Source organism: Vicia villosa, linkage group LG1 (assembly GCF_029867415.1).
Source record: "Vicia villosa cultivar HV-30 ecotype Madison, WI linkage group LG1, Vvil1.0, whole genome shotgun sequence".
Taxonomy (NCBI): domain Eukaryota; kingdom Viridiplantae; phylum Streptophyta; class Magnoliopsida; order Fabales; family Fabaceae; genus Vicia; species Vicia villosa.
Window position 1 is genome coordinate 75,539,526 of NC_081180.1, and position 72,089 is coordinate 75,611,614.

Sequence of the window (72,089 nt, forward strand, 5' to 3'; positions counted from 1 at the left end):
ATCTGCAACTTCGGGCTTCTCTATGGATGTTTAGTGCAGTATCAGAACTGGACTTGTATTAGAATTATAGTCTTTGTATCTACACACTTGAACACACATTAGTATACCCAATTGTTATTTAAACACTTTGTTATCATCAAAACCTGAAGGTGTGGTACACACTAATTTTGTTCCAACAATCTCCACCTTTTTTATGATGAGAAACACAAGTATTTGAGGACAATGATTGTTAATTTAATTAACAGGTTGACTTCAAGGTCTAAGGTTTATAAGCTTCTCTTAAGTTTGATAGTCCTAAGGTTGAGCTTTGTAAGATCCCCCTTAAGTTCTATCCAGGTTAATTAAATTTATCATTAAAGCATAAAAACAAATCTTCAAATTTTAAGCAATAAAAAATCGTAACCAATCAGATTCATATGGTTAAATATTTATTATCCTACTCCCCTTTTGTCATCAACAAAAAGAAATCAGAATAAGCATAGAAGGAAGCAAATCCAAAGATTACGTAGTGACTACTGACCCTAGAGTTATTTATCTTACATATTTTAAATGTTGAATTCTCTAATTCACTAGGGATAGGATAATTAGAAATTGTGACTTAGGGATTAACGAGCTATGTTTCCTAGTCTGATGTTACAATTGGCCTGAGGGATCGGAAAATTGAAGCTTAGGTTACACGCCAAGGGATTGGGTGTAGTGATAGGTTTAGTGTGTCGTGTAACTATGTAGTCATTGCATGTATGTTAACACGTGTTTCATCAGCCATGTAGAAATAGGGGATTCTAATAATAAGACCTTACTGCCTTTATCATCACTATTATAAGAACTCTTGTGTTTTCGACCAAACAATCCTGAAAAACCCATGGTTTATTATTTTTAATTACATCGCACAATGTATCTTGTTTTCAGTTTGAAATTCCTGTGGAGATGAATTTATTTTTATTACTTCGATAACTACACTAACACACTTGCCAGTAAATTGTCCATCAAATGTCAAGATTATGCCACGTTTAACATGGTATCAGAGCCAAGATCTTGCACATTCCATTAAAAAAAATAGTTGATCTGACACGTAACTTGTGGTCCAATGCATGTTGGCCACCCTTTATCCTCCTTTTTCAATGTGTCAGAATCCCCTTCTAAGAAAAGCCATCTTGTCACTACTTTTGCAGCACACGTGTCAACACATTACTACGTTACCAAGTTTTCACCTTCTCTCTTTCTATCTTTATATACATCAAATTGGTATTTTCTTTTTCATTTTTCCTCCAATTTTCTCTCTCTTGCCTAGCTTGTTTCTTGTTCTCTCTCAAATTTTTCCCAGATTCATTCAACCTTCAACCAAAAATCTTCATACTACCACAAATTTACCCCGAAAATGTTCACAACCTTCATACAACTCTACATACCTTCAAATATTTACCCTAAAACCACTTCTACCCAGAAATCACCAACTCATATCTTCATAAACACGTCTAAACCTTCATTATCATCTTCATACCTTCAACCTTTCTCAACCCAGATCTTCACTATAACATTGAAACCTTCATCATTATCTTGCAATTTTCAACCTCACCCAACTCATATCTTGATAAATTCATCATCATCAATTCAATCATACCAACATTGAAATCATTGAACCCATAAAACTCCACATCTTCATAAACACATTTAAACATTCGTCCTCATCTTCATAACTTCAACCTTAGCCAACCCAGAAAAACTCCACCGGTAACCAACCTTCATTAACGATTCACCCAAATCTTACTCCTAGCTTCTTTGAACACCCAATCTTTCTGATTGATTCTTACATGAAAACCCTAATTTCTTCTGTCTCGACATCGTTTCATCCCAAACCCTAAAATTTTTCCGTATCTTTCCATGGCTTCCATCACCAACCCTCCATATCTGAAATCTCCCTAAAACAATGCAAACAACAACAACTCGTCTTTTTCTATCACCAATGCCTCCAATAATTCCTTTCTTAGCTACCAAACGGACATATTGGATCCATTTTTCATGCATCTGTTTTGATTATGTATGTAATATGCGCGTTTAGTAGTAAAACTATGATTTTCAAAGAAAATGTCTTTGAGGATGGTTTTTAGAGGAATGGCTTATTCAAATCCTACCCCCCCCCCCCCCCGGTCTTCTTGAGAATGGTTTTGGAGCATGGTTGATCTAGAAACTAAAGGAAAAGGAATCCTGGTATGTTTAGACATGAGTTAAACATCACAATTATTCTCAAAAGATATGTTATTTTGGAGACAATAAATGGAAAATTAATTTTAGACGAGATAAGGATGCGTATTTAAAGCATATATGTCATATGTTTGATGATTGATAAACTTGATGAGAAACATGATTTCTTTTCAATGGAGACGTGTAATAGAGACCACCAAAATTTTAACCCTAGCAAATCATTTTCCCTGCAAAACATGAAAGTCAAGGAATAAAATAACACAACAATATAGAAATGTGGTGAGTTTGCTAAAAGACATCAAATTTAACCGAAATGAAGGAACTCATAAAACATCATGTAGGGTTATATTGGAATTAATTGACATGTACCCAATAGATGTGATTGGAGCTGAAGAACTAGTGGACAAATTGACAAAAGGATGGGTGGAGATTAATTTAAAGAGAATGGTATGATTAGTGGCTCCAGTATCCAACATCCAAGCTTTAATGAATACATAATTGATTGAGGCATTAGAGAATATAGACAGATCTACAACATTTACATTAACATTCTATTTACGAGCAGTATTTTTACAACAAAAAATTGTAGTAAATGCTTGCACAAGTTTTTGAAGTTGCTTTGTAGATAACTAAGTGAAGATTTTGTCGCATTTGCACCTGAAAATACTTGGATGCAATGCTTTGAGGCCTATGTTGTTAGGATTGGTTCTTCTTGTTGGTTTAAGTTCCTATGTTGTTAGAACCCCATGTCCCATTTTTATATTTGTGGTGTTCCTTTGTGTGCCTTTTTCTTGTTGTAGAAGTTGCAGTGAAACTTTAGAATTCGACAATTGTCAATTGTGTAGCCTTCTTTATTGCAGTGCTCATAATGCTTGTCTTTGACAAGTTTGTTGGAGACGTTTTTGGATGACTTACAATTATAACGGAAATGGAAAAAATTGTTGTTTCAAAATGAAAATCATGTTCCTCATGGTATAGATGTTGGACATGATATTGGAACAACTGGTCCAACAAGTTAAACCAGATATAATCACAGTGAGATTTCAACGCAGAGTCAATGTAAAAGCAATAAAGAACACAAGAGAATAGTGTGGTGTACAAAAACTTTGTTCTCAAGCTTATATAATTATTGTTTAGGAACCAAGTTTTACAACTCAATCATCAAAACAAACTTTATGCCTTAAGATATGAATGGAGACGCTAGAGTGGTGCTCAATGATAACGTAAACAAAGACTCAAGAGATAAACCCTAACACAAGAAATCTTCAAAACATGCACACCTCAAACTTGAGTTTTGAGTCTTCTTAAATAGCAATGCAATCTTCTGGACTTTTCTCCAAGGGGATTAAGATATGATCTCAACTAGAAATAATGTGGATTTTGTTTTGATATGTTTTTCCCAAAACTACCATTTAAAGATATGATTTGATTTGATTCAAATTTGAATCTTCTTGATATTAGGCACTAGATCTTAACAAACAAATCCTTCCAACACATTGCTAAAACAAACAAATAATTCTTATTGATATCCAACCGAATTTTCTCACCAAAATCTCAACAAAATATATGATTTGTTTTTAATTCAAATTCAAATTTAAATCTTCATTTAAATTGATTTGATCTTCAATAGTGTCAAACAAATCAAACATATTGCTACACAATAGAAATAAAATATGATTGAATCTTAATCAAAAAATCTCCACAAAACGCAGTAACATTGGCCTGTTGAGTAAGACCCAGATGTCGCACACACATATTGGGACATCATGTCCAACATGTGTCCCTTTTGCACCAAAATATCTTGAACACTTCTTTATGTTATTGTTTTGCATAATGTAATCAATCTAAAAAGAAACAACACAAAAGTCATTTGGCTTTGTGTCTCTTCTAAAATATCTTCCAATCACATTAATTTATTTTTCCTTCACATATTTTCTTAAAACAAATGTATTGTTCAGACTTCAAATGTCACCTAACAATGACAAGATTTGGTCATATAATGTATCCTAAAGTATCACATTAATTCTATTTAGACCTTAATTAAAGAATGGCACAAAATAATTATAGTTGCATTATATATATAAGCTAATACTAGATAGTGTGAGATCACATAGTCAATGTCGCACCAAGTAATATTCTAACTCTACGTGAAAGTTCGAGGTTGAGGTTTGTAAACAATTTACAACCTCAACCTTTACTCTGAATAAATTTCTTGTTTTCTTCTTGCTCAAATGAGTGTTCCAACTCACAACTTTCAGGTTTTTGTTCCTGCACATATAAAACGAAACTAATATCAGAATTAGTCGGAAAACTATCTAGCTTTTCTTGTTTCTTGATATGGTTATTTCTATATCTTTTGTGGAGAATAATGATATTTGTTTTTGTTTGGAAATGTTGATGATTGATATATTAAAATTACGGTGTACTGAAAATATACCTGGGTGGGAAAGGAAATGATGCTATGTGGTCATCATCTACATCATCATCATGCATGGTGTACTAACTAAGAAGGAATTAAGTAATGAGAGAAGAATGCAAAGACATAATAGTTAGTAACATGCTATTTATAAGCACCCGGGGACTAGCAAGCCAGTACCAAACATTTTTTAGTGAATAATATTTGTGGTCATTCGACAGTTCAGTTGGTAGTTGCAGAGACATCTGATTACAGAAATACGGGTTCGAGTTGGAATAGTAGAGTGGCAGTTGGGTTGGTGGAGGAAGAAAGAATGAGAGACAGCAACCATTCCTGTAAGAATGATGTCAGAGGTCACTCAACCCCCATATTTCAGAATACTATTTTTGTTTCATTTAATTTTGGTGGAAGTTGAGACCCATCTCTCCTGTTTGCGTTGAAGGTCAAGTAACCAAACTATACATATGTATTGTCTACTCAATATTTTACTTTTGAAAAAAATCATCATCTATAAAGTCAGAGATATTTTCCAATAATCTTATGCAATATATGACATATATAACTTATAAATTTCTATTTTATAAAATTTATATAAAATAAATTACTTATTTTTAAAATGGTAAGTAAGAAAGTTATTAAAGAGAGATAAAGAGTAATTTTTTTGGCTGCAGAGAAAGAGTATATTGAATAAAATGAAGAGAGATAAGTCGACTTTGGAGACTACATTAAAAAAAATTCTATAAACAAAAAGCTGAAAATTATAAGTGACAATACATCAAAATATATAAGTGAGAATACATCAAAATATATAAGTGAGAGACCATTTAAAAAATTGAGAATAGATTTTTTGAAAGAATTTGAGAATAGATTTTGAATTATTACATATAATAACATATATTAATGTATCATGTTTTAAAAAAAATTGTAGTCCTCCAAAATCTTTAACAAAACCAACCGTTAGTTGGTCAAGTGGTGATTGGCGCTGCACTTGGTAGGGAGAACCACGGTTCGATCCCCCGCAACTGCGATCGGGAGGGGGCTTGACCCACTTGATGCCAAAGCTGTTCCCCCGAACCGGACTAAACCGGTGGTTATAAACCAAAAAAAAAAAAAATCTTTAACAAAACTTTCCAAAATTAACTCATAAACATGTCTTTAAACTTTTATTGAAGCTTTAGAAGAAATGAAAAGGCTTTTAGAAAAAGATAAAATCTGAAGAATTAAATATTTTAGAAGGAAAAAGCTCTAGAAAGTTTATTTTCTATACAAAACAATTTGAGAGAATTTAAAAATTGTACTGTCTTCAATATTAATTTTATATATTTAATACATATTTAGTTTAGATATATATATATTAATTATTTAATAAATTTAAAACATAAACTCTTATAATAAACATCAGAAAAAATATTGAACGAAAAATTTAGAAGATTTCAAAAAACAACAATAATGTTATAAATGGCATAATTATGTCTATCAAATAGAAAATTTCATATTAATTTTCTAATTATTACATGTGTACTTGAAATCAACACTGAGAACAATAAAATATTATTTCTCCCTTGTATTATTGCATATGTTAATTTCATAACAAATAAATTATTTTAAATTAATTTTTGTTATTGTAACATTTTAAATATTACAAATATGTTAATAAGTAATTATTTATTATTACATATAAAAACACTCGAATACAAATATAAAAAAAATTATCTATTTCTCCTCCAACATCCAAACAAAACCTTAATAAAAAATGGTAAAGAGAAGGTTGGACACGGTAAAACTTATTTTAAGAGTTGACCAGCATTTGTATTATTCTAAAAAATTTGTTCTAGATTTTTTCTAAGTTATTCTAGCTTAAAATAAACAAAATAGTGAAAATAAACACCAACACAATTGGCATGCTTCTATCCCATCGGGATTCTGTAACCAAACTAGATATCTAACAACATATTAATATTTGACATAAGCTAATGCATTCTTATAAGGTCAATAAACAAAAGATAAAATAAAATGATCTATGCAAAATACAATCGAGAAAAGACTTGCATAAAAAATGGTACATAAACCAGAACTAAATCACATCAATTGTCATGACCAGTTCGCAAAAAACCATTTAGCTACAACTTGATAACATTAAACAAAACTAAGAAGTATTGTTGATAATAATAAAATTAGCATCCTTGCTGCAGCAGCTATCAATCTAAATGTGAGTCGGACACTTTATGGTCTAGCTAGACATCATGACATGATCAATTGCCTGCAAGGCTTGCGTGGAAAAAAATCGTACGTCAACATCAGGATCCTCACTAAGCTCAACCAGACACGGTCGGATTGTCTTTTCTACCACCTGAATCACAATGGTGTTCATGGGATAAGATTTATGACAGACAAAAAAAAGGATGTGTGGATGGAAAACACAAGAAAGCGTGATACTTACAGACTGATCGACGATGGGGAAGATGGACTCTAATACCTTTGCCACATTGAACTTTATGTTGGGCACTCTACATGGGATCAAACAGCCAGGAGTTAGAAGCTTGATCGATTATACTGATCCTTACCCTATGATGCTATGGGGGGAACTTTCAATAATTGAAATAGAATACCTGTCTTTTGATGCCGCAACAACTGCAGGCAACAATTTTGAACAAGTGACTTCAGAGCCCATTACAGGAGCTAGCAGAGAGATAGCACGGAGAATGGTCATCCGATACAAATAGTGTGGATTGTTAGTCATCTCCAAAACCTATTTCCATACAATCCAAAATGATACATGTGAAGTTTCATTTGGGACAACAGAAAACGTAATAGCAGATAGAAAGCATATATTTCAATGATTATAATACAGTGAATTCCCTGAAGGACCAAACTGAGGCACAGCCAAGGAACACAACTAAACATAAAACTCATGGTCATCTGTGGAAGCTAAATTAACTTAGAATAGAAGATAATTCATAAAACTTGTATTTCATAATTTTAGCTGCAGTAAAAAATTCAATTTTGTCATATTCACGAATGAAGACATTTTCACACATGACTTCAACTTTAACCAAGCAGTAATAGAAAGGCAGATAACTCTATCATTTCAATATTTTGGAAAAGGAACCACTGTATTTCAACTGAAAACAAGCCAAGAGGACTATTTTCACTGCCCCCTACTCCACTTCCCTTAATTGCTCATGAGCAACAACTTTCTTCCACCATTCCAATTTGAAAACCAGCAGTTTGTAATTCATATAAAATATGGTTTATTATTTTGAAAACCAGCAAGTACATTAACTAATTGTTATTTTCTAAAATTATATCCAAATCAAACTATAAAGATACAGAAGTACACAGACAATTTATAAAATAAACAATAGACGGACCTGGGGAATTATGTGCTGCATAGCCCACTCAGGACCAAACTCTTCGGCTAGACGTTTCAAGTTGTTAGCAGCTGCTTCACGAATTGAATGAACCTATACAAACAAAAATAGTAATGTGAAATATGCAGTTTTTAAAACGCTACCATACTACCAAGTGAAGAGCACAAACCTTATCCTGTAACCACTGCATGCAAAGAGCACCCAATTTATCGTCAAAAAATCCAACCCCCAATTGACTTGCCAACAAGGGTATATACTCTATAATTGCAAGCCGAACCCTCCAATGTCTATCCTCTGCAAGCTCAACAATGGCGGGTAATAATGATTGAGATAACAGGTCGATTCCAATCACCTGTAAGAATAGCTTGTTTAATATGACATTGAAATGTTTTCTTCGTTAAGTATATATGTGTAGCATGCAGAAGTAAGACAAAAACAAATAGGTTCTGTGCTAAATTGATATCAGAGGAAAGGAAACAATTTTCAATAGTTTATAAGCATTCTGAAAATTAAAACAACTCCAGAAACAAAGACAACCTGATTCACTTGATCAAGCTTGCTGATGATGTTTAGGCGCACATCAGGAAATTCATCCTTCAGAAGGGATAGGAAAATAGGAAGAAGCTGCTCAATTGTTGCTTCCTGCATTGAAGATAAAGTAGGAGTAAGAACCACATTTGCACTAAAAGCCAGTACCACAATGATCAGGAAAAAAAATTGCTTGAGGACAATCTTTTAATGCACAAGAGAGGAAAGGCAATAATTAACTGAAAATCTAAAAATACAAGATTAGTTGCAGAATTAAATTATTAATATCCAATAAACTAATATAAGTTTTCATACTACCAAAAGGAAGAAGCAAGATACTATTAAGTGTCTACACTGTGCAGTCAAACATAAAAATATAGATTGCTAAGAAACAAAGCAACATTTAGAAATGACACATGAAATGTGAGAGAAACAAGACAGGACATGTGAGACATTCCTAACATTCACCTAGTTTATGACCTTGTTAATTTAGAAGGCATAAACACTGCTTTAAACCTAGATTTAACATTAAGATATTTTCTCTGTTATAGACTGGGAGAATGGGGGAAGGTGGTGACTTTTAAGGTGAATCTGATTAAATGCTATACAAGGTTATCAATCCCACAGCATGACATATGCCCCTCCCACTTGCAAAAGACATATTTAAGTAGCTAGTTGTTCAGATTTTCAATGGCCTACACACCACAATCAGGTGGCATATATGAAAACAGTGAAATATACAACCAAAATTCGGCTCAGTTTATGAGTTACATACTCAGAAGAAAAATAATATTTTAAGCCCCAACAACAGATTTGACTTTTGAGATACGGATACTGTATATTAATGTCGAAGTCAAAATTACTGCAGAAACTGGCATCTGACACTTATACCTTTCCCAATACTGGAGCCATTCCCATTATTACTGAAGCCAGAGCTGAGCGGACATGTTGTGAAGAATCTGATGACAATTCCTGCAAAAGTTGTTCAATTTAGAATGTAAAATTATACAACCAAAACAAAAGAGAGCCTTCATATATATGGTAAAACATCCATCAGAATTTCTTTTTCAAAGATGCACACCTTGACACAAGGAAGAATATGCTGAATTGCAAGATCTGGACTTAAAATCCGGCAAAACTTGGTCACTTTCCCAGCAGCTGCTATGCGTACCTCAGCCTCATTATCTCGAAGCAATCGAACATAGGCAGGGACCAACTCCGCTCTTTGCAAAAAAATAGTTTTTACATGTTAAAACCTCAAGAGAGAAAGAGAGAATATTGACAGGGCTTTAGAGTTGGCCGAATTATATGCAAGAAAAAACCAATGCTGGAACATGTTTTGGCATTATAACATTGTCGTGAAAATTAAGATCCAACATAGTGAACTCGGATCGCAAGTCATAATAAAATATACAGTAACTGTAATATTTGACTAAAAAATAATACCTGGTAGGTTCAGGGCCTACAGCTTCGCAGAGCTCATACAATTGATTTGCAACCATGTAACGCACACGCCATGACTTATCCTGCCATGATAAAATAAATCACATCAAATAAATAATTAGCTAAAAGTATTTGGTAATGTGCAATATAACATTGTACAAAGATGCAAATCCAAAAGTCTGTGTGTTTGGGAGTTCGGAACTAAGACGATGGAAAGAAAGAGGGCATTTTTTGGTGAAGGGACTAAGAGAATGTTTGGTTTGCCTATTTGAGCTTATTTGTTGGCATAAGAACTTATGAGACTGTTTAGAAGAGCTTATGAAAACAACTTATGACATGTTCCTAAGCTTTTTTCAACCTATTTTCATAAGTTCTCCAATATAGCTATTGAAGGTATAAGCTTTGTTAGTATTAGCCTAGCTTTGTAACTGACAGCTGTCAGTCTCAATAGGATATTACCTGCTATCACAGGTTTATCACCTGTGCTATATAATGCACAAGTGCTCTTTGTAACCGAAATCAATCAATGAAAATACCAATTCTGTTATAACAGAAAATGAAATTCTCTCTTTGTCTTTCTATTTTCTCTAATATGGTATCATACTTCTGAATCGGTCCATGGCTTTCGTTACTCCGCCGCCATCGCCGCCGCACTCTAACCTTGGTTCACCGGACGATCCGCCGGTGGCGCCACCGGTTTCTGACGATTCTCGTCGTCTTCACTTCTCGCTCAAGATCGCGCAGAAGCTAGATGAAAAGAACTTTCATCTATGGCGCCAACAGGTGGAGCCGTATATCAATGCTCATGATCTCACCGATCTGGTGGTCTGTGCTCGTGTTCCTCCTAAATTTCTTTCTGAAGCTGCTCGCCGTGCCGGTTCGTTCAATCCGGCGTACTCCGCGTGGATCCACAAGGATCAGATGCTTCTCTCGTTGCTTCAGTCCACGTTATCGAGCGAGATCCTCTCACGCGTGCTTGGATGCTCGCATTCGCACGAACTTTGGGATCGTTTATTCAGCTACTTCCAGAAACAAACTCGTGCCAGAGCGCGTCATCTTCGTGTTGAATTGCGTGCTCTTACACTTGATACTCTCTCTGTTCAGGAATATCTCCTGAAGATTCGCACAATTGTTGATGCCTTAGCTTCCATTGGAGATCCTATTCCTCTATCTCATCACATTGACGTTATTTTGGAAGGTTTGCCAGTTGAATTTGCTCCTGTTGTATCTGTTGTTGAGAGCAAATTTGGTGTTATGGATCTGGATGAAGTTGAAATTCTGTTGTTAGCTCATGAACTTCGTCTCAACAAATTCAAGAAACAATCTCCTCCAGATCTGGTATCACTCAACCTCACTCATTCTGTTGCTCCCTCCACTTCTCCTGAAGAGCCTCCCTCACCTACAGTTGCTTCCTCTACTCCTATTGCGTCCTCTCAGCCTGTGCAGGAGACTTCTTCATTTCGAGGTGGTAGGAGTGCTCGTGGTGGCAGATTCTATAGAGGCAGAGGTGGTAGAGTCTCTACATCTCAAATTCAGTGTCAGGTTTGCTCCAAACCTGGTCATACTGCGTTGCAATGCTGGCACAGGTTTAATCATCAGTTTCAGACTTCTGCTCCACAAGCATCCACTCCCTATGTGCAACCTCAGTGGCCTGGTGCTGGTGTCTATTACACTCAGGCTCCTCAAGCTGCACCTCGACCTTCTCCTTATGTGTGGGCTCGTCTTCCTGTGACTGGTGTTCCAGCTTCAGTTCCTGCAGCTTCTGCAGCTGTTCCTACAGCCATTGCTCAGGCTCCAAGTACTTTTGTGGCCAGTTCAGGGCCCTCATCTTCAGGTTCCTGGTTTCCTGACTCAGGAGCATCATATCATGTTACCAATGATGCCTCCAACTTGCAGCAGTTAACTCCTTTTGAGGGACATGATCAGATATATGTAGGCAATGGACAAGGTCTGCCTATTCACACTGCTGGCTCTAGTTCTTTTCCCTCTCCTTTACATCCTCCCACACATCTCACACTTAAGAACCTTCTTCATGTTCCATCTATAACCAAAAATCTGCTTAGTGTCAGTCAGTTTACTAAAGATAATAATGTCTATTTTATCTTTTCTGCTAATCACTGTCTTGTTAAATGTCAGGTGTCTAATGCTACTTTACTAGAAGGTCATGTGGGTGCTGATGGTCTGTATGAGTTTCCTTCCATCAATGTCTCCAAGTCTGCTAAGTCTCCTTTGGCTTCCATTTCCAAGTCTTTCAATAATGTTGCACATAGTGCTTATTCTGTTTCTGTAAATTCTAGTTTGCCCTACATGTGGCATCTTAGGCTTGGGCATCCTAATACACATGCTCTTAGACTTGTTTTACAACAATGTAATATTCCATTTACTAATAAAGCCAATGATCTTTTTTGTTCAGCTTGTTGTGTTGGTAAATCACATAGAATTCACTCACCTACTTCACACACTGTGTACACTCAACCTCTTGAGTTGATTTACACTGACCTTTGGGGTCCATCTCCTTTTAAGTCCACTTCTGGCTATTTCTATTATATCTCCTTTGTAGATGCTTACTCCAAGTTCACTTGGCTGTATCTTATTAAGAATAAGTCTGAGGCTTTGTCTGTGTTTCAGAAATTTAAGGCTATGGTTGAACTGCAGCTCAATCTTCCCATCAAAGCTGTTCAATCTGACTGGGGTGGGGAGTTTAGACCTTTTGCTAACTATTTGTCTGCCTCAGGAATAGTTCATAGACTGATTTGTCCTCATACACACCATCAGAATGGTGTGGTTGAGAGAAAACATAGGCATATTGTTGATTTAGGGCTTACTTTACTCAGTCAAGCATCTCTTCCTCTCTCTTATTGGGACTATGCCTTTTCCACTGCAGTTTACCTTATTAACAGGCTGCCATCTGCTTCAGTGCAGTTTGCCATTCCCTTTACACTCTTGTTTCATCAGCAGCCTGATTATGGCTTTCTTAAAGTGTTTGGCTGTTCTTGTTTTCCTCTCTTAAGACCATATAACACTCATAAGTTGGCCTTTAGGTCTCAAGAGTGTTTGTTTTTGGGTTACTCTACCTCTCATAAGGGGTATAGATGCTTAGCTCCAAATGGTAGGCTGTACATCTCTAAGGATGTGGTCTTTAATGAATCTAAATTTCCCTTCCCTGACCTTTTCTCAAATTCTGTGCCTACTGAATCTCCTTCTACCTCTTTGGCTCCCAGCTGTTCTAGTCCTATTCTCAGTTCTCTTACTCCACAACTTAATAGAGTTCCACCTAGTCCCTCTTCCTCTCCTCCCTCTAATTCCCTTTCTGATAGTTCTGTTCCTCAACCTAATTCTGGTATTTCTACCTCTAGTCCTGAATCAGTTCCTTCTGATGCTGGTTCCAGCAGTCCCACCCTCTCCCAGTCTTCTGCTTCTGCTCCTTCTATTCCTCCTCATGCTATTCCTGTGTCTCAAATCCCTGTCAACAATCATCCCATGCAGACTAGAGCTAAATCTGGCTTTATTCAGCCTAGATTGGAACCTAAATTACTGCTTGCTCACACTGAGCCTAGGACTGTAAAACAGGCTCTTGCTGACCCTAATTGGAAGTCAGCTATGCAAGAGGAGTTTGATGCTCTCCAAAAGAACAATACTTGGTCTCTAGTGTCTTTGCCTTCCCACAAAAATGTTATAGGCTGCAAGTGGGTATTTAGGCTTAAAGAGAATCCTGATGGCTCTATTAGTAGGTACAAGGCACGCCCTGTTGCTAAGGGGTTTCATCAGAGGCATGGTCTGGATTTTACTGAAACTTTCTCCCCTGTGGTTAAGCCTATAACTATCAGGGTAATCCTTACCATTGCCATTACTCACAGGTGGCCACTTCACCAGCTTGATGTCAACAATGCCTTCTTGAATGGCTTGCTGTCTGAAGAAGTGTACATGGAACAGCCTCAAGGTTTCCTTCATTCTGACTCATCTCTTGTGTGCAAGCTCAATAAAGCACTCTATGGCCTTAAACAGGCCCCTAGGCAATGGTTTGAAAGATTGCAGTCCGCTCTTATTCAGCTACATTTCAGGCCTAGCAAATGTGATCCCTCTCTTTTTACCTATTTCTCCAAAGGCCATTCTCTTTATCTTCTTGTCTATGTTGATGACATTATTCTCACTGGCAGCTCTCCTGCTCTCCTCAAGGAAGTTATCTCCAAACTGAATTCTGCATTCTCTCTTAAACACCTTGGTGAGCTTGATTACTTCCTTGGAATAGAGGTTAAACATACTGCTCAGGGGTCTCTTTTGCTGACTCAAACTAAATACCTTAGGGATTTATTGCAGAAAACTCATATGCTTGAGTCTAGCCCTGTTTCTACTCCCATGCAGTCTACTTGCAAGCTGACTAAAACTGGTTCTGCAGCTTTCTCTGATCCTTTCATGTACAGGTCTGTGGTTGGTGCCTTGCAGTATGCCACTATTACTAGACCTGATCTAACCTACTCTGTTAACAAAGTATGTCAGTTTATGTCCCACCCCCTTGACACTCACTGGGTTGCAGTCAAGAGAATTCTCAGGTACATCAAGGGCACTCTGCATCATGGCTTGGCTCTTAGTCCTTTGTCTCCTAAAGCCCCTCCTACCCTTCATGTTTTCTGTGATGCAGATTGGGCCTCTGACCCTGATGACAGGCGCAGTACTTCTGGTGCTGCCATCTTTTTTGGGCCCAATCTTATCTCCTGGTGGTCTAAAAAGCAGCCTGTTGTGGCTAGATCTAGTACTGAGTCAGAATACAGAAGTCTAGCTCAAGCTACTGCTGATCTGCTCTGGATTCAGACCTTACTTCTTGAACTCTGCATCACTACCAAACCTCCAGTTGTGTTATGTGACAATCAGTCTGCTGTGCTTTTGGCTCACAATCCTGTTCTTCACTCTAGAACTAAACACATGGAAATTGACCTATTTTTTGTTAGGGAAAAAGTTCTGGCCAAGCAAATTCAAGTGGTGCACATTCCTGGTACTGATCAACTTGCTGATGTTCTTACAAAGCCCCTAGCCTCTACTAAATTTCTTGAATTAATTCACAAACTTAGGGTTGCAAGCCCCCCTTAGTTTGTGGGGGGGGGGGGGGGGGGGGGGGGGGGGGTATTGAAGGTATAAGCTGTGTTAGTATTAGCCTAGCTTTGTAACTGACAGCTGTCAGTCTCAATAGGATATTACCTGCTATCACAGGTTTATCACCTGTGCTATATAATGCACAAGTGCTCCTTGTAACCGAAATCAATCAATGAAAATACCAATTCTGTTATAACAGAAAATGAAATTCTCTCTTTGTCTTTCTATTTTCTCTAATAGCTAATGAAAACAACTTATAGCGTATACGAAAATAATTTGGCTTTATTTTCCTTTAAATATCTATAGAGTTAGAGTGGCTATATTCAATAATTAGTTCCAACTTATATTAAATTGATTTATATTCCCAAAATATCTAAACTGAAGTTTTGTCCATCTTCTTTAAACTAACTTGTTTATTTTCCTTTAAATATCTATATGGTTAGAATTGCTATAGTAATCCCTACTACAAACACTGAAGTTTCAGTAGCAAGATTGAAAAACAACTGCATTTTCTAACCTATGCTCTGTGGTAGTCATGGATGCATAGGAAGGGCTATTCTACAACATTATCTTATGGAATTTATATGGTGGATAACAATGAGTTGATCCCTAAGAACACTGAGGACGTCACAATCTTTAACAAGTTTTATTGACAACAAACTCCTGAGTTTGGTAAGCAATAAATTCCCTAGCATTTTAAAAGCATAATGGAAGAGAATATGTAAAGAAAAAATTGACCAAATTGAAGTAATAACAATAATGAAAATGCAATAAAAATGTAGACTTTAGTAAGAAAGTTCATTACTTCTACGAAAGCTGCAATCGAATGCTGGCGTAAGCAACCATTGCCATTGGGTCAATTCTAAAACTATACAAACAACAAATTCATGACAACAATATTTCCTTTTATCATGTTGACTTATTTTGGAACGTCCATCAATATAAACTAACACACGCTAATGAATGAAGAAACTTGTCATCCAAGTATTCTACTGGCTTCAGCACCACAAATTTTGATCCTAAAGGCACACTCTCTTATAAAATAAAACCGTGTACATGTAACTTGTGGTTGTAACTTTATTTTTAACTCGTTGAAATTATATTTTTAAAAACTTATCTCGGAAATATTTTTGTTTTCAAATAATTATTGTATGCGGTTGGCCAACAATGAAAGAGATCTTAAGAGTTTGATGTAGATTTCGTGAAAATTAAAAAACGATTCTCACATATGGATGAGTATTAAAAAATTGATATGCCAATGAAGGTTGTCGTAGAAATTTTCCGATACCATGACAAGAGTATAATTGCAATGTTAACACCGCAACGCTCAAGTTATTGAGATCGGAGAGATGAAACTGTCAAAAGTAAATGAATCATAACTAAAAATCGATTGATAGATAGCCATATTTGTTCTGATAGATCTGAAGAATATGAATGAGATAAAGGGAATCCATCAATAATAAGGGGAAACCCCCGATTTCTATCTATTGATAAGACAACTATTCTTGATCCACCAGAAATATTGATGTGTCTGATGGAGTCTACATTGTACATCATACGTAGAGCGCCCTAGCGCAAGCTCTTCTCTGTTTCTGTTCTATTTCTGTTGTTGACCAAATGGCTGCCGTTGATGACCATCTCTAGAAGAGATAGAAGAATGTCTTAATAAGTTGGATGGTGAACAAAATGAAGCAAATGAAGATTTATTGAGTGATTATGATTTTCAACTTGAGGATTACCTATTCTTAGTGATTTTTACTAGCTTTAGTTGCTTTGTTTGTAATTTGTAGTTATGAGTTTGCAAGACTTTATATATTGACTTATTTTTGCATATAAATTTTTTATTTTCTTTGGTTGCCCATCTATGAAGCACGGACTCCAACACAGACACTCCGACACCGATAATGTAAAAAATATAGGACACCGCTATATATATGATAGTATTTGAGTTTTATTTATCTATCTATTATTTAAAGAGTTAAAAATATTCTAAATTTATCAATCTATTATTTAAAGAGTTAAAAATATTGTAATCAAAATTAAAGTCTTTAAATCTTTATTTATACATTGTTTCAATACATGTTTAAACCTTTTAGATGTGTGTGAGATTTGTTCAAGAAATGTATAAGGTATGTTGAAGTAAAGAAAAAAAACATTTTTTATGAAACACTTGTTTGAATTGCTTGATATGTGTTGTATGAGTGTCATACGAGTGTTGGACATCGATTCAAAGAGTGTCAAATCAAAGAGAAAAAAACCATTTATTTGGGGGACACTTGTCTGACTTTTCCGATACGTGTCGTGCGGGTATCATACATACAATTGGAAGACACCAACGCATGTTTGACACCGCAACACGCCAACTCCTAGAAGTGTTAGTGCTTCATAGTTTCCCATATAGGTTCCCTCTGTTGGAAGAAATCCTATTTGAGGAGTATAAGAAAATAAAGGGCACTAAATGTAGGTACCTCTCTCAGCCGAGATTCAGACCTTGGTTTGCCACATGTATTTGACATGTGATTTATGGTTTTCTCAGCCGAGATTCAGACCTTGGTTTGCCACATGTATTTGACATGTGATTTATGGTTTTCTTTATCTTGTGGTATTTCATATGAATGCATATGAATTTATATGCATGTGTATGAGTTGTATGAATTTTGTATAATCTTAGGATCCGTGTTATGATTTCACATTTAACAACTTTACTTCCCTTTTCCGATTTTGCATAAAATCTTGATTTCAATTACCTTGGATATATGTCATTATAACTAGCTCTCAAGGGAAAGACAGAGAGGAGGGAAGGAGAGCTCTCCAGGGAGTTCTTGTAATAAAATTAAAATAACTAGCTAAGGCTATTGATAACTTAGGATTAAAAAAATTTGAGCATAATGAAGAAAATTAATTAATTATAGATGAACAATAGTTTCATCCAGCTCTATATGTACCTGAGAGAAATTAACAATAACTGGGAGTATATGTGCAACACAATCTTGTGGCTCCAACAGTTTTCCAAGAGCAGCACATCCCTCCACGGCCAACAATCTGACAGAGTCTTGATCTGACCCAAGTAAAAAATATGATTACATGTTAAAAAAACGAATCACATTCAGAAATATAGATAAACCAGACACACTCTTCCACATGAAAAAAAAAAAACATAAAATGTTTATTTAGTACCGTCTTGAGTAAGATCGTCAAAAATTGACATGATGTCAACCTTCAAATGAGTATACTCAACAGTTGCAGCAAATTTCCCAAGATTTGTTGCAGCAGATCTTCTAACCATAGGCATGTCATCCTGACATAACTGACTGTATATTGATCTCAACTCTGTCTTTGTGGCCTCTGGTGCACTAGGGTAAGCAATATGGAATAGACCACATGCAGAGACTCGAGCAGTAAACCATTCACCTGCCGCCAATCTCTGAAAAACAGAAATCATAGCATGAATTGGATAGACTGTTCTATTCTACTAACATAATAAATGGGAACTGGCAGGACATAACGCATCTTAAATAATGCTAGATTCGGTAGCTAATTTATGAAGTCAAATAAGGGGCTCATCAAGCATCATTGAAATTTGCATTTAGATTGATGAAAAGAACATTAACTAACCTTCACCAACGGTATAAAATATTCGACCAAATCACTCTCCCTCATTTGAGATCCAATTCGACAAAGCGACTCAACAGCTTTATCCCTCACACACGTCTCCTCAACACTACAAAACGCCTCTAAAGGCGGTAGCAACGCACTAGCATGGTCCACTCCACCAACATAAGGAATGAAAACTCCCAACTCTTCCGCCATCGCAAGAAGCACCTCATCGTCATCATCGTTATTTTCAGTCAAAAACGGAATTAATTCTTTACGCGTTCTCTCCTCCCCGAGCGCACGCGCAATCGTCGACAGCCTCCGAATCGAGTTCAACCGCAGTTGGATGTCGTCGTTTTTCAACTCGTCTATAAGCACGGCTATCGGATACAGTGGTTCGTCAGCCATAGACATTTTGTTTTGCTCCCAATTGTTCTGAAACAATAAGTAAAGTAAACCAAATCAATCACATCGTTTAGTATCAAGAAAAACTAGCGTGTGAAACCGAATAGAAAGAGGAAGAAGAAATTACCGTTTCGCGCGAAAGAGATGATTTCTTGCGATTTGGCTAGCTACGGAGACGTAGCTATTAGGGAATTTGAGATCTCGTTGAGGTGAAGGGGTCGAATGAGGGATTCAGAAGGAGAATTAGTGGGAGGGGGTGTGGATGGAAATTGAAAACCCTAAGACCGTGTGAGAAGAAGAAGGGAGAAGAAGAAAGAAGAAGACAATATTAGAAAGCGAAGTGGTCACACAGACAGAAATGGAACTTGCTTCTCCAATGCTTCTCGAGTAAAACGCACCGTTGCCCCTCGCACGTGTGTAACTTGTTTTCTTTCCTCTCTCTCTTCTTTTATTTTTGTTCACTAGTGTGACAATCTTTTTTTTCATGAGAAATGCAATTTAAGAAGAGAAAATTAGACACAAAGATAAGTTGTTGAGATATGCAATTAGATGATCTAAAGACAATAAAATCGAAATTGGTCCTATGTAAGTTTAAGAGTGCGCCTAAAAGGAGGTGAATTAGGACTTTGAAGATTTATCCAGTTTTAGAAAATTTATTGTTTTTATTTTTCTGGTTTGGTGCAAGAGTTTAGAAATGTGTTATTTTCTTTTCTGATTATGATTTTTGAAAGCGGTAAATGCGGAAAAGTAAAGAACACAATAATGTATATTGGTTCCCCTCATAGTCCGAGAGTACTTCAGTCCCCATTCAACATGAAAGAGATTTTACTATTGTTTGTGACTTACACAAGACAAACCAAACACCAAGAACAATCTTTTTGGATTTTTCACTAAGATCACTTATGAGAACAATCCTCTCAAAGTGCTTAACTTGTTTCCAACAATCCTGGACAACAAGATTTCAACCACCAAGAACAATCCTCTTGGATTTATTAACTTGATTATGAGAACAAACCTCTCACTAATCAACAACTCTTGCTTCGAACAATCCTGGATAGCAAGTCAATAATAACCAAATATATTTGAGTAGAAATGTTTATGAACATGTATCAATCACTAGGATTGATCTTCTCTTTCAAGCAAGACAATTTACAATGATATAATAGTGCTCGAGTGTTTATGTATGAATGAGAAACTTTTCTAACAATGTGTAGAAAAAGTTTCAATGAAAGTTCAAGTATGAAACACTTGTATGAAAATATATGACAAAAAGGTGGTAAATTGTAATGAAAGAGGTGAGATTCAAATCTGAAAATATAGAGTATATATAGTGTCTTAACACCCCTAGGAATGAGTATGATTCAATGAAAAGATGCAAAGATTGATGGACATAAAATGGTTCACGTTCAAATTTGAAACATACTATTTTTTGACTCTGGTACGCTGGAAATCAATTTACCATTATAGGATATCGGTTTCCCTGAAGCGTTGTGTCTAGAAATTCAAAAACTGACACTGAAAATCGATTTACCCATATAGGAAATCGATTTCCATGTTAAAAAACAGCTCGGGAAATTTGTTTCCAAAAACAGGGAATCTATTTCCAGTTCAGGAAATCTGTTTCCAAATACAGGAAATATGTTTCCTGATAGCAAATAACTTTGATTTGAAATTTAGGAAAAGCTTGATATTTTAACCAAAAGGACCATGCATGCAACTGAATATTTAGGAGAATATTGAGCACTAAGTTATCAATATAAATTGCATGCTTATACCTCAATAAATCAAGATCAATGCTATTCTTCAAAATATAATTTCTTTGATGCTAGCTTTCACACATGATGAATCTTGAGTGCTTGATTTGATTAAATGCACTTGAGGCTTTTTCCATACTTTTGCCATGATCATTTTATTACTACTTTGTCTTCATCAAAACAAAATAGATGGAGAGTCTTGACTTCACATTCTCCCCCTTTTTGATGATGACAAACCATTGAAATTTGAAGTGCATGATGTTCTTGTGCGAATGCTCCCCCTAACTTTGATAACTCTCCCTTGATCAATGCTCTCCCTTGATTAATGGAGAATTTGACTTCTTTGTGGCTGCAAAAGTTAGATACAAGCAAGCATACACATATACAAATTTTTTTCTCCCCCTTTGTCATTAGCAAAAAGGATGGAAAAAGACTTTAAAATTGTAGATAAATTTATAAAAATAAAAGAAATTTATACCTATGAGTTTTACCTCATGAGTGACTTCATCAAAACATTCATCTTTTGTGAATATAATTTTGAAACCTTTGTCACAAAGTTGACTTTTGCTTTAGAAGATTTTGCTTTAGTCTTTTAACATAAAATACATCTTTAATTGGATGTGAAAGTTAGTACTCCAACTTTGCCAATACCAATAATTATTCCTTTAAGGTATTCCAAATATGTGACATAACCCTTGGACTTTTAGAACTATATTTGAAAGTTAGTTTATGTCTCTCATCAAATGCTTAGAACCACCACTTATCAAAAACACCATAGATTTCAAGTGGTCCTCAAGCAAACCTACAAAACAAATTAAGTTTGATTTGGTACCCAATGTGCTTTGAGTCCATCATAGTTAGTTCCTTTCTTAACCCACACATAATGACCATTTGCCACACTAAAGTTTCTAACATAGCAAGTATTAGGTGTATGGCCACTTATACCACAATAAAAGTATGTAGGAACAAAATTACTTCTATATCTAGGAACATAGAGTTTCTTTTTAGAAAATCTTTTCTTAGGATGGTGATGAACCACTTTAGGCTTGTTAACTTTCTCTTGGGATGTTTGGTCACTAGCCTTAATAAAAATAGTTTTGTTAGAATTTGGTTTTGAGAATTTTGAATAACCAAGCCCACTTTTATAATTAGAATATCTTTGTTGACTAAGGACACCCTCTAAACTAATTTGTCATTTTTCATATCTTTCAAGGACTCTCTTTAATTAAAAAATTTGAAAGGAAAGTGATTCATAGTTATTACATGTATATTTTTGTTTTTCTTTATCAACATATTGTTTCTTTTCAATCTCAAAATCTTTTTGCATGGTATCGATTTTCTCTTCAAGAGATTTGATTTGTTTTTCTTGTGTTGATATGGTTTTATATAACATTTTACATTCATTCAATAGTTCGTTTATGGCACCTTGTGCATCGTTATCATAAATAGAAAATTCATTACTAACCTTGTTGTTTTCATCATCAGAATGGTGTGATGCCATGAATACCGGATTTGCACATTCTTTGCTTTTGGAATCAGAAGATGAACTTACGTCATTATCTTCCCATGCTATATATGCTTTCTTTGACTTTTTATCCTTATTTCTCTTGAAGTATTTATTATTCTTTTCAAGTGTAGGGCATTCACTTTTGACATGTCATTTTTCCACATTCAAAGCATTTAACCTTCCTTGTTAGTGCTTCCCTTTTAATGACATCCTTTTTCCTTTCTTTTCTTAGAAATTTTTCAAACTTTTTGATAAACTCATTATCTTCTTCACTAGTGGACTCATCCTCTTGATTGTTATCATGAAGTTTGACTCTTGTCTTTAAGGAAATTTCTTTTGAATCTTTTACTTAAATTTCATGCGTTTCAAGTCTTCCGAGTTCCATTTCATATTCTTGAAGTTTACTGAACAATGTTGCAGAAGTCATTCTTGATAGATTCTTCTTCTCGGATATTGCTGTTGCTTTTGATTTGGCTAGCTACGGAGACGTAACTATTGGGGAATTGAGATCTTGTTGAGGTGGAGGAGTCGAATGAGGGATTCAGAAGGGGAATTAGTGGGAGGGTGTGGATGGAAATTGAAAACCCTAAGACCGTGTGAGAATAAGAAGGGAGAAGAAGAAAGAAGAAGACAATATTAGAAAGCGAAGTGGTCACACAGACAGAAATGGAACTTGCTTCTCCAATGCTTCTCGAGTAAAACGCATTGTTGCCCCTCGCACGTGTGTAACTTGTTTTCTTTCCTCTCTTCTTTTATTTTTTGTTAACTTTTTTTTTCTTACCCGTAGAAATAGTGTGACAAATTTAAAACAAAAAAAATAGTGTGACAAACTTTTTTATGAGAAATGCAATTTAAGAAGAGAAAAATATACTTAAAATATAAGTTGTTGAGATTTGCAATTGGACGATCTTATGACAATAGACTACGAAATTGGTCATAACCATGAGTAAGTTACCCCAAACACACATGTATTTATAAGCATGTTTCATCTCTCAACTAGACAAATATATTTAGTTAGACAAAGTCTCGATAATCACACACACCCATAACAAATGAGGAGTGTTTTGAGTTAGAATTAAAAATAGGTGAAGATCAAATGGAGCAGAGTTCTAATGAGGTGTAGTGTGTTTTCGGTATGGAGGGGCATGGGTGAATGACAAAGTAGTTTGAGGTTATGAATGAGAGAGTATCTAGAATGGCGTGTGTTGGCCTTTATATAATATGGGTGGCTAAAACCATCCTTGTGTAATATGGCGTCTTACACGGTGGACCGTTCGATTGTATCTGACAGTGGGTGATCGTTTGAGGCAAGTGGAGGTCCATTGGGTTTTAGTACCCTGAGCCCTCGATGTCTTGGTAAGTATGATCTTGGGTCGAGCTTCATCATTATTAGGATTTCCTATTCTTAGCATTAAGGTCAGTCCGATACAATTGCCCTTAAGGTCTATTATCCATCTTGACAATGGTCTTCGTGATGGATTCTTACCTTGCAGAAGTGGAAAAGATTTGAGAGTGAGATTTTTTGACCTTGGAGCAAGTGTATTAAATGCAAGTCTTGTCACTGAAACATTTTGAAGGATCATTCCAACATTATGGCCCTTGATTCATAGGATAGGGTGTGATGTTACATTTTAGGATGCTGCAAGGTTAACGCTTCAACACTCAAGTCAGTATGTGAGGGAGAATAGTGAATTGAAATTGAATTTGAAAGTGTGTACTTGAACGTTTAATATTTGTGGGTGGACTATGTTTATTCTTCAACCATTTTTGTCTTTTCTAAATATGGTAATATTGATGGAGACTTTCTTGAGGTTGGTCCATCTTCGGATTAGGGTGTCTTAACCCCTAGCGAGAATGACCAAATATGCAGTGAGTATGGAGATTGAGTCATTCTTTTTTATGAATGAACCTTCTTGGTTGTGGGCCTTTCTCTGCCCTTCAATGCTTTTGGGATGGAAGTTCTAGAGAATCTGGTAGTGGCTCCGTGGAAAATTCACCCAGCAAGTTGGGTGTATGGGAAAGTCTTCTAGCACTGGTGCTAATACTTAAATGGTAACTCTTATATGACCCTCTTATTTCATCACTTTCGATCTCGCGGTGGCCCTACGACTTGGACATAGGGTAAAGGATTAGTTTCTCTAGTGCCGAGCATCTGGGGCTTCGGGGTTTTTCCCGAGAGCTTGCAACAATTTGAAGATCGATTATTTCTAGCTACCTTCATCCTTCCAGAAGCTCATGCAACATCTTCATTGTTGGAGACGGAGCGAGGTAAATATGTTGAGTTGTTCCCCAAGTACTAGATTGAGAGTCATTTCCTCATAGGAAATGGACTATATGTATATAAAGGGGAGGAGGACCTTTCCTAGGATGAGTTGTATCAGAAGAAGCGGTTGGTGAGTTTCATCAATAACCTGTGTTATTTCGGGGGTGGTGCTCCTCTAGAGGGGGCCGACTGGAAATGCTTGAAACGCCTCATTGATACCCACTTGCTGATGGAGGCCCATACCTAGGCATCAAGGAAGATTATTTTCGATAAGCTCTAAAAGTTTTTTGCCTCTTTGCTTTCAATTTTCTTACTCATGATGTGTTTACTTTGATAATGATTGTGTAGATTCGATGAAGATGAAGTAACGCTCTAGCTTTTAAGATGGTAAATATGGGCAGTAGGGACTGTAGCAGTTCCTTCCACTACTTTGGGGCCATTTAGAAGTGTTGCTGCTTTGAATGCTCTTTAGAGGTCACATGATGCTTCAAGTCTTCTATGTTGGAACAAGTTTGGTTCTGCAACTAATCCTTGAGTTTTAATGATAACAAAGTATACAATGTATAAAGAATATTTTGTACACTAATGGTTTGTTATGTGCGCAAATTCTGATAAGCATACTTTGGAATCTAGACTAGCAATTTTGGACTCTGAACAGACAACTTTGAACTCTGGAGATCAAACGCGCTTTAAACCTTTGAAGAATTCAAGGATGTGTTTACAACGAAAATCTGCATCTGAATTATCAAGTCAACTCTAGTGGAAGAATCTTATCCAGAACGACTCTGATATATTCACGACTATGAAGTCTCACGTTCTCAAAGATTTAAAGATTGACTTTAAACTCTGATCAAGCTTCATCATATCTTATTAGAAGTCTTTGACTTAAGAAGTTAACTATGAAGGAAGATAGTGAAGAAATATTAAAATAGTACAAAATCAAACATCTTGTCCACTATCCTGCAAATCAGGATAAAGGACTATCTTGTTGTACCAACTTTGTCTCAACATGTCCCATCATTCCTTCTAATATGCTCCAAGAGCCACTCTACTAATGTATGATCAAACATCTTGATGGTTACTGTTATAATAAGAAAGTCCAACTTCACCTTCCAATGGGTCTATTCTTCACCTATATAAATAGGTCTTTGAAGTATGGAAAGAAAACAATGTAAGAAGAAACGAGTGAAAAGCAGTAAAAACAAAATACTGAAAAACTACACAAAGAAGAAAACATTTGCTTGTAAGGCTTTATTCTTTTTCATTCTTTGTTAGAAAATCTTGTTGCACTAAAATTGGGTGTATCAGCTTTCTTAGAAGCATTTTGTAAACACAAATCTTATAATCTTAACTTGTTGGTTAATTTCCTTGAGGGACTATGGTACAGTCAAAATCCTTGAGAAGACATTGGTAGCGACCTTTATGGTTTGTAATCAAAGTTTTGATTAGTGGATTAAGTACTTATTGAGAAGGCAAAATTATCTTTGTGGATGGACTGAACTAACCTAGCTAAAGGGGAATCAAGATAAAAATACTTGTGTTCTTTTATGATTGTTGCAAGAACCACTACTTCTTTTATCATTCCTCAATGGATTTCTAGATGAAGAAGTGTATATGGTCCAACTTTAAGGCTATGTTTGCGAGTTTGGAGGGGAGGGGAGGGGAAGACTTCCAAAAACAAAATTTTAAGAATTTATAGGAAAATATTTGAAATTTTTTTTAAAAATAATTTGGTTTAGAATGATAAAAGAGTCATTATCATTACTAAATATTTAATTTTCAGAATAGTATAACAACCTAAAAGATATTTGGAAAATTTATGTAAGCCATCCAAAACCCTCCAAAGCCCTCCTTCAATACAACTTTTGAGTTCCCCCAATTCTTCCTATTTTCCAAAGCCCTCTCCTCCTTCCCCTCCAAACTCGCAAACAAAGCCTAAGGGTTTGAAAGTCTTAATCTTAACATGGTGAGTAAGCTCAACAAGGCCATTTATGGTCTTAAGCATGCTCCAAGGCAATGCTTTGAATGGTAGCAAGATGCTCTTGTATAACTCAAGTTCAAACCAAGTAAATGTGATCCTTCCTTATTTACTTAATTTTCATAAGGTCACATTGTTTATCTACTGGTCTATATAGATGATATTATTATCACTTCCAGTTCTACATCACTTCTACAATCCATCATCACCAAACTCAATGTTAACACTCCCATGCAAGCTCACCAAAGTTGGCTCTCCTGAACTAGCTGACACCCTTACATGTATAGATATGTGGTTGGTGCCCTCCAATATGCAACTGCTGACCTATTATGGATCCAAACTCTTCTCAAAGAACTGTTTATCACTTGTAAAGTCCCTCAAATACTATGTGATAATCAATCAACAATGCTACTTGCTCATAAATAAGTGATGCACACTAAAACCAAACACATGAAAATTGACCTTTTTTTATAAGGGAAGAAGTTATGGCCAAGCAGCTGCAAGTTCTCCATGTTCCAGGAACTGACCAGTGGACTCATGTGCTTACCAAACCCCTTGACCATGAGTTTGTGAGGGAGGGTAGTAGATAGCACTCTTACCTGTAACTGACAGATGTCAATCTAAAAATATATCACCTACAGTAGATAGCACTCATATGTAACTAACTTTCCACAAATAACAGAATTCTAAAATGAAAATCTCATCTTCACTTACTCTAGTTTCTAACATAGAGGAGTGCCAATGATAATATATGCTGGCATCATGCCTTGGCTTAAAGCAAATTTGGCATTGAACTCTGAAGCGGCCAGGAAAACGACCTCCTCTGTCACGATTCATGTGGCGACCGACCACCACGAGGAGCTCTATCACCTTATGTTGAAAGTATTTGTGGGTAAATATTTTCGGTATATATCGTATCCACAAGGATTGGTTTAATATTATTGCCGTTCTATAGTTGGTTATTTTGAGTGAGAAAAAGTAGTTGAATTTGTTTTGTGGTTATAACTATGCTATTAAATCTAAAAAATAATTTAAATGCAAATTCTGAAAGTTTGTTAACGATTAAAGAGATATGTTGAGCTTTAGGGTTCACCAACCTATTCCTATACAATTTGTTAATTAAATCACAATTGAACAATCATTTGAATTATTATCTTCACTTATCCCCAAATATGATTCCATGTCTGCAAATCAAATTAGATAAACTTTCACTGTTATGAGATTCGATCTCTCAGAATATCAATATCGATAATAGTAATAAAGAACGATAATTATGAAAACTCAATCACAATTCCATCTCTGCAAATTGGGACTGAATCAATATAGTAACCTAGGGCAAAAGTTAGAATCCTTTCTTTCGATAAAAGACTCCACAATAATTTAATATAAAAACAAGGTTTCTGATTGATAATAAATTCAAACAATTGTTCATAGGAATTAATCAATGGTATTGCATATTCATAGGCTTACTACTACCTTAAACTCAACAAGAGGAATTTAGATCTCCATAGATAGGAAGAACACACAAGATGTAATAGAGGGATTCATCTTCATCAAAGGAATGTCTTCAATTGGTAAAGAATCCACCTTCAATTGTTGTTCTCAGCTTCGGAATTAGAATGCTCTCCTAATTTCGCTCACAAAAAGTCAGTCCCTTTTCTTGAAGACTAAGGCTTCTATTTATAATTTTTGGGCTTGAAACGTCGCGTCCGCGGTGCGGCAACGGATCACCGCGGCGCGACCACAAACAGTGAGTTTGGCGCGACGCTGTCTTGGACTCCCGCGGCGCGCCCTTGCTAAATCTTCTTCTTTTTGCTTTGCCTTTGAGATTTCCAGCTTCTTTTCCTCTTCATGCTCTTCTAAAGTTCCTTTTCAACTCAAAACCTGCATCAATATTACCCACAAGTGATTCGATTTGCTTTATAACATGAACTACACTTATTCAATTCACTTCTTACTAAAAACCTATAGATCTATCACAATTTGCATTGGTTTAGAAAAGAAATTACTTATATTAACACATGAATTTACCATTAATTCACTCCTAACACCTTACCTCCATTGAACTGAGATCCATCAGAGAACTGGTTCTCATTCCATTGATTAGGGTTAGGGGTTTGAACATTTCACTAATTAGAGATAAAATTTGGTGCTGAAACTAGGGGTGGCAAAACAGGCCGTCCGCCCCGCCTTATGCCTGCCAAAAAACGAGCGGGGCGGGCATGCCCGCCAAGTAAAATGGGCATAAAAGTCATGTCCGCCCCGTTAAGATGGCGGATTAGCGGGCGGCGGACTTACCCCCTATTTTTATTTATATTTTTTTAATAGATTAATAGGCTTTTTTTACCTTTTAATTAAACTTTTCACTTATTTTTTAAAACAATTTTTTATAAAAGCAACTTTTTAACAAATTTACTTAAAAAAATATTACATATATTTATAAATAAATGTATAAAATAAACCATCAAGAATTGCAATTACTAGAGTTAACTAAAAAAAGAGTGAGTTTTGGATGAGGGGTGGGCTTTGGTGGGAAGCGTATGGCGGGCGGCGGGTTTTGGCGAGGCGGGCTTTGGCGAGCTACGGGCCTAATATTCCAACCCAACCCGCCATTTTTTGGCGGGTGTGCATGCCGGCCCGGCGGTCCATGGCCTGTTTTGCCACCCCTAGCTGAAACGGGATTAGAAGCACTTTCTGAAGCAGAGACACTCCCGTAGGTGAGATTAACAGTCACAGGCTCAGTAATTGCAGTTTTCTTGGCTTTCTCTATCTTAGAATCGTGAGAAAGCAACATAGATTCAACTTCAACAATAGGACACATAGTAGAACGATATTGAGTTATGGATGCAAGCATAGGCGACGCTAGGGCCCGACCAGGGTGGGCCCTTGCCCAGGCTCGGGCCCAATAGGTTTTTTCAGCTTTTATTTTCACCTATGCCTTCAAATGTTCGTCTCTTACACTCTGCCTCGTTCTAGTCGCCGCACATCATCGCCTCCGTTACCGTCCATCGTAGCTTTGCCGCCGCTGCCGTCCATCGTAGCTTCGCCTCCGCTGCCGTCCATCGTAGCTTCCCCGCCGCTGTCGTCTATTTACCTCCACGTTGGTACATCTTCGCAACTAATCTCTATCTTCCTCTCTCTTCTCTATGTGAGTCGATGTTATAGAGATTTTATCTTTTCTTTGTGTTTAAGGTTCATCCATGAGTAGTGGTAACTGGTAAATGCATATCCTCTTGCTTCGCTACTATTGACTTCAATTATGAATCTCCAAACCCTAAATAGGAAAATTGCAGATCCTTCGTCGAGTTTTAACTAACGTTTTAACTAACACAACTTCTGTAATTACCCTAGTTCTGTTCAATTATTCAATTTTTTTAGTTAACTATGTTTTAATTAGGAATTGATGATGCTATAAAGTAATTAGAAACTGATAGGTTTGTCATTCTATTGTTATTTATTGATTTGGATGGATATGCTGTTGAATTGCAATGGAAATTTTAAGACCTCTTTTTCTGAGAGTATTTAATTTTAAGTAACAAATATCATAGCTTATTCTGTGAGATAGTAATATTACACAGCAATTCCATACTCTCAAATGAGCTTAACGGTTAAAGATAAAGGCTATGCAATAATTTTAAAAAATAATTAAGATCAAGTTCAATCTGAACACTCTAACAGGCCCAATAGGTTTTTTCTTAGCCCAAATGTTTAAGAATTTAGAGGAAATTGTTAATTTTGTGATGTTTTGACATTAATGACTAGGGCTATTCGGAATAGGGTCCTCAAAGATGCTAATGGTGATATACTGATATTAGTATTCATTTAAGCAACCATAAAAATTTAGACATGATTCAAAGAAAATGATGATATTTTTAAAATTTAAACTGTAGATATAAAATGAATAATGATAAATTGGTAATTAAAGAGTGATATATATAATATTAAAAATATTCTCCTTTTATGTCATTTTCTTTGCTAGCTTAGTAAGAATGTCATATTTTTGTTTTAATATTTGTTTTAGGTTAATGAGGAGATTTTATGTTAATGTTTTTGCTTATGGTAAATTGGTAATGATTTTATGTTAAGTTTGTTTTTTTAGATATGAGGAGATTTTTTGTTGAATCACAATCCTATTATAAGATTATTTTTCATCTCTTTTATTCTGGTTGATGACTATTTATATATTATATACGATGAATTTGCGGTATTTAAATTTTGTCCAGGCTTTATAACTTTTCTAGCTTCGCCACTGGATGCAAGGCAAACACATTATGGATGCAAGGCAAACACAATGAGACACAAGATCATCTATGGAATCCAAGACATTAACAACGTGCTAAATTATACCTAGGTATTTAGAGATAGATTTCACACCTTTGGTGATGTTCTTCAACTCTGGTCTGAGTTGCCAAGACTTGGCATTGATGTGCGCAAACATGTACATGTGAAAAGCATAGTCTTATTGCTTCCAAGTGAGATGACGTCATTGCTGCGATCGCTTTCGTTGAGATAGCGTGAGGGAATCACCAGAATAATGAGATAGCGATGAAGCTTGTGTGTTCCTATAACACCTTTGACCTGCTGCTTCCATGAGCGAAAATTTTCTTCATCAAGTTTGATTGTAACTTGCTGTGCGACAACAGTCTTGAAAATATTCTTCGAAAATTTGCGTTTGCAAGGAACTCACTTTAGGCATTGTTGACGATTGAAGAAGCTCTTGATACCATATTAGAAAGAGAGAAACGAAGAAGGAAGAAGATAGAGAGTAATTCATTCTGTTATGATTCTATTTTAGTTTTCATTTGTCAATTTACTTGAGATGCAGTTTGAGATTATTATTCTTTAATTATTAACTTCGTTGTGCAAGAAGACGGTTACTATTACTTGCCTAATAGTTAAGTCTAAAGTCATTTGATTTTTAAGTTTTTGCATCTTATCTTGATGAAAGGAGATCAAATATTTTAGTTTTTACTCAAATAAATTTCTTAGTCATCATGGAAATTACTAGGATTTAGTTATCACATTTGCTTATATTCTAATGATGTACTACTACATGCCCTTATTTTTCCGTTTGGTAGTAAAAATCCTAATATAAGTAAAAAACACACACTTCAGAAACCAGAATTGAAAGATTACTAAAATTTGAAAGTTCATCATCTATTGGGAGAAGTTTACATTTAACTCTGCCAATGAATCCCAATTAGTGTCAAGTTCATCCTTTAACTTTCTTGTTTTCAACAAGATCATATACCAGGTAGCAGTTGTTTTCATGTAGCTAATGTTGGTAATATCCTGCAAATCTATATTTGGTTTCAAGAAGATCAACCTATTTGTTTTCACTTCAAAATAGGTTGATCAAAAGGGTCTTTAAAATTAGCCTTCTCACTAAGATCTTCGAACTCATCCACAAGATTTTGAAGTCGTGCAACAAACTCTATCAAGAGTGAAGCAAATGTCGCCAAAGACAACGAGCTAGCACTTTCATATACTTTAGATTCTGATTCATTCACTATGGTATCAATGCGAAAAGAGAACTGAGGCGATAAGTTCTTGTTCGGATTCTGCGCGAAACTCAATTCTGACACTGAACGTTGTAGCAGCGAATCGTCCCCCAACTGCTTATTTGAATGTTGTAGCTGCGAATTGTCCCCCGACTGCTTATTATTCTCATTAATCAAATTTCCAGATCGTTCATTTTCTTTAGACTGGTGTTGTCTTACAGCTTCCCAATTCTCTGAATTGACTAACAGGAATGAATGACTGTCAATCTTCATCTGCAATAGCTCCGCGGCCTCATGAACTTCTATCAGAATGTCCCTTGTGCTCAGTTTTTCCATCTTTTCGACTTTGCTTCCTAGTGTACGTAATATTTTTGCTCCTTCTATGCCTACCTTCTGAAGTTCTTGAAAGAATACCAACCTCTTTTCTGGAGGTGCCTGTATATGACATTAACAATGTATAAATTTTAAGTGACAATCATTTATGTTGTAGAGTGTTTTTGGAGCTACAGATAAATATTTTACATTGTTTAAGAATTGAGGCTAAGGTCGTTTATATACAACACACACTCCTCAATTCAATGAGACGCCTTTTTTAAAGGACAAAGTCGTAAGGATTTTCACACTCAAAACAGACAATACCTCGTAGCTGCAGTGATGCAGACATAAGGTACAAAAGAGAAACTCTTGTGATACCTGTATTTCTGAAAGTATGCATCCATGCATTGCCATGACCATGAAAGCACAATGCCTCAATGCTCCACTAACTTTGACATAGCTTCTCCAAGGATAATTGAACATCTTGTATGGACCATGAGGTGGCTCCCATAATGCAAAATCTACCTGCAAAAAGGGTAAAAATGAGTAAGAGACTAAAACATTAATCACTACTATAGAAAGAATTTAAACAAAGGAAATGAGAATACCAAAGTCTCTTCTTGGCTTGAAGATTGCACTGCTGTTCTATAACCGCGATAAAGAGGGTCATCAGAGGCTTGATATACAAGAATTTTGGATGGAACTCTCTCATATTCAACACATTGTAGATATCCATTTACACAACCTAACAAAATGTACCACAATAACAAGCCTATCAAATCAACTTCTATAGAACAAACTACAGAAAACTAGCTCAAATTAAATAACAACGACGACCGAGTCTTATCTCACTATGCGTAGTCAGCTACATGAATCAACTTCTGTCATAATGTTATATATCCAAGACCATACTTCTATCAATATAATTAATCTGTAAAAACAAAGACAAGAAACATGTCCTAACCTTCTAAAGAAGCGGCAACTCCGTGGAAATTCTTCACAACCAATTTGTGGAGATCCTCACCAGACCAAATGGGGTAAATACAAATATTCACAGACAAACTCACACCAGCACCAACACCAATAAGAACCAATCTATAAAAAGCAGTAGTGAAAAACTGCATTCCATGTCTCCCAGACACCAACACAATACAAAACGTTAACAAAAATACACGAAACCCGTATTCATAAGGCTTCATTGCAGGATACAACTTCACAAAATTTGAACAAAACCCTGCAAATCACCACGACAAAAATATAATCTTCTACTATGTAACACAAATACTTCAAATTATTATTGGTGTCAACTCGTCGGTGTGTTTCATACATGATACAAACGCACACAAATGCATGATTCCTTGAAAAACCAACCTGCAATAAAGATAGCTACTATAATAATAAGTTCATCAAAAGCACCACCAATCCAAACGGATACTCGTGCAATCCCCAAAGCAAGAACTCCAGCTGAAATTGTTCCCAAAGCACGATTGAAACCTTTGTTAAGGGTTGCACCTACACACAAAAAAAAAACAATAGTAACGTGGAATTTGGTTATGCATGAGAATAGTAAGTAATAAAGTAACAAGTAATAACGACGTACGTACCTATGCTGAATTCAAAAACAACAACAACAGTGAGAATAGCCCAAATAGAGTACTTGTTAAATTGTTGTTCTTTAATGTAAATGAAAAGTGAAACAATGGCCAAAGATAATCCAGCTTTCATAGCGAAGATAACTTTGCGTGGATCGCTGCGGCCCATATGGTGGAGTTTATGGATGAAGTCAAGCGAGGCATTGCGAAAGTTGAGGAAGCGTTGAGAAAGGACGTCGAGATCGAAAGCACGTTTGTAAGAGGGTTGTTGGAGGGGATCATTGAAGGAGAAATCACCGCCGGGGTATTCTTTTTTAGCGAGGAGTCTTTCTTTGCCTTTTTCAAGGAAACTGTGGCGGAATGAACCAGGTGCCGGTGCCAATCTGTATGACGGTGATGATGGTGGAGGGGAGTACATTTTTGGATGGATGGAAAAAAATGAAGGAAAGAGAGAATGAAGGGAGTGTTGTGTTGGGGGAGTGCTCCATAAGACCCGCCTTTCTTTCGCTATTGTCTTTTGAACTTTTCTTCATCCCATATAGTATACTTTTGGTAACCTATAACTCCTCCTAATGTTTTGTTCAAAATTAATTTCAACTAAATATCTATAATGAATTAATGATCTTGAAAGTGCATTGTGAATCTGTGATGATGTAATATTTTAGAAAAATTTTATGGTCTCTTATAATAAGAAAGAGAAATATGATTATGTGGTATTACTCTAACTTATAACTTATCACTCACCTAATAATAATAATAATAATAATAATAATAATAATAATAATAATAATAATAATAATAAGGCTTAAATATTTTTGATTTTGGTCCCTGTATTTTTTTTTGTCCAAGTCCCTATATGTTTATTTCGTGTTTGTTTTGGTCCTTAACGTCAAAGTTCTTGCTGATGTGGCAACCACTTTTTTATTTTTTCATTTTTTTAATTTCTGACGTGGCAGCCACTTTATTTCTTTTTTTATTTTTTTAATTACTGAAATTCCACATAAGCAGATATTTTTGTTTGGATCTAATGTTAAAATGCAAAAGTCTAAATTTTGGTCCCATGTTAATATTCAACCACTAAGCCACATTTTCCATTCTGTCATTGAAATGCAACATCATATTACATAAATGCTTTAGTATTAATAAGTAGTTAAAATATTTGAAACTTCAAATATTTATTTATTTAATAAAAATAAATATATATTTATTTAATACTTCAAATATTTATTTAATATTAATATCAAATAAATATGAGATAGTTAAATATTAAATATAATCAAGTAAAAATTAAATAGTTAAGGTATGAATTTAATAAACTAATTAAATATTAAATTAATATTTTAATTAAAACTTAATTAGTTTAACTGAATATTAAATAATTGATTATTTTAAATATTAAATAATTAAGGTATATTTAGAAAAATAATTATTTTAAATGTTAAATAGTTAAGGTAGATTTAACTATTGAATTTAATAAACTAATTAGATTTAAAAAATTTAATAAATGTTATTTTTGTAGCATTGACACCTTTCCACTCAGTCACTTCATATTTTTGTTTAACATTTACATTGGATATCTAGATATTACATAAACATGTTATTTATTATAATATTTCAATTACACTATTAATTATATTATTTATTTAACATAAACATTACATTTCAATTATGTAACATATTATCTATACATAAACATATTATTTATTGTAATATTTCAATTACACGTTAATTAAATAGTTAAAATATTTATGGGAAATGCTAACAAGTGCCCCAGGGGCACTCTTTAATAGCTTTAAAAAGTAAGTTTTTCTTGGAAATATGCGTAATTAATGCATCGAAAATTGAAATGGTGAACTTTTGAAAGAATATTTTCTTTATTTAGAATGCTTAAAGAGTGCCCCTGGGGCACTCGTTAGCATGACCCAATATTTATTTAACATAAACATAAACATTTTTAAAAAGGAAAATATCTTTAAATATAAATAAATTTATTTAAAAATTGATTTTTAAAATATATAAAGAATATGAAATATTCTATTTTTAATACGAAAATATTTCAAATGTAAAAATGATTTTTAATACGATCAACAATTAAATATACATGTTGATTATAAATTGATTTTTTCCAATGTAAAAATGATACAAAATATGATACATTTTAATGCATTTAAAAATAACATACATTTTAATGCATTTAAAAATAGCATACATTATCATGATAGACTAAGCACGAACTATCGTTTTAGTGTCGCTGGCCTTGGGGTTGATGGGTGCCCGTGTTATGGTGCTGCTAATGAAACTTCTCTTCATGCTTTGCGAGACTGCAATAAGGTTCGCGGTATGTGGGAAAGTTTAGTCCCAACGGTATTACACGTAGCTTTTTTCCAAGTGAACTGGCAGCAGTGGTTAGATATAAATATGAGTGGTAATCTTAACCTGGATCCGGACTGGTGTAATGTTTGGGCATTCGGATGTCATACTGTATGGTGATGGAGAAAAAGCATGGTGCAAATTACTATAGACCTTTATACCAAAAGGAGCTCATCTTGGATAATTGGCATCATTATCAAGAGGCAATGAAGATTAATAGTAGGATTATGGTTCAAAATAAAGATAAACAGCTTTTGAAGTGGAGGCCTCCAAAGAGTTCTTTTGTCAAGTTGAATGTAGATGGAGCTCACAATACCAATGGTTTGTCGGGGTGTGGAGGTATTGTAAGGGATGACAAGGGCAATTGGTTAGGAGGCTTTTCGAAAAGCATTGGATACTGTAGTATTCTGATGGCTGAGTTGTGGAGTATCGATAGTGGGCTAAGGCTGGTTAAAGACATTGGGTGTAATAAGGTGGTTGTAGAATATGACTCGATGAAGGCTGTGAATATGATTTTGCAGGATGCTCGTAAAGGTACAGCTGCGGGAAATTTGACGTGTCAAATTAAGAGGCTAATGGCAAATTTTGAAGCAGTGGAGATAACTCATAATTTTAGAGAAACTAACAAGTGTGCAAATTTGTTAGCTCTAGAAGGGAAGAAACTTGAAGGTGAAACCTTGATTTTTAAGGAGATTCCTGATTGGTTGGTGCAACAAGTAAAGATGGATAACAATGATGAGCTGTATCCTAGAGTTTTAGCTGTGTAGCTTTTTTTTCTTTTTGAGCTTAGGCCCTCCTTTGTACCAAAAAAAATAGCATACATTTTAATGCATTTAAAAATAGCATAAAAAATATATTTAAAAATAGCATACATTACTGTACCAAAAAAAGAGAGGATACATTGCATTTAAAAAGCAAACAACATTTAATGCATTTAAAAATCAAATATCATTTATAACCAAATAGCATGCATTGCAAATAAAAATCAAACAGCACAAGTGGCTTAGTGGAAAGGAATGAAAGGAATGACTTAAAGTGAGTGGGTTCAAAACCCATTACCCACATTTTTGAAAATGTTATAATTTGACCCTACAAAGACCAAAATCAAAAACATAAAAACATAAGCTTATGTGGAATTATTAAATATAAAAAAACATAAAAAATGGCCGCCACGTCAGCGGCGTTAGCCACATCATCATTTTTTATGGAAGTTGGACGTCAGGGACCAAAATGAACAAGAAATGGACATATGGGGACTTTGACCCAAAAAAAAAAGATATAGGGACGAAAATCAAAAACTCGCTAACTTACAGGGACCAAAGAACTATTTAAGCCTAATAATAATAATAATAGTGATGTATTTGTGAAAAGCCTGCCAAGGGCGAGGGAATAATCGATACTTATGGCCACTTGTAACGAGCGACACTGCTCTAAGGATGATGCGTTCCTACCGCTCGCGATTAAGGGAAATCTCGCTCCTTTTTCTCCTTTCTTCGCCCAGTCATAAGAATCGTGGAAAAATATGTGCTTCAGCCAGAGAGAAGTCATGATCAATAGGTTCATCCACGTCTCCTTAGGAAGTAGGGATTTAACCTTCCAGCACTAACTTAATTAGTAACTGGTTACTGCTCTCAGAAAAATCCTAACTCCAGTCCCAAAAAGTATGGCCTAAGAGATTAACTTAAAGTCTTCCTTAAGGGTTTGACCGAAGTTTCACCCGAGAGACTTGATGCCCCGTCTGGATGACTTGGAGTCCCATCGAACAAGCTCATATGAATGATTCACCTGAGGGACTTAAGGTTTTCTCCGGCGGGATCATCCTAAAGTCCCTCCTGGAACACGGCCAAGGTCCAACCCAGAGACTTCACTTAAATTTTTGCCTGAGGGTTAGAGCGAAGTCTCACCCTAGAGACTCGACACCTCACTTAAGGGACTTAGAATCCCCTCAAATAGGCTCAATATGTAATCTTACTTAAGGAACTTAGAGTCCTCTCAGACATGCTTAGTGTATAATCGCCCCGAGGGACTATGAAGAAATTAAATCACTTCGCCTTTTATTAAGCCATCATGCTTGAAGGATTGTGTAGTGATATATTTGTGAAAGACCTGCTAAGGGAGATAGAATCGGGACTCATGGCCACCTGTAACATACAACACTGCTCTAAGGGTGATGTTTTCACACCACCTGTGATTAAGGGCAAATTCACCCTGTTTTTCTCCCTTTTGGCCTAGTCCTTGGAAGCGTTGAAAAAGACATGCCTAAATCAGAGAAAAATCAAGGTCAATAGACTCATCCACGACTTCCTAGAAAGTAGAGATTCAACGGTCCACCACCGACTTAGTAGGTGGTTATTGCTCCCAAGGAAACCCTAACTCCATGCACAAGAAGAACCAATAAATATCTCATCCCTAACATGGGAGAGAGGTAGATCATAATACATAATAAACACTGCCAAATAGGGTCTCTCACCACCGGGAACAAGCCCTAAAACCACTCGAAAAATAATAAGGCCTTTGATCATCCCTGTCTACACAGGGATACCACACATCTTATACTTTTTGGCAAGTACAGTGACCCATTATAACGCCCCATACTACTTTCAAGATTACCGACTGACCCCACAAACCGATACGGATATTTTCTGCATGCTTTGTCCAGACTCATACGCTTTCCGAAAAACTTCCCAGAAAGTCACTCATCCAAATACTACTCCAAATCAGGCGCTTAACTATGAAGTTCTTATTTGTTAGGCTACTGAAAATAAGATGCATCTTCTTTTCGGTCGCCTAATAAATAAGAACTTCATAGTTAAACGAAGTTTCCCAGAAAACATGTGAGTGAGGACAAAGCATGCTGAAAAGACCCGTGTTGGTTTGTGGGGTCTGTCAATAACCATGAAAGCAGTATGAGGCGTTACAAATGGTACCAGAGCATATCTCTCCCAGTACAATGTGGTTCAAGGACAAACCAAGAGGAATTTGATGAACATGTAACACCCGAGGCCAACGAGGGCGGAAAGTGGTTGTCGATGCACGAGACATGACAATGAGACACTCCCGAGGCCGAAGAGGGCGAGAAGTCATCGTCGAATTCACATCGGAATGAGAGGGATTCTGAGGTTGTCCAGGTATGAGCTTGTGTGGATGAATGAAGGCTTATAATAATTGATTGGTACTACCTATACCAACAAGATTCATCTTTTTTTAGGTAGCCTAACAGATAAGAACTCCATAGTTAAGCGTGCTTGACTTGGAGTAGTATTTGAATGGGTGACCTTATGGAAAGTTTCTCGGAAGGCGTGTGAGTGAGAACAAAGCATGCTGAAAAGACTTGTGTTAGTTTTTGGGGTCAGTCGGTAATCCTATTTGTCATAGGGCGTGTTTGGATACATTTGGAGAAAACATGATTCATTCTAGGGAGTTTCTATGTTTCAAATGCCGACATGGCCTTGTTAGGGGTGTCCTGTTTGATATATTCCGGTGGATCGGAGTATCCGTGAAGAAGTAGGCATCTGTGAATTTCTTGACAAACCCACATGAGAGAAAATCGACACTTAGGCCAACATATGTTCTAGTGTATGAGTGCATAGGAGAGAAACATGTTTGTGTGGACTTGATTAGAGTTTCTCCACGGGTGGGACTGGGGACTGAAGGTTTTACTGTGGGCCATACAGCTCTCAAAGTTGCTTCAAGTAAAGTGGTTAAACATGACAAAACGTGTTCCGATAATCAAAATGTTTCCATATCATTTGCCTTTGATACTTGTGGTTTTCTAGCACCAGAAACAATTGATCTTTTACAAAGAGTTCAAAGGTTTATGAATAGTAACGTTGTATCTCCTAAGTCTATGGATGTACTTTTTAAGATGATTGATTTTGTCATTTAAAAAGGAGTAGTGACTCAGCTTGTTGCCTGTTTGTCTTCTATTTATGTATAAACTTTATTGTATTAATAAAAATTTAAATGAGAGAGAAGAATTGATTAAGGGAGATATAAAGTAAGGTCACTATAGAAGAAGTGTTGGTTTGTAGTTAAGGTAGAGCTCGTGAGAAATGAGGTTTTTTCAAAGTAATAAGTGGATTTATCTTGATTAGATTTTTGGCCGATCTAGAACAATGATATTAATAAAATTGTAAGAATACTTAGTTCCATTTTGCTTTCAAAGTTACTACTGTAAAAAGTTTTTTTTTTTTATGTTTTTTCTGTTATATTTTAACTATATTTATAGAGCAGTTAGTATGCCTTTTTTTTTTTAAGGATCTATGAATTGAGTGCATAAAAACCATCCTAAAAATGGGAGAAAAATCTCCCTAACTCCCAAATTTTGATGGGGATAAATGAATGATTGAATATATGATTTAAATGAAAGAGAAGAATTGATTAAGGGATATATAAAGACAAAGTCACTATAAAAGTGTTGGTTTGAAGTTAAGGTGGAGTCCATGTGAAGTGGGTGTGACTTTATGGTTTGCAGCCAACTACAGAAGTGGGGTTTCTATCAAGTAGTTCATGTGGCGTGTGATGAATTGGAGAGGGCATCCCTAATATAATGGGAGAGGGTTATACTGTCAACATTGTTCCTGTCAGATCAATAACACAACAAACATTTATACACAAAAAATAGATTTGTGTAGCATAATGTTACAGAATCTATATTTTAGAGAAAAGCAAACTTAAATGACTAATCTAGTACAATTGCAAGATGAATTTTCCAAAAACCCAATGTAACATGCCAAAAAGATGAACTTAAAATAGCCTTAGATTTATAGTTTCAAAACTTAAGTCATATGCTACATACTTACGAACAAATCATCCTTACTCAATAACCTTGCACCTTTCTGGTCCTCACTGAAAATGGCTTCTTCTCTAAATCAATAAAAGGTGTACTCCCCATCTTGGATTCCAATACAAGTCCTGATCCACTCTCAATTTCTTCATCCACTGCATCACCATCTGAGTTTGAACTAAAAACATCTTTTGCTTTCTCTAACTCTTCAATATTCTTATTGGATTCTTCCCCTTCCAATGGAGACATAGCTTTCACAGAATGATCATGTTCATTCAACACTTTTCTTGATTGAGGACTTGAACTATTATCGTCGTGATCATCATCATCATCGCGAGGATCATATGATTGGAATCTTGAAAGTTCCACTGCTGCTCTAGCAGCATCTGCAGCATATGCAGCCGACTCAAAAGCTGCTTGTGCCGCATCGGCTACATCCTTATACTTTTTCCTTCCCTTAAAAGAATCACTTTTTTGCTCATTATCTTCTTCCTTTTTCTCAAACTTGTGCTGGTTTTTCTTTTCCTCAATTGTTACTTGTTCCTGCATCGATCAAAATCCACAAAAACCTCCTTCAGTATACATACACATTTTTTGTTTAACAAGTAAAATAAACAATGAAATTGCTCTAACTTTATACCTCAACTTTAGTCGAAGAAACTTCTTCAAACTGCAGAGTAATATTATTTTCGGAAGCAATTTCCTTCAATACCTTCATTCTACTCTCTAGACTCGGCATCCTCGTCGAAAGCTTCGTCACTATCTATAAAATATTCAAACTTACAATTTAATATTCTTCATTGAAATCTAACCTCGTACTTTGATCCAAACGATTCAATTGATGAACTAATTGCATGAAAAAATCTATACCTTAAGACTAACTTTACAATTGTTCCTCAACTCAATAGCACGTGAAGCAAACTCTTTCCCGAATCTAGAAGTAAGAATTGCACGAATCTCTTGAATCTCCGGAAAATCTCCACACCTAGACGCCGCAAACAGTATCCCAGACGCTGCCTCTTGCAGTTCATCAGGACATTCTCTATAACAATAAAAATCATCAACACAAATTAAAATCAAAGTAAAGAAAGACAATTTCAAAAATAAAAAAATCAAGCTGATTTGAATTGAGCAATTACCTTTCTTGTGCAATGAGATGAATGTTAGATAATTTGGTATGATAATCCTGGATATCTTCAAGAATCGTGTTCGTTCACTTTCCGAACAAAGTATTTCGACCCTATACTTGTCTGGGTTCACGAAATCTTTGCGGGGATAATTCTTGAAGAATCAATCTGTTTCTGACAATGGAGAAAAGATCAGAATGTAGAGGAAGTGTATGATTTCGTCTTTTAAATCGAGACCAAAAGACTCCTTATATAGGAGCCCAATAATAGAAACGAACAGACACACCTTTTCGGAAAACAGTTATGTCTGTTGGAACGGGTGCAACTATTCAAACGAATCGTTATGTCCGTTGGGAACGGGTGCAACTATTCAAACGAAACGTTATGCCCGTTTCTATTATTCATATTCAATTACGCGTTTGGCTTGACGAGCGTGCACTCCGCACTACCCTAACTCGTTTCAAACTTAACGCATAATTGCATTGGCCTATAGTAAATCACATTACTACCAAAATGCATTGATGATACTAAAATCACCAACAAACTCCCCCCATTTTAGTATAATCCTTGATTTACTTTACAGGTATAACGATCAAACAAATGCATAGAAGAAAATGTCTTACGATTGAATTTTCATCTTAGTACAAATACACATTCCAAATATTCGAAAATCGGGGTGTCATAATGATTGAACCCGTCAATCCATTTGAATATCTAAAGATATAGTACACATATGTTTCTTACAATACTCTACTATTCATACTTGACACTTTACAAGCCATGTGTCCTTATCCATTAATAAGCATATAGGAAGCCAAGTCCAAGCTTCTTGAAGCGGCAAAACTTCATGCTCACATAGGTGATCCTTTTAATCTTGCACCTGCATTTGCAATTTTTCAAAAGAACCATTAAGAAGATATACTTCAACCTAGCCATCACTTGCAGGTCTGAGCATATACCTTGGGAAGATAAATACAATTGCTCCAATCTTTAACTATGATCTTTCCACATTGAATTCTGCTTCTAACGTTGTATTAGAAGGGAATTGGGTATACCATAACTAATAGATTTAAATGGACTTTAATCCCATCCCAATTACCGACTTCTTCACTAAGTCTCTTGCTAACCCCTTCGTCAAGTGGTCAGCTAAGTTTTGTTGCGACCGAACAAACTCAATAGATATCACCCCATTCATGATTAATTCCCTAATCATACTATGTCTAATACCCAAATGTCTAGACTTTCCATTGTATATTTGACTATATGCTTTAGCCAGTGTGGCACTACTATCACAACGGATAGAAATTGGTGATATCGGTTTAGGCCATATCGGAATCTCACATACCAAGTTCCTTAGCCATTCTGCTTCTTTACCAGCAGCAGCTAATGCTACAAACTCAGATTCCATTGTGGAACTAGTTATACATGTTTGCTTCTTGGAAGCCCATGAGATGGCACCTCCCCCAAGCAAGAACACTCATCCACTTGTAGAGGATGAATCTTCAACATTATTTATCCAACTAGCATCCGAATAACCCTCTAACACCGAAGGAAATCCCATATATGACAATCAATAATTCATAGTACCCTTCAAGTACTTGAATACCCTAGTTATCGCATGCCAATGATGTCTACTAGGATTACTAGTAAATCTGCTCAACTTTCCAACCGCATAAGCAATATCCGGTCTAGTGCTAATCATAGCATACATCAAAGAGCCTATAGCTCTTGAGTATTCGAGTTGATCCACAGGTTTACCTGTATTTGGCATAAGCTTTTCTCCTGGATCCATGGGAGTACTTTACTGGAGAACAATTTCCATAATTGAACTTCTTAAGTATTTTCTCAATGTAATGAGATTGCATAATTAAAATCCCTCTATTCTCCCGTTTAATCTTAATACCAAGAATAACATCTGCTTCTCCCATATCTTTCATGGAGAACTTTGACGACAAGAAATTCTTTGTTTTATCAACTTGATTTTGGTCGGTGCCAAAGATCAACATGTCATCAACTTTATGTACAAACACTTGTCACAAGAATTAGATGAAGAAATATATTTAGATAATCATGCATGATGATGCAAGAAGGTTTTCAGATGAAGTGAGAGATGAAATTAAGAGCAATTTAAAATAGTATAATATAAATTGCAATGAGTACCTTGGTTATGTTCACTTCTCTCAAATCTTCACTTGAATTTCTATGTTCAACCTTCTTGATCAACTTCATCATTGATGTGCATGAAACTTTTGATCCTTTTTCCTCTTTGATAACCTTTGTCTTCATCAAAATTAGATATAAGATATATTTTTCACAATATCCCCCTTTTTGATGATGACATACTCTTTGAATTCTTGTTTTGATAAGATTGAGAATTCTCCCCCTAACTTGTGTGTCTCCTCTTTAATTTTAAGTTTCCTCCTTAATCGGAGAATCTTACAATGACAAAGTCAAACTTTTAATGCCATTATTTTGGTGCTTGTTTTAATCCATACAAGGTTTTAACAAGCTTGTACACCTTTTGTTCATCAGTAGAAAGTATATAACCTTCTGTTTTCTCCATGTAAATCTCCTCATCGAGATCTCCATTTTAGGAATGTCATTTTGACATCCTTTTGATGAACTATAAGTTCATGCAAAAACTAATGCAAACAATACTCTAATTATTGCCGTCCTTGCTACTAGTGCATATGTGTTTAAATAATTAACACATTCCTTGTCTAAACACTTGGCTATTAATCTAGACTTGTAGGTGTTTAGTGTACCATCTTTATGATACTTCCTTCTAAACACTCACTTGCATCCAACCAAGTATGATTTGACATTGTTGATTCCATTTCATCTTGGATAACATCATTCCAAGAGAAGTCCCTTGAAATTACATCTTCATTGTAACTCTTTATGATCATCTTCCACTCGAAGATTAATAGGAACCTTTCGAACAAAATTCTCACCTTTTTCTTCTATTGAATGCAAGAAATATGCCAACAATCGATTTTGTTCGGTCCTAAATCCTTAGCCTTTTAGACTTTCTCCCAATTCTAAGTTCGATTTGTTTTTCAACAATCATTGACGAACTTTTGATTTATTTTTTAATAAATCCGTAGAGAACCTTCCTCACGAGGTTGTCATTTGTGGGAATCTTGAATTCCTTATCCTCCGCGATAAGATTCTCAAATTCCACATCTCGGAATTCAATAGTTATATTAGACTCTAAGATCCATCTTTGAATGATCTTTCTTTATAATAATAAGTCTCATTTAACACCAGCATGTTATTCACATAGAGTACAAATCAAAATTCAATTTCATTTCATAGTTTGAAAAATTCAAACAATTTTTTTTTTTCTTTCTCGTAATTGACCGTGAAATTAAATCAAATTGATAGAATCTAATTTCATGAATTTGACCACTTTATTGATAAACAAACTTTAATTTCAAAAATTAAATATCAATATTAACTTGAACCACATATAATTAATCACTAAATATATAACATGTAAGTTACATTCAAATATGTACCTTTCACTGGACAAACATGAGTGTTTGTTTTCATCATATCGTTGCCGTCACAAAATCATAATATATAATCATACATATTTGAAATTATATATGTGAATTTAATTGTATACCTGCACCTAATTATGAATGTATATATTGTTTCATATTCATAATTATTAATGGCAGTCACGTCTGTTCAATTGGTAGAGATATCACGTTTCAAGCCAAGGGTTGTGTCACCGCCTCATTTCATTTTTCATCCATGTAAACAAATCAAATTGATTTTAAAAGGTATAGATTTTAATTAATATATTTATTAGTACAATACGTACTTACCATATATCTTTTTTAAAATTTGATCATGTGATATCATTATTACTTATTGCAACGTCATTAACATCTTAGTTGTTTATAAAACATATCAATTATCAATTACCAAAAGATATAATTTCTATAATCAGACTCTAAGACTAACTAGATAGAATATTTTCAGTTTAGTGAGAACAAATCTGTGTTACGGGGTGTGTTATCAGCTTATACTGAATGGATTTTTTTTTCTTTTTGGTTATATTCAATTCAAATTGTTGCATGCTTTAAATAACGGTAAAGCAAATTTCTCACCACATTCTCTAGAAGTAATCACATGAAATATATGTCGAAAACATTATAATATAATTTTTTTTTTTTTTTTTCACAGCAAACATACCTTCGTGAATTGGAACTTTTCGCTCTCATTCTTTGATAACTGAAAGTTGATCATCATCCGAGTACACTTTTCACATGAGATTTGTAAACTTTATTGTTTCAAAAATAAGCCTTGATAGCCATTACTTCAAATACTGAATTTATGTTGTCGATTATTGTTCTTGAAACTTGTCCAATTTTCTGAAACTTTTAGTCATCTCCTTGACGGTGCTTCCTCCTCCAGCCATGATTATCAAAAGAATACTTTGTTCGTTTGTTAGATAATTTGGTATGATAATCCTGGATATCTTCAAGAATCGTGTTCGTTCACTTTCCGAACAAAGTATTTCGACCCTATACTTGTCTGGGTTCACGAAATCTTTGCGGGGATAATTCTTGAAGAATCAATCTGTTTCTGACAATGGAGAAAAGATCAGAATGTAGAGGAAGTGTATGATTTCGTCTTTTAAATCGAGACCAAAAGACTCCTTATATAGGAGCCCAATAATAGAAACGAACAGACACACCTTTTCGGAAAACAGTTATGTCTGTTGGAACGGGTGCAACTATTCAAACGAATCGTTATGTCCGTTGGGAACGGGTGCAACTATTCAAACGAAACGTTATGCCCGTTTCTATTATTCATATTCAATTACGCGTTTGGCTTGACGAGCGTGCACTCCGCACTACCCTAACTCGTTTCAAACTTAACGCATAATTGCATTGGCCTATAGTAAATCACATTACTACCAAAATGCATTGATGATACTAAAATCACCAACAATGAATCCTTTCGATCAAGAGATTCAAGTATCCTTCAATCTCATCATACACATCCAGCATATTCTGCTCCTTGATTACATGCTCCACCTATATACAAATCATAAGTAATTAACAACGATTATGATTATGGTTATGATGATAACTATACGAATAGATGTAATCAATTACTCGAAGAAGTGCACGTTTATGATGATCGGGGAGTTGGAGAAGTTGAAGAACATCAGAACGATTTTGTCTGAGACGCACGTTTCGCTGATTCTTGAGAACAGCGAGACGCGAGATTGCGAGGTTAACAGTTGGTTTGAATTTATCAATTCTGAAGTTGTTTCTTCCCAACAATGCATCAAGTTTCTTACCCATATCAGTATGAATAAGAATGAACAAGAAGAAAGAAAAATTGAAAGAGCAATGTATTGTACACAGTCACAATAGAAAGGTGTTAGTATATATATTATATATTATATATATATAACGTAATTGTAATTATTATAATTAATTATAGTTGTTTTGTTTACTTATGAGAGAAGGCTTAATGCGTGTGGTTATATGAATATGAATATCACGCGGTTGCCGTGTAAATATTAATTCAGAAGATTTCTTTCATTTGGAAGTTGCCACCTTCCTAGAAAGGACTCAGTATTTGCACTGAAATCATTCTATGTACTTTTCTCATTAATTAGTTAATGTTTTTTTATAATTATAGATTAAACTTTTTTTTTCTTTTGTTTTGTAAAAGTATATTGATTTTATAGATTTAAATCAAAGGTCTGAGTTTTATACGGTAAAAGCTAAGATATTTGAAAAGTTGTGATACGAATTTCAACCAGCAGTTCTTTACTCTTTTTTTTTTTTTTTTTTAAATTAAGAATATTGCAGTTGAATCATTTAAAATAGGGTTAATACCTATTTTGCCCCCTGCCATATAGGGCGCATTTGAAAAACCCCCCTGCAAAAAAAAAAGTTGCAAGAATTCCCCTAACAATTGAAGAATCTCTCGTTTTAAACCCTGTAAAAATTTTCTTTTGAAAATAAACCTTGCCACTTGAAAGACTTTATCATTTTGAACCCTGTAAATTATTATTTTTAGTAAAACCAACCTTTCCTGTCATATTCCAGAGGGTTTAAAATGACATAATCTACAAGATTATAAGGTTTAAAATGAGTGAATCTTCAAATGGCAAGGTTGGTTTTAAAAACAAAAATTTTACAAGGTTTAAAACGAGAGAATCTTCAAATGTTAGGGGAATTCTTGCAACTTTTTTTTTTGCAGGGGGGTTTTTCAAATGCGCCCTATATGGCAGGGGGCAAAATAGGTATTAACCCTTTAAAATAAGATTATAATTAAATGTATTATGCAAAGTTTATATGTTTTTATCAAGTTAATTTTTAAGTTTTTTATATAAAAGTAAATCCTTTTAGTTTGTAAAAAATTGTATGTCACTCACCTTTTAAATAAATTATATTTGGATTCTAGATTTTTGACTTAAGAGTGAATTTAGTCTAATAGTGCATTTTTTAGGTTATATAAGTTTGGATTAAATATGTTTATGGTCCCTGTAAATAACCCAAAATTTAGTTTTAGGTGAGATATTGGATCGAACTCTAGTATTGTCGAAGGGTAGTTTCTTGGTTCGACAGTTCGACAGAGTTAAGCATGAAATCGAAGGATTGTTCTCATGCTGGTGTCGAAGTGTGCATGCTGTAGTCGAAGATGGGTCTAGCATGCAGATGTCGAAGATGCTAGGGTTGTTAGCATGTTAAATTAGGTTTTAGTGTTTAAACCCTAATTTGTTAAGTTAGCTTGTTTATTAAGTTGACTTGTGTAATGGGCCTTGCTGAAAAAGCCCATTAGTTAGTATGTTAGGTTTTATTATAAATAGCATACTAGTCTCTCATCATTGCTAAGCTGCAAATCCTAATTTAGGGTGAGAGAGGTTATTTGTTATTCTTGTAAACTTGTAATCTTGTTTTAAGAGAAAGTAAAAGAATAGCAGTTATAACCAATTCTTGTGTTCTTATTCTCTTCCCTAATTCCCTATTATACTTTGTTATTGGTATCGTTTTTCACAACAAATTGGTGCGGTGAGCGTGGAGAAGATGCCTTCAACAAAGTATGAGATTGAAAAGTTCACCGGAGTGAATGATTTTGGTCTGTGGCGCTTGAAGATGAAAGCCCTACTGGTTCAGCAGGGATGTTTGGAAGCGTTGAAGGGAGAGGCAGCCATGAATGCAGAATTGACGGCAGCGGAGAAGAAGAATATGATCGAGAAAGCACACAGCGCAATTTTGTTGAGCCTTGGTGATAAGGTTCTCTGGCAGGTATCAAAGGAGACGACGGCATCAGGGTTATGGGTGAAACTTGAAAGTTTGTATATGACCAAATCGCTGGTAAATCGACTCTACCTGAAGCAAGCTTTGTATTCATTCAAGATGATTGAAGACAAAGTATTGGCTGAGCAGTTGGATATGTTCAACAAGCTGATTCTTGATCTTGAAAATATTGATGTGAAGATCGATGATGAAGATCAAGCGTTGTTACTATTGTGTTCTTTGCCTCGATCACATGCTCACTTCAAAGAAACTCTCTTGTATGGAAGGGAGTCCCTGACGTTTGAAGAAGTTCAATCAGCCTTGTACTCTAAGGACTTGAATGAACGAAAGGAGCATAAACCTTCGACTGTTGGCGAAGGTTTGGCCGTTAAAGGAAAACTCTTACGAAAGAATGGTAAGTTCGACAAGAAGGGCAAAAGCCAGTCAAAGTCTTACAGTGGCGAAGCATCTGGCATTCGATGCTATCATTGTAAGAAGGAGGGTCACACAAGAAAGGTGTGCCCTGAACGCCTGAAAGATCATGGAGGTAAGGATAATGGCAATGCAGCCATTGTTCAAGATGATTTTGAATCATCTGATGTTCTTGTAGTTTCAAGCAGTGACTCGAGAAGAGAGTGGATTATGGATTCAGGGTGCACTTGGCACATGACTCCAAACAAAGACTTGTTCGAGGAATTATGTGATCAAGATGGTGGATCAGTATTGCTGGGAAACAACAAGGCTTGCAAGATTGCAGGTATTGGATCTGTTAGATTCAAGCTCCATGATGAGTCAATAAGGTTGTTGACTGAAGTCAGGTATGTTCCTGATTTGAAGAGAAATCTGCTTTCTCTTGGTGAATTCGACAAGAAAGGATATGTTTTCCAAGGAGAGAAAAGTATCCTAAGAGTCATGAAGGGTTCGAAGGAAGTCTTGAGAGGCGTGAAGAAACAAGGCTTGTATACCCTTGAGGCTGAAGTTGTAAGTGGTTCGACAAATGTTGCATCCACGAAACCTTTGTCGAAAACAGAAATCTGGCACATGAGATTGGGCCATGTCAGTGAAAGGGGTCTGGTCAAATTAGGGAAACAAAATCTGCTTGGTGGAGACAAAGTCGAAAAGCTGAAGTTTTGTGAACCCTGTGTACTTGGAAAATCTTGCAGAGTGAAGTTCAACAAAGGCAAACAAAGAACACATGGATCCCTTGATTACATCCATGCTGATCTTTGGGGGCCTGCAAGGTGTCCATCACATTCAGGAGCAAGGTATTTTCTATCCATAGTAGATGATTATTCCAGAAAATTATGGGTATTCATCCAGAAGACTAAGGATGAAACTTTTGAGAATTTCAAAAGTTGGAAGACTCTGGTTGAAAATCAGACTGGCAGAAAGGTCAAGAGGTTGAGAACCGACAATGGCCTTGAATTTTGCAATGAGGCATTCGACAGTTTCTGTGCTGCCTCTGGTATTGCAAGGCATAGAACTACTGGAGGTACTCCACAGCAAAATGGTTCGGCTGAAAGGTTTAATCGAACTATTTTGGAGAGAGTCAGATGCATGTTGACTAGTGCCGGTTTAAAGAAGGTGTTCTGGGCTGAGGCTGTTTCGACAGCAACATATCTGATAAACAGATGTCCTTCGACAGCGTTAGATATGAAGACACTTGAAGAAGTTTGGTCGGGACATCCACCAGATCTCGACAAACTGAGAGTATTTGGCTGCATAGCCTATGCTCACATTAGGCAAGACAAGGTCGAACCTAGAGCTCTGAAATGCATGTTCATGGGATACCCTGAAGGAGTCAAAGCTTATAGGCTATGGTGCCTAGAGCCAGGTCACAGGAGGTGTATCACCAGTCGAGATGTAGTTTTCAATGAAGCTGAAATGGCTTTTAAGAAAACTGATGATGATGATCGAAGTGCAGAAGAGCTGGAACAGGTAGAGATTCCTGTTGAGGTGGAGCATGTTGATGCTGAATTGCATATCCCAGATGAAGTCGAAGAAGAAGCAGAAGATGCTGAAGTTGAGGAAACTGACGATGACTACCTATTGTCGAGAGATAGGTCGAGAAGAGTCATCAAGCCACCTCAGAGACTTGGATATGCAGATCTTATAGCTTATGCCTTAATCTCTGCAAGTGAGGTTCTAGACGAAGAGCCTAGAGACTATAAGGAAGTTATGAGGAGTCGAAATAAGACTGAATGGCTAAAGGCCATGGATGATGAGATGAAATCTCTTCATGATAATCATACTTGGGAACTGATCAAGAAACCTGTTGGGGCAAGGTTAGTCAGCTGTAAATGGATTTTCAAAGTTAAGGAAGGAATTGAAGGAGTGACGTCGAAAAGATACAAGGCAAGGTTAGTTGCAAGGGGTTTCACTTAGAAAGAAGGTGTCGACTTCAATGATGTGTTTTCTCCTGTTGTAAAGCATAGGTCCATTCGAATGTTGCTTGCCATGGTGGCACAGTTCGACCTTGAACTGGAACAAATGGATGTGAAGACTGCGTTCTTGTATGGTGATTTAGATGAAACGATCCTGATGAGGCAACCTGAAGGGTATGTCGAAAAGGGAAAGGAAGATTATGTGTGCAAGCTAAAAAGATCTTTGTATGGGCTGAAACAATCTCCTCGACAGTGGAATAGGAGATTCGACAAGTTCATGACACACATAAGTTTCATTAGAAGTCAGTTCGACCACCGTGTTTACTTCAGATTTCGACCTGGTAATTCATTTGTTATTTTGTTGCTTATGTTGATGATATTCTCATAGCAAGCAACAGTGTCGAAGATGTGATGAGGGTGAAGGCTGAACTCAATAAGGAGTTCGATATGAAGGATCTGGGAGCTGCTTCCAGGATTCTTGGAATTGACATTCGAAGAGATAGAAAGAAGTCGAAGTTATGCCTATCTCAAGAGGCATATCTATGGAAGATTCTTGACAAGTTTGGTATGTCGAATTCGAAGCCAGTTGTGACTCCAACAAACCCTCAATTCAAGCTGAGTATTGATCAGTGTCCCAGTACTGATGTCGAAAGAGCCTATATGAATAGCATCCCATATGCTAATATAGTTGGTTCTTTGATGTATGCTATGGTCTGTACTAGACCCGACATAGCATACGCAGTAAGTCTTGTAAGCAGGTACATGACGAATCCTGGAAAGGCTCACTGGCAAGCATTGAAGTGGATTTTAAGGTACATAAATGGGTCTCTGAATAGAGTCCTAATTTATGGTGGAGCCTTGGGTGAAGATAGTAAAGCAGTAATAGAAGGATATGTCGACTCTGATTATGCAGGTTGTATGGATTCCAGAAAATCTATTTCTGGATATGTTTTCACTATGTTTGGCACTGCAATTAGTTGGAAAGCAACACTTCAGAAGGTTGTTGCTCTATCAACCACTGAAGCGGAGTATATTGCCCTAACTGAAGCTGTGAAAGAAGCATTGTGGCTTGAAGGTTTTGCGAAGGAGCTAAAACTTCAAGGTCGAGGTATCACTGTTAAATGTGATAGTCAAAGTGCAATACACCTGTCGAAGAATTCAGCCTATCATGAGCGAACTAAGCACATTGATGTGAGGCTGCATTTCGTCAGAGGAGTAATCGAGCGTGGAGAAGTCCAAGTGCTGAAGGTTTCGACTGAAGACAATGCTGCTGATATGATCACCAAGACATTGCCGAGTTGCAAGTTTTTCCACTGTATGCAGTTGATAAAGCTGCGTGAAGAAAGCTAGTCTGTTCCTTGACGTTGTAGAGTTAGGTCCAAGGTGGAGATTTGTGAGATATTGGATCGAACTCTAGTATTGTCGAAGGGTAGTTTCTTGGTTCGACAGTTCGACAGAGTTAAGCATGAAATCGAAGGATTGTTCTCATGCTGGTGTCGAAGTGTGCATGTTGTAGTCGAAGATGGGTCTAGCATGCAGATGTCGAAGATGCTAGGGTTGTTAGCATGTTAAATTAGGTTTTAGTGTTTAAACCCTAATTTGTTAAGTTAGCTTGTTTATTAAGTTGGCTTGTGTAATGGGCCTTGCTGAAAAAGCCCATTAGTTAGTATGTTAGGTTTTATTATAAATAGCATACTAGTCTCTCATCATTGCTAAGCTGCAAATCCTAATTTAGGGTGAGAGAGGTTATTTGTTATTCTTGTAAACTTGTAATCTTGTTTTAAGAGAAAGTAAAAGAATAGCAGTTATAACCAATTCTTGTGTTCTTATTCTCTTCCCTAATTCCCTATTATACTTTGTTATTGGTATCGTTTTTCACAACAAGTCTCTATAACATTTTTGTTTAAAGAATGGTTCTTATAAAGTTTTTCGTTTTCAATTTTGGTCCTTGCCGTCAACTTTCATTAACGGAAGCTGACGTGGCATGCCAAGTAGAAGACAACGTGGCAAACATTTTAAAACGCAATAGATTGAGGGGGTTTTAAACCTCTTCTAAATAAACCAGAAACAAAGTAAATGGGGGAGTAGTTATGTCTCGTGGGGCAGGGATTATAGAGCAGGTCATCTTTGATTTCAGCTTTTATTCGTTAGTACTTAAGTCATAATGCAACTTAATAGTATGAATTGGTATTCATTTAAGTTTATAAATTTGCAGGTGGTGGAACTAGACTTTCTGTATCCTAGTGAAGGGATTCACAAGCGATGGGAGTCTGGATACTGAATCACATGGCTTGCTGCAACTTGGAACCAAGTTGCTTTTGTTCTGTGTGTTCCTAGTAATAAGCCCCAAGAGGAAACTCAGGAAACGCTAAGGACTACTGTTTTTCCTAGTACCCGTGTTAAGGTGGGTCATATAGTCACATTTGTTGTTTATGCACCTAATTTAGAGTTAATTGCAATCGGATCATATTTGGTTTTATAGGATAAGTGGGACAAGAACCTTTACATTGCCTCTATTTTCTATGATGAGCCGGGGACAAGAAATTTTGATGGCTATTATGTATGTAGGAGAATGAATATTTTTAGTAAAACTAAGTTAACACAGCTCCCTTTTCCAATCGGGTGGAAATTGAGTTTATGTCAATGATTAGTTAATGTTTTGTAGACGAGGTTCTTTACAGGTACAAAGGTATACAAATTTTAAGTTTGGTAGACTTGAAAAAATTTCTTTATGTTAATCAACGTAATCATCACATCACAATAAAAAGATAACCTTCATTATATATTAAGTATCTGATGCAATCAGATAAATCTCTTTAAACCATTCTTAACTGTATAGAACCAATTTCTATAAACCGCATAGATGAATCTCTTTAATGCTTTATTAATTCTTTATTTATAGGAGGTTTAAAACCCCCTCAATCTAAGGCGTTTTAAAATTTTTGTCAAGTTGTCTTCCACGTGGCGTGCCATGTCAGCTATGAAAGTTGACGGCAAGGATTTAAATTGGAGACGGAAAACTTTATGAGGACCATTCTTTGAACAAAAATTTTATAGAGACTAAAACTAGATTTTGAGTTATTTATAGGGACCGCAAACATATTTAACCCTATAAGTTTCGCATCACCATCTCTTAAGGTAGATATTATTTTAAACATACCATTCAACTCAAATGCATAATAATTTGAGTACTTGAGTGTATGCAAGTACACTTTTAAATTGTAAAACTTTTTAAAGAGAGATGATCCCCCTTTGTCTAGAAAATTTTCCCCTAACCTTTTAAAATTGGGTGGTTTCCTTTCATTCCCATGGTGGCCCTCTCCTTCAACCTCTATGGCGACCACCTCCCTCTCTTTTGAGAACATTTTTCCCTCCGTCTATCTTCATTCTCATGTCCTCACGATAGTTAAGCTTATTGCCAGACATTCCCTCTCTCCACCACTAACAACCGTCAAGCTTCCATTTGTGTTTTTGCAGCCGCCACTAGAGACACCTCCACCAAGAAATGACAAGTTAGTTATGGATTTTATGCACATCTCTCCCTTGTAGTTGCTCTTACACTTTCGTTGTCGGTAATCTTTTTGTCCACCACCGAAGCCGCCATGGTTGTTCTACACTATGAAATGATGTCTTTAATAGAGTTGTTTAAGTTCAGTTACATATTTTTTGTTATGTGTTTTTGCCTTTTAAGGATAAAGGTTGCACTCTTCATGTTTGGCAAAATACTTCAAAAGAGTTTTATGTCATGTAGCATGTTTATGTATGTCTATTGGCATCTCATAATGATTGAGGAAGCTTGTGAGTCCAACATCCATTTCTACAATATCTCTAGTCATCTATTAATTTGTGAACACTCGAGAAGGTTGGGCAATATTGAGACCAAAGAAAGTCGAGAAGTGCAAACATAAGTCAAAAAATCATTTGTAATTGGATTTGGAAAAAGACAACGGATTCTCACTCCCACATTGTCATTGATGGTGTTTGCAAGAGAGTATATTTCTGGCTAAAATGTTGTTGTTTTTGGTTTGATTGTGCCTTAGCTTGTGAAAAATATATGTATAATGTCTCTTATGAAAATGTAGTGTTTTCTCTTAGAAGTGCTTCTAATTTATGTATGGTGTATGTTCCATTTCAATTACCTCATGATATTTGTAATTCTTACTGGTTTGGCTATTAATGAGGATGAGTTTTTCTATAAAAAAAGTACACTCCCTTAATTAGGGTCATTTCAACCAAGCACCATTGTTGTGAATTTGAGGTCTAAATTGAAACATTGATGTCAAATATTAGAACAATCGGTAGTTCTTATTTTTTTATTCATAAAACAAAATCTCAGTTCTAGCAAGTTTCTCAATTTCAAGGCTACAATGTCTCAAAACTATTCAAGTAACCAAGATCTATCATGAACAACTTGTTGGTTGAATATGGTGGTTGTAAGTCTAGAAGAGGTTTAAATAGACTAATTCCTCTTATTTTAAATTTTAAAATCAGAGTTAAATTTTGGAATCTAAATTGATGAAAACATTTGAAAAAGATTTTACGTAGATAGAAGTATTGTATGTATTGATACATAAAGCAACATCATGATGATGAAAAAAAATCAATTAGGTAATTGATCCAACTTAATTCAAATGAGAAGTTTGAATTGCACTTGTACAACTTACAATATAATATTACAAGCTTTACAGACTAATCACTAAAACAAGATAAATTTGAAAACAAAACTCAGGCCAAACAGAAATGGATATCAAAGCAGAATAGCTTGAAGACCAAAGATGAATCTGACAGGAAAACTAATTAAGAGATTTCCTAACACATAACAGAGGACACCATGGAGAACAAAGTTGAATGGACAATGGTGTGATCATCTAGCAGAAATAGAGGTAAAACACATATGATTGATGAAACACATTTGGTTAAAATTAGTGAAATTGTTGTTCGCTCATGGAACGTGAGGGGCTTGAATAAAAAAGCAAGACACATTGAGATTGGAGCCAATCTCAAAGCTCCACAGGTGTCTTGTGTTACTATTCTAGAAACTAAAGTTAAGAGTAATAATGCCCCTAAAGTGAGGCGAACATTTAGGCAAGACTGAAACTAGATAGATAACTATGATAAGCACCCAAATGGTAGGATTTGGGTGATGTGGAAGAAGAATGAGCAGGTTATTACAATGAAGGCTAGTTCTTACCAATTTATGTATTGTGAAGTGTGTGATATTGCAGTGTAAAGGATATGCTAGTTGACTGTAGTTTATGCCCCTAACCAGCCTGCAAACAAAAAGATTACTTGGATGGAGATCAAAAGCTTGGCAAGATACATACATGATCAATGGATGGTGATTGGAGATTTTAACAATGTTCTCACGAGTGCTGACGGAATTGGTGGAAATCATGTACATGGAATAGAATTTGAGGATCTAGAAGACATGACGACAGACTCTAACCTTTTTTAGCATGAAACTAGAGGTACACACTACACTTGGTCTAATAAGCATGCTACTAGAACTATATACTCTAGATATAGTTATATGTAATAGGGCATGGTTTTTGAAATACTCTAACTATGAAATTGAAGTGAGAAATTCCCATATATTTGATCATGCCCCTCTTAAGGTCAATCTTCAGGGTCATCAAGTTGTTAGATCCTGAAATTAACCCATATTTGAATTCCTTAATAATATGCAAACATTTGCTCAAAGTAAAGAAGATCATTTATTCTAAATCATTAGTCTATATATAAGATGCAAACATTCGCTTTAAAGGAATGAAGACAAGGTATGTTACTCAATTTTAATACAAACAATATTTCTTACCTTAGGTCTTAGTTTTATTTAGCAAACTTATGTTTACAGTATGGGAAATGCTAACGAGTGCCCCAGGGGCACTTGTTAAGAGTTTAAAGAGGTAACTAATACTTGTATTTAATGTTTTGGAAATGGAAATAATTAGCTTTTTTAAGAAATAACAAAGTTTGTTATGTTGAAATTACTTGTATTCAATTCATTGGAAATTGAAATAAATCATTTATTTAAGGAATATTTTTTTTATATGGAATGCTTAAGGAGTGCCCCGGGGCACTCGTTAGCATGACCCTAGTATGGTATTTCTATAACAATAGACTTAACCATAGGCAAACAATACTCATCAAGATCTAATTAATAATACTCATCAAGATCTAATTAATTTGTTAATGTTTGAAAATTTCTTTACCCACCTCCCTATGGGTGGTCACCTCCTGCGAAAAACCAAAACTACCCCTGCTTCGGAAGTTCATTTCCGAAAGCGTGTTTTTTTAAAAAAATTGACTTACTTCGGAAGTTCATTTCCGAAACAATTATTTCGGAAGTTCACTTCCGAAATACTGCGATTTCTGCAGATTTATCAAAACACTCCCCCTCCCCCAATCATTTACCCTAAATCAAAACAAAAAGTGGCAAAGGCGAAAATTTGTGCAAACAGAATTCCAAAGCTCCATCAAGGCTCCAATCACACTGCTAAACAACATTCAAAAGCCCTTAATCCTAACACTTTGTAAGTTTTGAAATTTTTAGATCTATTATTCAAATGCATGTTATTTAGGGTTTTAATTGTATAAATGATATATGGTTAGGTTGTTAGTAGTATTTAGGTTGTTTAGAAGCATTTTGATTTGTTTTGAAGTTTGGTTTAGGGGTCTGCCATGGAAGTTGCAGAAAATCCCATCGCAGGGGTGTTTCGGAAGTTCATTTCCGAAAACACCTCCATCCCAGTTTTCGAAAATGAACTTCCGAAATGTATCAGAAGTTCAAATTTTTTTGTTTTTTATTTTGTCTCTCATATTAATCAATTTCAATTGTTTACAGGAACGTGTCAGGCAACCAACCAGCACGCAGGACTGACGCTAAGGGAAGAAAGGGTTCTTCAAAGAAGGAGGTGAAAGAGGTGAAAGAGGTGAAAGAGGTGAAGGAGGTGAAGGAGAAGAAGGAGAAGAAGAAGCTTTTGACTGGTTCTGCTTCGCAGCCTTCAGGCGTGATCAACGCTGATGGTTCTGATACTGAGTGGGATGAGGATTGGTATAATTATCTTCATTCGGAGGAGTTCGCTCGTCGGGAAGAATAACGTGTTTTTATTTTGTTTGATGTGTATTTTGTAACGCTCGTCGGGCAGAATAACATGCTTTTGTCTTGTTTGACGTGTCTTGTTTTGTTCTGATTTCGGATTGTATCGAATAATGTTTTTGTATTGGATTTATCATCTTAGTTTTTGGAAGTGGTAACCGGGGCTGGAACATATGACGGAGGAGGTGGATGTCCAGAGGAAGAAGAACCGGAGGTACGTCCACCGCGAGACAAATGAGCCAATCAATGTAAGCTATAGTTTATCATTATCATCTGGGGACGTCATTTCTAAAAAATCAAGATTAAAAATAATAAGATTTTTTCCCAATTTTTTGTAATGACGTCCCCTGATGATAATGATAAACTATAGCTTACATTGATTGGCTCCTTTGTGTCGCGGTGGACGTACCTCCGGTTCTTCTTCCTCCGGACATCCACCTCCTCCGTCATATGTTCCGGCCCGGGTTACCACTTCCAAAAACTAAGATGATAATATTATCGTTGTAATCTTCACCCGATTAAATAAAGCGAATTGTAACTTTAATTTTCGTTGGAAGTCTTTTTTTCTCCCCACCACTCTCTCATCCCCACTTACCCGTGTTGAACAATATGTAACTTTAATTTTATGTAATATTATCGTTGTAATCTTCACCCGATTAAATAAAGCGAATTGTTGTTGTTTTTCATTTTATTCTGTCCAGACATATTTTCGGAAGTTCATTTCCGAATTCCCCAGGGGGGTGCGTTCGGAGATGAACTTCCGAAACACCACATTTTCTGAAAAAGTCACTTTATTTCGGAGATGCATCTCCGAAATCAATATTTTATATTAAAAAAAACACGTTTTCGGAAGTTCATTTCCGAAAACACCTTTTTCAAGAAAAAAAGTACAGTTTCGGAAATGAACTTCCGAAACAAGAGGTATTGTGATAAATTCACCGGAGGTGGCCAAGAAGGTTGGGAGGTGGGTGAAGAAATTCTCTAATGTTTAATAATTTATATTGTAAACCTTTCAACATATAACTCAAGATTTAACTCGAATTCTAAAAATTACTTAAGTCCTAAAAATCCAAACTGTAACTTGATACAGTAAAATCTAAATATAATTAATAAAAATTAAATGTCGTAAAGTTTATTTGTGAATTAAAAATAACACATCCATTTTTACATTAATAGTTAGTTTCATGTAGCTTATTTTATTGATGTTGTCTCATTGAATCAAGTATTTATTATAAGGTACTAGTGTACAACGAAACTCTAAGATACTAAAATTTTTACTAAAAACATTACTCAACGGGAAAAAGAAGAAAAGGGAGGAAAGAAAAACAGGAAATTAACGTTTCATTTCATCAAGAAACGTTTAACCCTTTAAACTTGAAAGCAGAATTTGTATGTAAGCTGACCCACCGATGAACACATTCGTCAATAGAGTACATCAGACGCCTTAGACCTAGAGTACCTGTCAGGTTAAACAAATTCACGTCTCATCAAAAACCTCACAGCTCATATATAAAATAAAATTAAAATGCATTATGTAGTTGCATTATTAATACATAAAAAGTTGGAGTTAGTAAAACTTGATTTTTCTTCTTCATTTCTAACAAACGGGATTTCTTTTCTTCGAATGACTAGTTTCAAACAAGTAATCCACCATTATCCTAAAAAAACAAAGCAAATAATAAGGTCCAAAGAGTTTAAATGTAATTTTTATATTAAAATTTTTTATTCAATTAATTTTTGCATAAACTTTATAGAAATGTATTCAAACATAAAATATTTTAATCTCAACTCGATTAAAATCAATTTTACATAATCAATGTTGGGTTTGATTGAAAATATATGTTGAAGAAATCGCACATCGCTTAGTTTTGTGAAGGAAGAGGAAGTCCAAGGCTATATATAAGATTCAAGTTTTTCTTTACAAGATGCACCAGTCAAAAGCATTTTAAGTTTGTATTTGACTTTCTTTGTTCTTTTATGCTCTTGTATTAGAGTATTGTGAGAAATAGTTAAATATTTGTTTTGGAGTGTGTGGATGTACTGGGAGCCTGGGGTATTTGAGAGTATATTATGTGATGTAACAATTTACTTTTTTGAGTTGTTACTTTGTTCCTCTTTTTTTCTATGTTTGCTATTTTGCCAGCAACTGGTATCAGAGCTTTTGGTTTGATTCAGAGATATGAGTTCTTAGTATGCTCTGTGGTTGCGACTTTGTCTGATTTTCCACATCAGAAAAGAAGAGTGATGTTATGAAAGAGTTGTTGAGCTGCAGTCACATGTTCCGTTGTGCAGTTTGGATTAGAGAAAATTGGTGGAAGAATTATTTTATACTTGTGGAAAGTTTAAGTCAAATATGTGTTGCTACAATCAAGATTACACAAGGTGCAAAATTGTGTCGGTGGTTGAAGAGCTTCTTGCCAACAAGGAAGTTATACCATAAGTTTTCAACCTAGTTTTTGACATATGAAATTTTTGGAGTGGTTTGGCTTTAAGTGAAATTTATTCTTCATGATAAAGTATATGATTGTCGGTGATGACAATGTAAAATTCTTGAAGTGGTTTATCTTTAAGTGAAATATATTCTTCATGAGAGAGTATGATAGTTTTAAAAATATGATTGTCGGTGAAGACAATGTGAAAATTCTTGAAGTGGTGTAACTTCAAGTGACTATACTCTTTATGGTAGAGTATGATTGTCGGTGAAGACAGTGAAAGTTAAGGTATTATTTTCAATCAAAGTGGAGATTGTTGGATTTGGTTGAAAATATATATGTTGAAGAAGTCTCACATCGCTTAGTTTTGTGAAGAAAGATGGAGTCCAAAGCTATATATAGGATTTAATTTTTTTTTTACAAAATGCACCAGTCAAAAGCACTTTAAACGTGTATTTGACTTTCTTTGTTCTCTTATGCTCTTGTATTAGAGTATTGTGAGATGTAGTTAAATATTTGTTTTGGAGGGTATGGGTGTGCTGGAGGCCTGGGGTATTTGAGGGTATATTATGAGTTGTAACAATTTATACATAGTGTTATTCTCTGATTGTCTATTGACAACGGTCGTGGTTTTTTCTCCAGTTTTAGAGTTTCCCCATTAATCCCTTGTGTTGTTATTTTGTTCCACTTTTTCTCTATGTTTGTTATTTTCCCCCAACAACCAATTCATTCAACACAAAACTTGAATTAGAAATGAAAATTGAAAAACAAACAACAAGTGTGAACCTAACATTTTAAGTATTAAGTCCAACATACAAAAGTTCATATAGTAATACTTGCTTTACATCACTATTTTAGAATAATGTTCTTTCCACCCTAAAATTTACTCTCACACCTTAGTAAAAAAACAAAAACTAGCCATAAAACATGTAAATACATCTTCCAACACACCTCATTCAAACACAATTGATTCGTTTTTAAATCAGATCCTAAATTTATGTCAAAAATTAATACATAAATACATCTCCGTATAATTTACAAAAATTCACTTTCAAACATGTTTTTAATCAAATACGCGTCAAATTTTTCTTCTTCCTCATTTTTCAACGTATTGTAGATCTTGTGCAAGCAGATATAGACAAAGAAGTCTTTCCAGAAGACTCACCTAAGAGGGACTTCATAGATGTCATTCTTATTAAGACACGAGCAGCACTGCAGTACGAAAGACAACTTAGAAACAAAAGGATCCAACATTTGCAGTAATATAGTATTTTTATTAAAAATAATATTATCGTTTGTAAATGGAAAATACATAAGTGTATCTCCAAACTAATTTCAGACAAAAAAAAAGAGTTGAATTCATTTACACTTGTATTTGGTGCAAAATGACTACGTCCAAAATACACTTCTAAATTCGTTGAAACATTTTTAGATTTTCTTAAGGTGTGTTTCTCATCGGTGGAAGAAAAATCCCTTATTTTATAGTTTTAGTTTTTCTGAACCATACTAGGGATACTTCAGCCAATAGACCATTCCATTTGGTAACTGTTCTGGCCTGGGCCGAGCAGGCCCAGCTCCTCTCACTAGCCGAGCAGGCCCAATTCATTGGGCCCATTTACTGGATAACCGTCAAGGAGTTATCCACGCGCGAAGACCACGCGTCACGCAGAGGGGAACTCGGTCAACCACCTCCGAACCCTACGCTATGATCATCCGGAACGTGAGTCTCCTGCTGACTCAGCCCTAGCATGGGACGTTCTGGCAGTTCCCTAGCACGTGGGGCTCCAGTTGGATTTGGCCCAATTAGGGAACCTTGGCCCAGCGCTGGGGGCTATAAATACCCTCTTTCACTAGAGGGTCAGGTATTCTATTCTTCACTCTCAACCCTCATTCTCTGATAGCTACTAACTTAAGCATCGGAGAACCTTGCAGGTACCCCCCCCCATCTTGCTCTCCAAGCCAGATTCTGCTGCCTTGACGATTCTTCTGATCAGGTACGATCCGTGGCGCCGTCTGTGGGAACCTTGCTTCGCCTTCTTTAACAAAGATCAAAGCATAACCTTTCACGATTGTCATGGCTAACAACAACATCCCAAGCTCCGACCCCTTCCTCCTGGAACATATGATCGAAGATTCCACCCGCGAGGTGACGAATCGCCGCCGGCAAGAAGAACCTCAACATGCCCTTGCCGGACAGGGAAGGTCGAGACATGAGACTTCGCAACCTAGGAGGCAGCGGGTCCAGAACGTCCAGCAGCTGCAGGGCCTCCAACAGGTTCAGAATGTCGAACAAAACCCTCCCGAGGGACACGTTCAGAACGGGGAAGACCAGCAGGCCCAAACCCACAATGAGCCTGAGCGCCCCCAGAATGAGAATGAGACCGACGCCAGAGACGGGCACGCTGCTTCCTCATTCACCCACACCTCCGACAGGCAGAGGACCCGTCATGTAGAAGAGGAGGAACCGCTCAACATCCCCGAGGATGCTGACCCCGTCACTGTCCTCCTGCTCAAAGAAATGCAAAAGACGAACATCCTCCTCCGACTTCAGGACGACCGTATCCACGAGCTGGAAAGGAAGCGACGGTACCGCTCCCCTCCGCGGAGACATTACCGGTCGCGCTCCTATTCCTCCTCGCGCTCACCTCCGAGGAGGCACCGCCGGCGTTCCCCATCTTCTTCACGCTCGCCACCTAGAAGACACCGCCGTCGGAGATCATATTCCCGCTCTCCACCGAGAAAGAGCAGGAAGAACCAGAGACCAGAGGCCACTGAAGCAAGAAGTCTCTCCCCCGAGCAGGGTCATCAGGGCCCCTCCAAGGCTGTGCTGAAACCCCGCGAGCGTCCCTCTCCTCGGGATAATCGCGCTGGTCCCAACAATGACCAGGAAAGACCCCGGCGAGGCAGACATTCAACTTCACCAAGACCAAGCGACGAAAAAGACTTCCGCAGCCCTTTGTCCGAGAACATCCGAAGAGCCCGCCTTCCTCGAGGGATGGAAAAACCCCCGGCGTTGGACCAGTATGATGGAACCACTGACCCCGACGACCATATTCGGAGCATCGAAGCGGTCATGGACTACCACGTCGTCAAGGGCTCTATCAAGTGCCGCATCTTCCCGACCACCCTCAGGAAGGGAGCAATGACTTGGTACAGAAACCTCCGCCCCAACTCCATCCATTCCTGGACCGACCTCAAGGAACTTTTTCTGAGCCATTTCACAGCCTCCCGACGACAACCAAAATCAGAGGCCAATCTCGAGGCCGTGATACAAGGGCCCAATGAACCTCTTCGGGATTACCTCGACAGGTTCAACAAGGAGGCCGTCCAAGTACAAACAGAAGACTACATGAAGAGATACCTCTTAGAACGAGGACTTCTCCCCGGCAGTGACTTTAAGAAGGCCATTAAGATTGAAAAGGTCCACTCCATGAACGCCCTCCTTCGCAAAGCTCAAGCGTTCATCGCGTTCGAGGAAGGAGAGGCTGCTGCCATCAAAGCCTCGCGAGGCAGTGACGCCGCTCGCAGTTCAAACTACGAGCACCCATGTTCGAAGAGAGGGCATGAAAAAAGGAAAGACGACATGTCTCTCGACATCAAAGAGCGCCGAGGACCATCTGGTCGCTTCAATGACTACACCCCTCTGAACACCTCGCGGGAGAGGATCCTGGCCGAATGCCAGAACACCGACTTCAAGAAATCAAACATCAGGCCCCCAAAGTCGAACCCCGCAAGGCCGGGAACCGACAAATCAAAGTATTGCAAATACCATAGAAGTCACGGCCATCTGACCGAAGAATGCATCCATCTCAAAGATGCAATTGAAACACTGATCAAGGAGGGCCGCCTTTCAAAATACACACAGAAAGGGGAACCTTCCCGAAGGGACGACCACAGAAACTCTGACGAAGGGAATTCGCCGGATAACAGGCCACTACAAGTAGCACTGTCCGTCACTCGCCCAGAGGATTTCATGCCATCAGCCGAGATCCTCACCGCACTCAGCAAATGGGAAAATTTCCCATTCACCATGGTCGTCTCCAACGGCGGGGATCCAGGCTCCCTCACCATCAGTTCAGTCAAGAGAAAGTTCGATGAGTTGCTCAGCGCCAACGCGGACCTCGGCCCCACACTGCGGAAGTTCCGGGGAAAATCAGAGCCAATCACTTTCTACCTGGAGGAACTGCCCGGCGGAGCTCCAAACGCCACAATCCCCCTGCTCGTCCGAGCTAGAATGGCGAACTTCGACGTCCGACGGGTCTTGGTCGACGAAGGCAGCTCGGTCGACATCATGTACTCCCACCTCTTCCAGACACTCCAGCTGGACGACTCACATCTCACTCCCTATGTGGGTTCGGACCTCCAAGGTTTCAACGGAGCTACCACCAAACCATGGGGTTACGTCGAGCTGATTGTCACCTTCGGAGAAGGGGAAGCCTCCAGGCAAGTCAAAACCAGATTCTTGGTGATCGACTGCAAAACCCTGTACAATTGCATTATCGGGCGCCCCACTCTAGCCGAGCTAACCGCCGTGCCCTCCACTGTTCACCTAAAGATGAAGTTTTACACGAGGACAGGACGAGTGGCCACCATCAACGCCGATATCGAAGCTGCCAGGAGAATCTTTGACGCCTCCGTCAAAGGACTAGAACTGATCGCCCCTCCGACCAACTCCAACAAAAAGCCAAGAGCCGAAGACAAACATCCTCGAGAAGACCAGCATCAGACAACCAACGTCAGCTCAGTCGACCTTGATGCACGGTTTACAGAGGAAGAACTGAAGATCGGGGAAGAAACGCAATCAAAGGCAACTCATCCCGTCCGACCTATCCCCGACGGAGATTTCGAGTTGGTCCCCCTGGGCGACAATCCTGATAAAGCAGTAAAGATCGGCAAGGGCATCCCAGATCTACCAAGGAAGCAACTCATGGCCTGCCTTCGAGCCAATGCACACTTGTTCGCCTGGAGCGCCGCAGAAATGCCCGGACTCGACCCCGAGGTCGCCTGCCACCACCTCTCCATCAATCCAGCCGCGAAGGCCGTAGTTCAACGTAGGCGTCGGCAGTCTCCCGAGAAAGCGGAGGCTGCCGAGAAAGCTGTAAAAGACCTCCTAGAGGCAAATTTTATTTCCGAGGCCAAATATTCTACTTGGCTCTCAAACGTTGTACTTGTTAAAAAATCTAATGGAAAATGGAGAATGTGTGTTAATTATACCGATCTTAACCGGGCATGTCCAAAGGACGCCTATCCTTTACCTAACATTGATAGACTGGTCGACGACTCGGCCGGCTATAAACTATTGTCTTTTATGGATGCTTATTCAGGTTACAACCAAATCCCCATGACGAGGAGCGACAAGCAGTGCACAGCGTTTATGACGGAGTCGGGCAACTATTACTACAACGTAATGCCATTCGGCCTCAAAAACGCTGGGTCCACGTATCAACGGATGATGAACAAAGTTTTCCGAGGAGAGATCGGCGACACCCTCGAGGTATATATGGACGACATGATCGTCAAATCTCGAGAGGACGCCGACCACACCTCACATCTCGAGCGGGTGTTCGAGCGGGCCAGATCCTGCAAGATGCGCTTCAACCCGGAGAAGTGTACTTTCGGCGTCCGCGTAGGCAAATTCCTCGGTTTCTACTTGACCGAACGAGGAATAGAAGCCAACCCGGACAAATGCCGAGCATTCTCCGAACTACCCACTCCTAACAATAAAAAATCCATCCAAGTCTTGAACGGGATGCTCACCGCACTATCGCGTTTCGTCGCAAAATCCGCCCAACACGCACTCCCTTTCTTTAAACTACTACGAAAAGAAGCGACCTTTGAATGGTCTGAGGAATGCGAGCGAGCACTTTCACACCTCAAACAAGTGCTCTCCAAACCGCCCGTCCTTTCTCGACCCGATAACAACGAGCCTCTATGCCTGTACTTAGCTGTTTCAAACGAGGCAGTCAGCGCGGCTTTGATCCAAGAAAACGAAAGCGGGCAAAAGCCCGTATATTTCACCAGCAAAGCCCTGCAAGGCCCCGAGGTGCGATACCAACAGATCGAGAAAGTCGCCATGGCCCTAGTAATAGCGGCCAGAAGGCTGCGGTACTATTTCCTCGCCCACACCATCTTCGTCCGAACAGATCAACCCATCAAGCAACTCCTCAGCCGACCAGATATGGCAGGCAGGATGCTGAGGTGGTCCCTCGAGCTATCGGAGTTCGACATACAGTACGAAAACAGGAAGGCATTTAAAGCTCAGGATTTGGCAGACTTCGTGGCAGAGATGACCTCGATGGCCGACTCCCCGGATCCGACCAAGAACAAATGGACCATTTACGTAGATGGCGCCTCAAGCAATTCAGGAAGCGGGGCAGGAATTATCCTAGAAAACGATGAAGGACTCATCATCGAAGTATCTTTAGTCCTATCTTTCAACACGTCGAACAACCAGGCCGAATATGAAGCCCTCCTTGCAGGTCTGAGACTTGCCGAGGATGTGGGCGCGCGCGAGGTCAAGATCTACACAGACTCCCAACTCGTCGCATCCCACATCAGCGGCGATTACCAAGCCAAAAACGACGTACTCGCCGAGTACCTCATGCTCGTCAAGGACAAGATGAAAAAATTCATCAAAGCAGAAGTCGAGCATATCCCCCGAGAACACAACTCGCGCGCCGATGTGTTATCCAAACTTGCGAGCACGAGAAAGAAAGGAGGAAACAAGTCGGTCATCCAAGAAATCCTACCCAGGCCAAGCATAGGCGAAAACGCGCGGGCTCCACAAATATTCGCTATCGGGGACGACCACTGCTGGATGACCCCAATATATAACTTCCTCACGAAAGACGAACTCCCCGCTGAGGCAAAGAAAGCCTCGGCGATTAAAAGACGAGCCTGTTCGTATACTATCCTCGAACACAAACTGTACCGACGAGGCTTCTCCATCCCTCTCCTCAAATGCGTCGACGCCTCACAAGCACTTGAGGTACTCCAAGAGCTTCACGAAGGAATCAATGGCCAACACCTCGGCGGACGATCACTGGCGAGGAAAGCCCTCAGGGCCGGCTACTATTGGCCGACCATGCAGCAAGATGCCAAAGAATACGTCCAGAAATGCGATAAATGTCAGCGACACGCTGACATGCACCTGGCGCCCCCGAACGAGCTCAAATCTCTCTCCTCGCCTTGGCCTTTCTCCACATGGGGAATGGACCTCCTCGGACCTTTCCCGGTCGGGTCTTACCAAAATAAATACCTAGTGGTCGCTGTGGATTACTTCACGAAATGGATAGAAGCCGAAGCGCTCGCCAAAATCACGTCCCAAAACGTACTCCGCTTTTATAAGCGGAACATACTCGCCCGGTTTGGGGTGCCACAGGCGATCATTACCGATAACGGCACCCAATTCACGGACAAAAAATTCCAGGAGTTCGTAACCAAACTCGGGACGAAACAACACTTCACTTCGGTCGAACACCCTCAAACGAACGGACAAGCTGAAGCCGCCAACCGGGTCATTCTCGTGGACTGAAGAGAAGGTTGGGCGAGGCAAAAAGGGCTTGGGTCGAAGAGTTACACAGCGTCCTCTGGGCGTACAGAACGACCCCACACTCGACCACAGGCGAAACACCGTTCAGGTTAACCTACGGCACTGAAGCCGTGATCCCCGTAGAGATCCGAGAACCATCTCGTCGAACTGAGTCACCTCTCGAAGAGGAACTCAATGACGAAGCTATGAGAGAAGAGCTCGACATGGTCGAGGAAATCCGGACAGGATCCTCCCTCCGAGAAGCGAAACTGAAACAACAAATAGCCTTACGCCATAGCACTAAAGTTATCAAACGCGGGTTCGAAATTGGAGACTTGGTCCTCCGCAGAAACATGAAAGATTCGCGCGAGGGCAAACTAGCCCCGAACTGGGAAGGTCCGTATCGAGTATACGATAAAACCGAAAACGGGGCATATTACCTCGAAAACCTTCTCGGCGAAAAACTTGCTCGACCTTGGAACGCTGAAAAACTCAGACGCTATTACAGTTAGAAACAACCTAACGCTGCCCGGCAGCTCGTAACAAACACGAGGAAAGCTGGGCAAGGACTCGCGCCATGGTACAAGCGCGTACGCTCCACGACAGCTTCAGTCGGATAACCCTACCAAGAGGCAAAGCCGACTACGCGGCGGGCCCTACACACAGACCCTCCGCGGAAGTACCTGCACGGCAGAACCCCAGCTCGCGATGGGATCGTTCACGCCGCGAGCACCTGGCCCCGACCGCGGCCTCGAGCTCGCTTATAGCGCACACCTGCTCTGCGCACCCGGACCGTTTCCCACACGCCCGGGCCATAAACCTCGGCCGAGCACAAACATAAATATTCGATTAACAGATAAGCATAAATATTGGAACATAAAACGCAGAACAATATTGAAAACCGACCAAACTGGCCGGGGATATCCAAATATTACAAAAACTATCCGGGCATCGCCCAACTAACTACATTGGCACGCAGGCCACAAAACATGGGCACGCAGGCCACAAAACGGCGGGCACGCAGGCCACTATCAAGAAATTGTCTAGACATCACAATCATCCTCCTCGGCACCGTCGTCCTCACCCTGGGGCTCCTGTTCATCTTCCCAGTCCTCGAACTGCGGATTGGACTCAATCCGACCGTCCACAACTTTGTTGTACAGACCGATGCCCTTCGTCACCAAGCGCGGACTGAGGACTTTCAGCTGATCCACTGCGGCTTTAAATCCAACCCCCAGAGTAGCAACACAGTCAACCTCCAGCTCCCTCACCTTGCCCAGAAGCTGGGAGCGGGTCACCAAAGCTTTCTCGTCCTCATCCTCCTCGGCAGCAGGGAGATGAGACCTCTCTAGCTCGGCAATTCGCTCACGGAGCCTTTCCCCCTCGGCCTCCAAATCCCTGACTTTGTTCCGCTCTTTGCAGAGGTCTTCGACGATGCTGCTCTGAACCTCGTACTTATCCTTGTACTGTTCGAACTCGTGCTCCAGCTCATCATACTTGGTCTGCAGAGCATCATAGTCCTTCTGGGGGCAGACTCTTTGGGCATTGAGGGCCAAGGCCAAGGCGGCCACCCTCATCATTCCTTCAAGATCCTCGGACAAGTCCTTATCCCGGACCGTCCGATCACGCCTGACTATATGCCTCACCTCCTCGCGCTCCAGCAAAACATTCCTCTTGGAGAAGATCCCCCTGTGCAGAGTACATGAGGGCAGCACAATGTCCTCCTCGGACGGGTTGTCATTGATAAGGGGGCGGAGTTCGGGAGTCCCCTCGTTCTTTTGTTTTTTCCCGGCCGGAGAACTCCCCGAAGTCGTCCCAACCGATGAAGGGGAGCCACCGTCAGGCGCACCCGCAACAGCCGCCTTGACCTCCTCTACCCGAGATCGCTTCACGGTCAGCTTGATGGGCCCCTTGTTCTTTGCCCTCATCTTCACAATCTTGTCATGCAGGTCGGCCATTTTTCCTGCAAAATAAAGAGTTAGAACCGAAAGGATATTATTCGAACAGGAAATAGTTATCTCACCTAACAAAATTATCGCATCCCCGTAACTCCCACACTCGAGGATGGCTTTTGTGTTGATATGTCGAGGCTCCAGCATAGGACCTCCATCTTCCTCGACTAAGGGATCCCCGTTGGGATAGGTACATACTGCTGGTCTAAACCCGTCCACGAAAGAAGCGAGCCGTTGATACCCCCCCGTATCGCGCTCATTGAGATCCTCGTCCCAGAAGATGTAATAGTCAGTCCCATGCTCGAAATGGTCGGGTTGCCACTCTAACGGGAACCGAGCAGCTGGGCCCACTGTCCTCACCCCATCCTCAATATACTCGCGCTCCTCGAACAGATGATTCTCGGCATCATGAGTGAGCAGCTTAATTATAAAATACCGACTCTTGAAATGCTTGATCGAGTCCTGGTAAATGGCGAACAGCTTCTTCGGCTGCTTAAAGGACACCCAACTCCACTTGTCGTCCGGATTACGCAACCTCTGCAAATGAAACACTCTGAAGAAAAGAGGCAGAGTCGCTTCGACCTCCAAGTACCCGCATACGACCTCAAAGGCCCTTAAGAACGCTAAAGCGTTGGGGTGAAGCTGAGACGGGCACAGGCGCAACCAACTGAAGACACTCCGTTGCAAATGAGTGAAGGGGAGACGGAGACCAGCCTCCTTAAAGACGAACTCATACATAGCGAAACGGGGACCGGGGAATTGCGAGCAGATTCTCTGGTGAGATTTGGGCACGAAGGCGCCCCAAGAAGGCTCCTCGTCTTGGCCAAGGTCCTCGATGACGTTAAAGGCTTCCTTGGGACAGCTCGTGAAGCGCGATGCAATCGTCCTCGGAGCAACGGCCACCCATTCCTCAAGTTTCCTCGGGGAAGTCTCGACGACGGGAACACCCTCATCCTGCGAGCAACCAACAGCTTCATCCCCGTCTGATATGTCGAAGACGACATCGTCTTTGTTCTCGTCGGCCATTTACCTGAAAAGCAGAGGAAACAGTGAATTCGACTGGTCAAATCCACCCTTCCACCGCAAGTCAAGTGAAAGGGCGAGGAAAAGAGGCGAGGAGAGAATTCCACCCCCCTCGGACAACGACGAGCTAAATTAGAAGCACCCGCAAAGT

At 37.8% G+C, this 72,089-nt stretch overlaps 4 protein-coding genes across 4 annotated transcripts in view; all 4 read right to left on the reverse strand.

Annotated features, from left to right (window-relative positions):
- Positions 1-6,663: 6,663 nt before the first annotated feature.
- Positions 6,664-22,907, reverse strand: LOC131642538 (serine/threonine-protein phosphatase 2A 65 kDa regulatory subunit A beta isoform). Its single transcript, XM_058912780.1, has 14 exons — positions 22,776-22,907; positions 19,175-19,203; positions 18,664-19,077; positions 18,226-18,472; positions 17,994-18,106; positions 9,964-10,043; positions 9,599-9,740; positions 9,409-9,489; positions 8,527-8,631; positions 8,159-8,341; positions 7,990-8,082; positions 7,228-7,367; positions 7,059-7,125; positions 6,664-6,968 (listed from the first exon to the last, which is right to left on the reverse strand). The coding sequence occupies exons 3-14, from the start codon at positions 19,054-19,056 to the stop codon at positions 6,849-6,851; spliced, it is 1,764 nt and encodes a 587-aa protein (XP_058768763.1). The 5' UTR covers positions 19,057-19,077; positions 19,175-19,203; positions 22,776-22,907; the 3' UTR covers positions 6,664-6,848.
- An 8,843-nt stretch (positions 22,908-31,750) lies between these two features.
- LOC131609847 (aluminum-activated malate transporter 4-like) lies at positions 31,751-34,373 on the reverse strand. Its single transcript, XM_058881662.1, has 6 exons — positions 33,970-34,373; positions 33,737-33,877; positions 33,330-33,599; positions 32,974-33,110; positions 32,744-32,890; positions 31,751-32,485 (listed from the first exon to the last, which is right to left on the reverse strand). Exons 1-6 carry the CDS (start codon positions 34,124-34,126, stop codon positions 31,886-31,888), a joined length of 1,452 nt encoding a protein of 483 aa, XP_058737645.1. The 5' UTR covers positions 34,127-34,373; the 3' UTR covers positions 31,751-31,885.
- Positions 34,374-40,398: 6,025 nt separating this feature from the next.
- Positions 40,399-47,650, reverse strand: LOC131642546 (uncharacterized). Its single transcript, XM_058912790.1, has 6 exons — positions 47,376-47,650; positions 47,208-47,294; positions 42,253-42,269; positions 41,984-42,155; positions 41,754-41,876; positions 40,399-41,656 (listed from the first exon to the last, which is right to left on the reverse strand). Exons 1-6 carry the CDS (start codon positions 47,565-47,567, stop codon positions 41,147-41,149), a joined length of 1,101 nt encoding a protein of 366 aa, XP_058768773.1. The 5' UTR covers positions 47,568-47,650; the 3' UTR covers positions 40,399-41,146.
- Positions 47,651-66,386: 18,736 nt separating this feature from the next.
- LOC131642566 (uncharacterized) overlaps positions 66,387-72,089 on the reverse strand; it is an 11,733-nt gene continuing 6,030 nt past the window's right edge. The window contains exon 4 of the mRNA XM_058912804.1: positions 66,387-72,089. This exon is cut by the window's right edge and continues 2,713 nt beyond it. Within this exon, the coding sequence (XP_058768787.1) occupies positions 70,007-71,941 (1,935 nt within the window). The 5' untranslated portion in view covers positions 71,942-72,089 and the 3' untranslated portion in view covers positions 66,387-70,006.

Bases quoted from the DNA above. Each gene is read 5' to 3' on its own strand.
- LOC131642538 (XM_058912780.1), bottom strand. From the start codon at position 19,056: ATGTCTATGGCTGACGAACCACTGTATCCGATAGCCGTGCTTATAGAC. The intron at 9,741-9,963 runs GTATTATTTTTT...TTTTTTGCAAAG, and splicing joins GTAGGCCCTGAACCTACCAG to AGCGGAGTTGGTCCCTGCCT. The intron at 8,342-8,526 runs GTTGTCTTTGTT...CTATTCTTACAG, and splicing joins AGCTTGATCAAGTGAATCAG to GTGATTGGAATCGACCTGTT.
- LOC131609847 (XM_058881662.1), bottom strand. From the start codon at position 34,126: ATGGGCCGCAGCGATCCACGCAAAGTTATCTTCGCTATGAAAGCTGGA. The intron at 33,878-33,969 runs GTACGTACGTCG...TTTTGTGTGTAG, and splicing joins TGTTTTTGAATTCAGCATAG to GTGCAACCCTTAACAAAGGT. The intron at 33,111-33,329 runs GTTAGGACATGT...ACATTTTGTTAG, and splicing joins AGTTGCCGCTTCTTTAGAAG to GTTGTGTAAATGGATATCTA.
- LOC131642546 (XM_058912790.1), bottom strand. From the start codon at position 47,567: ATGGGTAAGAAACTTGATGCATTGTTGGGAAGAAACAACTTCAGAATT. The intron at 41,877-41,983 runs GTATAGATTTTT...AATATTTTATAG, and splicing joins ATTGTAAAGTTAGTCTTAAG to ATAGTGACGAAGCTTTCGAC. The intron at 41,657-41,753 runs GTATAAAGTTAG...TGATCGATGCAG, and splicing joins TTTCTTCGACTAAAGTTGAG to GAACAAGTAACAATTGAGGA.